The 72,089-nt window shown below is 38.2% G+C and overlaps 2 protein-coding genes and 1 pseudogene across 4 annotated transcripts; 2 read left to right on the top strand and 1 right to left on the bottom strand.

Annotated features, from left to right (window-relative positions):
• The first annotated feature begins 46,437 nt into the window (after positions 1-46,437).
• Positions 46,438-48,816, top strand: LOC145063232 (Excinuclease ABC, C subunit, N-terminal). Its single transcript, XM_079010820.1, has 3 exons — positions 46,438-46,740; positions 47,554-47,660; positions 48,411-48,816. The coding sequence occupies exons 1-3, from the start codon at positions 46,520-46,522 to the stop codon at positions 48,584-48,586; spliced, it is 504 nt and encodes a 167-aa protein (XP_078866946.1). The 5' UTR covers positions 46,438-46,519; the 3' UTR covers positions 48,587-48,816.
• A 3,088-nt stretch (positions 48,817-51,904) lies between these two features.
• On the bottom strand, positions 51,905-52,946 carry LOC145063955 (uncharacterized; annotated as a pseudogene).
• An 801-nt stretch (positions 52,947-53,747) lies between these two features.
• Positions 53,748-59,680, top strand: SS4 (starch synthase 4). 3 transcript variants are annotated; one of them, XM_079009004.1, is made up of 17 exons: positions 53,748-54,055; positions 54,677-54,857; positions 55,098-55,179; positions 55,277-55,779; positions 55,852-56,393; positions 56,479-56,530; positions 56,787-56,909; positions 57,014-57,089; positions 57,385-57,569; positions 57,660-57,854; positions 57,933-58,004; positions 58,106-58,315; positions 58,404-58,529; positions 58,615-58,764; positions 58,862-58,923; positions 59,023-59,098; positions 59,187-59,680. In XM_079009004.1, the coding sequence occupies exons 1-17, from the start codon at positions 53,907-53,909 to the stop codon at positions 59,370-59,372; spliced, it is 2,970 nt and encodes a 989-aa protein (XP_078865130.1). In that variant the 5' UTR covers positions 53,748-53,906; the 3' UTR covers positions 59,373-59,680. The 3 variants fall into 3 exon arrangements, with proteins under 3 accessions (XP_078865130.1, XP_078865129.1, XP_078865131.1); XM_079009003.1 differs by having other exon boundaries at positions 53,765-54,055; positions 54,665-54,857; XM_079009005.1 differs by lacking the exon at positions 53,748-54,055 and having other exon boundaries at positions 54,759-54,898.
• Positions 59,681-72,089: the final 12,409 nt, after the last annotated feature.

Here is a 72,089-nt window from a genome sequence, read left to right as displayed (position 1 = left end):
TTGTCACGTATCAAGATTTTTTGGCGCTACATGTCACAACCTCATTGTGCCACGTCACCATGTATCGGAAGAAAGGGGCTGCCCCGAAAATTCCACGTGGCGCTCTGTCATGGTGCGACGTCATCCTGCACGCCATGCACTTTACGCGTGTGTTTTTCCAGATTTTCAAAATGGCAGAACTGCTTCATACAAGCTTTGCTTTCAACGTTGTTTATATTGTCAGAAAGCACTCGACGAGATCTAAAACTTTCCTTTATGTCCCAATAACTAATGCTCAATCTATCAATAGTTTATATTTTTGATAGGCTTAGAGTGTTTAGAGATCGTTGCAGAAACCATAACTCCTACATACAGACTCTGTTCTCGATGCTCTTTATATCGATGAATTCCTATTAACGAGATGTTCAACTCTCGTATAGATTATTCCAAATAATATATCATTCTAAAATTCAATTTCTGTGTCACGCATTGTTATACCCGGTTGCACAAAAACTTCAAAAAATCATATCTATTCCATACGAAGTGGGATTTGGGCATTCTATATATCTACGCAAATCGTTTTGATGTTTCCTATGTGTATATGTCAATCATTTTGGCTCAAGGTTAATATATTTTTATTTCGTATTTTATAATAATACAACCTACAACTTTGGTAACAATGAGGTGATACAATCTTGCTTCGCATAAACAAGTGTCAGAAGAATGAGAATGATGATAGAGCAGAGATTCTTAAAATCATCTTATGGTACATGGAGATAAGGAAATTTTTGTTGAAGATTCTTTATTGATCACAAAGGAGGAGAATGTGGAGTCTATATTTGTTGTGAAATGTCGAACCTTAGTTAGCGTCTTAATTGGGAATCATCTGTAAATAGCAAAGTTCTTCCTGACTTCATTATCTAATGTATTTACTAGGCACTAAAGTGGTTCGTACTTTGATATCGATTCCCAGTATCTTTTGGTTTTGTGAGTACCTTATAAATAGGGCAGGTACTTGGGAAAGCAAAGATCTGCACGGACAAGGTTTGAGAATTCAAACCTTGACTTAACTTAATATCAATGGCTACTTGTTATAGAGAACCAATCAATTCTGGTAAACCAGTCTTGTCTCCGAATTTAAAGTAAACAACAAAGTGCTCAAATTATGAATAATTAACAAGTACGAACAATGCCAAGTAACTTAAGAGCAAAAAGAATGTTTGACCGAATAATTCATGATTATATCAAAGGTGCATGTCCTACTTGATACAAAGTTGACTATTCCTTAAATTGCTAAGGAGTAACTAATAGACAAACCGAAAAAGTAGGTGTGGACTTTCAGACATCTGAAGATCAACAGACTGACACATCTGCTGCTATTGTTCTTGTCTCATGTACAATACTATCAAACAATGGGAATACAACAAAATAGTACTTGGAAGAATAAATGCACGTTACAGACTTAGAAACGTTCTATCACTACGATGCATCTTAGACTGGTCTTCTTCTTCGAATAAGTCTGCATTTCGGAATTCATCATCTCGGACTTTCTTTACATCGGATTGCATAAGGATCACTTTTTGTTGGAATAGTGTCTAAGGCTGCAACTATATTAGACAAGTATTTGACCCGATTGTGCATGGTCCTTTTGGGTTGCCTTCACCATAGCAACTTGATAGGATGATTTATTATGAGAGAATAAATATTATTTATATATTATGAGAATAATATAAGGAATAATAATATTGTTATTTGATTAATATAAGTCATAAATTAATTAGTATTAATTTGGTGACTTAAAGAGATTAATTAAATAAGAGGGTATAAACTGTCAATTGTTTGATAGTTACACTTTGGGCTGTAAATCCTTCTTGGATAGAGGATGGACGAATTCTAGGGCTTGGGATAGCCTCAAATTCGTCCAAGGCTTATCTTAGGTAAGGATTTGGATTGCTTTAAGGAAAGATTATCCAACTAGGGTTTAAGGGTGAAACCCTAAGAGCCTACAAGTATAAATAGACCCCTAGATCAAGGGGATTCGGCATCTCTTCTAAAGAAAAGAAACCCTGGCCGAATCTTCCCTCTCCTCTCTCTCTCAAATCATCCTCTTTGCTAGTTGGTGTTTGTAAGCCATTAGAGGAGTGATAATTGTGACTCTAGAGCTCCAAGACAACAAGATCAAAACAAGAGATTCAAAGGTAAACTTCTAGATCTGATTTTGTATTGTTCTTATACCTAATTAGTCATTAGAAGTCTTGGATTCAAAGCATGTTTAATTAGAGAAACCTAGATCCAAGCATTAGGGTTTTGCATGCGCACATAGGAAAGTTCTTATGGCTAAAACCCATCAGTGGTATCAGAGCCTAGATTGGTTTCTATTAAATTGTTGCTTGTTTGTTTGAATCTTATTTGCAAAATTCGATTTTTTATGTTTCTGAGTCATGGACTCGGCGAGTCCCATTGTGGACTCGGCGAGTCCCTTGGTGCACTCGGCGAGTCCAAGCGTCAGGAAGGGCCAGATTTGGGATTTTTTGACGATTATCTTATGGAAACTTGCCTTAATCATATTAGATCAACCCTAATCCGATTTTTTGATATATATGACTATAATCTTGATCTAATTAAAGATGTTTATCAATTAATAAAATATTTAATTTCCTTATGTGATAATTAATTGATTATTTTGATTAAACTGGTAATTATCTTGCAAGAAATATTAAATAAATCAAATATGGATAATTATGGAATTAATTGTTTATTAAGATTATTTGTTATTTGATCCTCCATGTTTTAAATGTTTAAAACTTGTCCTCAAGTTTTGAAATTTATGTTTTGTGATTAAAAGTTTTAATTTAGAAAATTTAAATTTCAAACCCTAGAATTTTACAAGTTTAAAATACAACCCTATACTAATATAATATTACAAGATTAATATATATATATATATATATATATATATATATATATATATATATATGTATAACTAAAATGCTAGTCTTACCGTTAGTTGGCCTCATTCATGAAGCCGATCTATAAGGTGGGTATAAGGTTGCGACCTATAAAATGGCGCTTAATGGGTGTACACTCACACCCACCGCTTGCTTGATCAGTGGAGGGTCGTTAGCCGAACGGGTAGGATAGGGCAACCTCATCCTCTCATTAAAAGTATAATATGAAATACAAAGTAACTACATGTTTTTTAAAATTTCCCAATCTTAGTTACTTTAGGAAAAGTGAATTGATGCAATCCCATGAAATTACACTTTGCACCCTTGCTAAGAAGTTAGTGGAGCGTGTGTGGTTTACCGGCACACTAATTGGTTCTAAGAAAAGGTGGCAAAGGGTGATTCATTGTTTATCATAGTTCGATGGAGCGTGTGTGGTTTACCGGCACATCGAATAGGTGATCGTTACAATGAAGGCACCATGTGAATTTGCATGGTAATTCACACCCGCTTTGTGATCCTCGGTATCCCAGTCACAAACAAGAGGGGAATAACGAGATTTAAACATGCCATTGAAATGTTTCAATGAATCTCATCTAAACCTAGGAATTCTCAAATTCATTTAGAACTTAAAGTTAGGTTTTCATGGTGGAGAAGTAGTGAATCGTCATACACTTACCTTCAATTTGTTTGCATGTTAGATTACGGCATCCCTTTTCTAATATGTAAATATTGTTGTTGGATCCTAGCCCTAATTTTTCTTATTGGGTGATAATTAGGGATTCATATTCTAATCTATCTTTGTCCTTTCTATTTGTAGATGTCGAACACAAACAACGTTGCTGCTAGTTCTTTCACATTGATGAGCCTTTGTCAAAAGGTCACTTTCGATGGGACGAACTTTAGCGATTGGATAAGATACATTCGCACCATTGCTCGCTATGAGGATAAGGAGTATGTCCTCGATGAGAAGCTCGAGAAAATCAACCCTGAAATTGCTACTCCGGCTGAAATGACCGCTTTTGAAACTCACGAGCGAGATGCAACGAAGGTACATTGCATCATGATAGCCACTATGAACTCCGAATTCCAAAGTCCTATGAGGACATGTACCCGTACGAGATGCATCAAGACTTATTGGAGAGATACCACCAAAACGCGAGACAAGAGCGTTATGAGATTTTCACTAACATGATTTCCGCTAAGATGGGTCATGGAGAGTCTCTTTCCGTGCACCTGCAAAGGATGCAAAGGTATGTCGACCGTCTTCGCAAGTTGAATGTTGACTTTGGGGAAGACTTGGCGATCGACATGGTGCTTCACTCTTTGCCTCCAAGCTACAATCAATTTAGGATGACCTACCACATGAACAAAGAGGAGGTCACCCTAAGCAAACTCCAAGGTCTCTTGAGGGTCGCTGAGAGCAACTTCAAGGACAAGTCTGTTGCACCAACTCCCAATCCACCCGCTGCTCCTGTCTTGGCTATTGGACAAGGAAAGGGAAAGAAGAGGAAGGCTTCATCTAAGAACTATCGCAAGGTTAAAGCCCGAGATGGTGCCTCTTCTAGTGGGACCAAAGTTGATCCTGCTAAGCCCTGCCCTAACCCAAAGGAGGCAGAGTGCCACCACTGCCACAAGATAGGACATTGGAAGAGAAGCTGCCCAGAGTACCTGCAAGCCATCAAGGAAGGAAAGATCAAGCCGTCTTTCGCAAGTATATACACAATTAAATCTAACGATTCATCTCATGCTATTTCTTGGGTTCTTGATACCGGTTGTGGTTACCACATTTGTTCTAATGTGCAGGGACTAAGAAGAAATAGGGATGTGGAGGCTAGAAAAATAAATCTAATCATGGGGAACAGAAGATCGTCGCCTGTGACCAAGATTGGAGTGTATTCTTTAGTGCTTAGGAATGGTTTAAGTTTAGATTTGAAAAATTGTTTCTATTCACCAGAAATGGCTAGAAACATCATTTCATTTCATGGTTTGTTTAGAGAAGGTTTTATATTTTCTTTTAATAATGAGAATGGTTCTATTTTGGCTTATCTAAATGGTGTCTTTTATTTTGAAGCTATACCATGTAATGGAATTTATGAAACTGTTATGATTGTTGATAACTTAGGAAATGATGTTTTGAACATAGATTCTTTCAATAGTATGGATAAAGCATCCTTGTGGCATTGTCGTCTTGGACACGTCCACAAGAAACGCATAGCCCAACTCCAAAAGGATGGAGTGTTGGAGTCATTCGACCTTAGGGAAGATGACACATGCGAGTCTTGTTTGCTTGGAAAGATGACTAAGTCACCCTTCGCTGGTTCTTGCGAAAGGGGTGAGGGTCTATTGGACCTAATACATACCGATGTATGTGGACCGTTTAGATCAACCACGAAGGATGGGAACCGCTTCTATGTGACTTTTACCGATGACTATAGTAGATATGGGTATATCTATTTAATCAAGCAAAATTCAGAAACTTTTGAAAAGTTCAAAGAGTTCAAGAATGAACTGGAGAATCAATTGGGCAGGAAAATCAAGATGCTTCGATCCGATCGAGGAGGAGAGTACCTAAGTCTTGAATTCCACGATTATCTCAAGGAGTGTGGAATAGTTTCACAATTGACGCCACCTAGGACACCACAATTGAATGGTGTGGCAGAAAGGCGTAATCGAACCTTATTGGATATGGTTCGCACTATGATGAGTCGTTCTTCACTACCTATCTCTTTTTGGGGGTATGCCTTAGAGACTGCCGCCCATATCCTTAACCGAGTCCCTACTAAGAAGGTTGCCAAAACACCTCACGAGATGTGGCCAGGGAAAGCTCCCTCGTTAGCACATATCAAGGTTTGGGGTTGCGAGGCTTTCGTAAGATGAGATACTCACGACAAGATCGAACCTCGTAGTGAGCGATGTATTTTCATCGGCTACCCGCAGAAATCCATTGGATATCTCTTCTATAGACCGAAGGACAATGTTGTCTTTGTTGCGAGGAGAGGAGTTTTCCGAGAGCGAGAACTCATAGGCCAAGGAGACAGTGGGAGGCAAATCGATCTTGAAGAGATTCAAGAGTCGATAGATGAAGGAACCTCTACCGCTGGCACTCAACCCGAGGAGGAAACTTCGGTTGAACCGATTGACGAGTCCTTACGTCTTAGACGTTCCGAAAGAGTTAGAGTTCAACCCCAGTTTTATGGATTTCATATTACTACCGAAGGGGACACGTATATTAGTGATGGTACACTAATAAACCTTGATTAACCTAATAGCTATAGGGAAGCCATGGCAGGCCCGGAGTCTGCGAAATGGAAAGAGGCAATGGATAGCGAGATCCAATCCATGTATGATAACCAAGTTTGGAATTTGGTTGATAATATTCCCGGACGTAAGACCGTTGGGTGCAAATGGATCTTCAAGAAGAAGACCGACGTGGATGGAAACGTACACACATATAAAGCGCGATTGGTTGCGAAGGGCTTCACTCAAACTCCCGGAGTTGACTATGACGAGACCTTCTCACCAGTTGCGAAGATAAAATCTATTAGAGTGATGCTAGCGATTGCCGCAGTTCATGATTATGAGATTTGCCAAATGGATGTCAAGACCCGTTTCCTTAACGGAAAATTGGCTGAGGATGTTTTCATGGCTCAGCCAGAGGGGTTTGTGGATGCGAAGCATCCGAATAGAGTGTGTAAGCTTGAGAAGTCCATTTATGGACTTAAGCAAGCGTCTCGTAGATGGAATCTTTGCTTCGATGAGAAAGTCAAAGAGTTTGGATTTGTACGAAGCAAAGATGAATCGTGTGTATATTTCAAAGCCAATGGGAGTATAGTTAGCTTTCTCGTTTTATATGTCGATGACATATTACTCATAGGAAACGACATCCCGACTCAGCCGGAGGTTAAGTCCTGGCTCGGGAAGTGCTTCGCTATGAAGGACCTCGGAGAGGCTTCTTACATTTTGGGAATAAGGATAGTAAGAGAAAGAAGTAAGAGACTAATAGGACTTAGTCAGAACACTTACTTAGAGAAAGTACTAAAACGTTTTAGTATGGAAAACTCAAAGAAGGGAGAATTACCGATACAAAGTAATGCCAAGTTGAGTAAGACTCAAAGTCCGAGTACCGAAGCTGAAATAGCAGAAATGAGCCGAGTGCCATACGCTTCCGCAGTTGGCTCAATCATGTATGCTATGACTTGTACTCGCCCTGATGTAGCCTTTGCTTTGAGCGTGGTTAGCAGATATCAAGGGAACCCTAGCAGAGCCCATTGGATTGCGGTGAAGAATATCCTTAAGTACCTTCGGAGAACGAAGGAATGGTTCTTAGTCCTCGGAGGGAGTGATGACTTGAAGGTGCGAGGGTATAGTGACGCCAGCCTTCAGACCGATAGGGACAACTACCGTTCGCAGTTGGGATGGGTCTTTACCCTGAACGGAGGAGCGGTGACTTGGAAAAGTTCCAAGCAGGAAACCGTAGCTGATTCAACGTACGAATCAGAGTACCCGCCATAAAGGAGCCCATGGAGATTTTCTGTGATAATGAAGGAGCGGTTGCCTTGACCAAGGAACCGAGGGATCATGGTAGATCTAGACATATCGACAGAAAATATCACTTTATTAGACATCGTGTAGAAGAAGGACAACTCGTAGTGAAGAGGATATCATCAGAAGATAACCCAGCAGATCCGCTTACGAAGGGACTGAGTAGGGTTAAGCACTTGCAACATGCTAGGAGTATTGGGCTGAAGGATGATATTAGCATAGATTAGATAGTATTAGAAACGTGTAATAGATAAATGTAATTAACATTTGATGATTAAATAAAGGAGTTTTATTTATTAGTAATGTTACTGTCTTATGTTAATTGTTTAACTATTGTTTCTCTTTGCATGTTTTGACTTCTAGAATAATTGAGTTTATTAAGAATAATCGAATTATTCAAATTGTCCACAATCGTTCATATGTTGGAAGTAGATATGAATGAAGATTGTCGTGAATTGGTGCGTAGATTGTCTAAATGGTATTAGACATAGCAAAAGATTGTTGTGACGTTCATGAGTGCTTATGAACTGGTTTTGAGCATTGGAACAAACCCGCGCTTGCTGGAATCACCTTATGGAATATGATATAAAAGGGTGATCGCAAGACGATAATATCATATAGTCTTAAAACCTAGATATATGGTTTGTTATTTGTTAATTGATTGTACATTGATAATGCGAAAACACATTGGTAACTCGATGTTATAAAACGCATTGTTGTGTATAGTTGATTAATGAATAAGTAAATGCATATAAGTCAAAGTTTATCTGTAACTTTTATTCCAAGAGGATAAAATCGATATCTCGGCCGCTCGATGATTTGATTTAACTTATGTGCCGGGCTCGGTCAGAACTGAATTGATGTGTTCGATTAAGTTCTATGTCGAATAAATTAGAGATCGAGAAACCTAAATGCTTGACTAATCATTCCATTGAATTGTCAGCATGATATCTAACAGAGGATTGTATGATCCCTTATCTAAAGGACAAGATTGATTAGATCAGAGTTTGACAGCGTCTTTGAGAGCTACGATTGCAGATCGAATTGTACTTGTGCATATATTTACTAGACTTATCCAATTGGGAGACTGTTGGAATAGTGTCTAAGGCTGCAACTATATTAGGCAAGTATTTGACCCGATTGTGCATGGTCCTTTTGGGTTGCCTTCACCATAGCAACTTGATAGGATGATTTATTATGAGAGAATAAATATTATTTATATATTATGAGAATAATATAAGGAATAATAATATTGTTATTTGATTAATATAAGTCATTAATTAATTATTATTAATTTGGTGATTTAAAGAGATTAATTAAATAAGAGGGTATAAACTGTCAATTGTTTGATAGTTACACTTTGGGCTGTAAATCCTTCTTGGATAGAGGATGGACGAACTCTAGGGCCTGAGATAGCCTCAAATTCGTCCAAGGCTTATCTTAGGTAAGGATTTGGATTGCTTTAAGGAAAGATTATCCAACTAGGGTTTAAGGGTGAAACCCTAGGAGCCTACAAGTATAAATAGACCCCTAGAGCAAGGGGATTCGGCATCTCTTCTAAAGAAAAGAAACCCTGGCCGAATCTTCCCTCTCCTCTCTCTCTCAAATCATCCTCTTTGCTAGTTGGTGTTTGTAAGCCATTAGAGGAATGACAATTGTGACTCTAGAGCTCCAAGACAACAAGATCAAAACAAGAGATTCAAAGGTAAACTTCTAGATCTGATTTTGTATTGTTCTTATACCTAATTAGTCATTAGAAGTCTTGGATTCAAAGCATGTTTAATTAGAGAAACCTAGATCCAAGCATTAGGGTTTTGCATGTACACATAGGAAAGTTCTTATGGCTAAAACCCACCACTTTTCACGTTCTATCAATCTCCCCCTAAGTGACCTTAGCAATCACCCAACTCATCACTTAGCTTCAGCAAACACAAACAAGTAAGCACTCTGGAGACAACTTCATACTTCGATATACCATTTGAGATGCTCAATAAATTTCTTCTTGATGTGCTTAGAGAAATCACTCTTGGAAGCATTTGAAATGAACTTTTGAAGAATCTTGGTAGGAACGAGGTGTTTATCCATAGCTTTGAAAAATTCTTTTTGATTCGAATTCTTCTTGAGATAAACATATCCAAGTTCAGGTTCTTCGATTAGACCTTCAACTAAGATATGGGCTTCAGGAAGCTCAGTAGTGATCTTGTCCAGGTGATTCTCTATTCCAAAGAGATGAGCAAACTCCACATCAAATCTACAAAATTCAACACTATAGTCCTTGAGCAAGCTGATGGCGGAGTTGTAAGCTCATATGCTTGATTCATTCGTTTGGCGATTTCGGAGACGAGTAGCTATGACAAGAAAGTCATTTAGGTTCATTGAGGGAAATTCAGCATCAGTGAAAATGATGGTGGATTCCTTCTTTCGAGATATATAGTATATTTACATAATGCAGTCAAGATCAAACTTGCTTTGGACCTTTCTACCATGACCAACAATCTTGGTAATTTTCTTTCGAGGCCACACTTCCTTTTGGGGTCGTGAGTTGATAGAATAGAAGGTACTCAATCTCTCTTGCACAGTTCGGATAATGATTTACGGGTCATTAGAAGGATTCAAAGGAGTGAACTTGATGTAGTAACGTCCATGAAGAGAGAACGGCAAGTCAAGTTGACCTGTATCGTGTGTTGGAAGATCAAAGTATATAAAGGACACAAAATGTATGTTATGAAGAACCCCTTCACAGAAGAGAGGAGAAATTGGTGGATTAGGTGTCTAAGCCCATAACTATAATTGGTATAAACTTGAATTGATAGTAACACAGTCCTTTTGGGTTGCCTTCAAACCTGGCAATTGAATATGATAATTGTTAGAGAGAGAAAAATGATTTATTAATTTATTACTTGGTTAATAAATTAGTTATAAATAAAAATAAATGATTTATTAATGTATTATGAAAATAATATATTAATTATAAATCATATTGTTTAACTAATATTTAATCAGAAATTAATTTTGAGTTAATTTTGGGATTAAAGGAATTAATTAAAACTGTAGGGACTAAAGGTGACAATGTTCAATAGTTGAACATTGGGCAATTCTATAACCTACCTATAGTAGGGGGAACGAATTCTAGATGCTCCTAGGGTTTCCTTAGGCTCTAAGGGTTCCTTGGATGCCTTAGGGAGGAAGTTAAGGGATTAGGGTTATCTTGGATATACATGCCTTATCCAATACCTTCCTAGTACCTATATAAACCCTCCTTAGGTTTAAATTCCGGCCTAACACTTCATTCTAAGTGACTTGGCCGAAATTTTGATCTACTCCTTTCTCTCGTTATAGTATTCCTTGGTTGCTTGAGTTTGTTTGTGAGCCATCAGAAGCACGACACTTGTGGCGCTTGCTACGAAAGGTCTTTCAAGCAAGGATTCAAGATTGTTTACAATAACAATCTTAAAGGTATATATTATAACCCTATTATTTGATTATTATCCATAGATCTAGGGTTTATACTTTGTTGTTCATTATTGTATGTTCAATTAGAGAAAACGTAGATCTTCAATTAGGGTTGCATGCACACATAAGATTGTATGTTATGCTCAAAACCCATCAAAAATTCCTAGCATTGGATTTGGATTGTCTTTGAGAGCTTGAATCCAAATGTTTTCTTCTAGTTCTTGTTGTAATTGTTCCTTAGACTAGCCCTCATACTTTTTTGACGACTTCACAGGGCTGTCAGAACCAGTTGCAATTTGCCTTTGTCAGTTGATAGATAAACTTGAGATGAGATAGAGGAGATGATTTATTATCCAGATTCAGTAAGGAGCAGCTCGGATGGAGGAGGAAGCAATGACTCTTCAGGAATCTCATCCGGTTTTTTTATTGGATAACCAACATCAATTTAGACAATCTTCAAAGCAGGAGTCGGAGGAGGCATTGATTAAATGGCTGGGAATTCATCGATTGTTAGCTTGGTCTTGACTTTAGCCATGTCTGGGATCCTTTGAATACTTTGGATAAGGTTGATGACCTGGAAATTGTGGACCATTTCAAACTCTCTACTTTGGAAAGAATTTTGACAGGTGGTTCCTTGATAGCTTGAAGACCAAGAATCACAGCTTTCACAACCCATGTTCATCATCTTCGGCTTAAAAGCATCTAGTTCCACTATCTCTTTATAAAAATCTTCATCTCGGAGAGACTAATCTGAGATAGGCCTCCATTGAACATATTTTTGTTGTTGATTTACCTGAAGTTCTCCCCTCTTGCATGGGATGGCTCTACCTCTGATACAAGAAATTGATCAGACTTGAGCTTGGATAAGCGCTCAAATACACGCTTAAAACACAGGTTTATTTTCCTGGAAAGTGAATCATAGGCTTCTACAGTTGGAGCCTGAGCTTTAAGGTGATTAATGGTTTCGTCGAGAATAAGGAGCATTTCATCAAACCTGTAGTTCAGAATGTCCAGATGATGTTGAGTTGCATGGATGACCTTGATGAGTACTTCTTTCATAATCAAGTTCATGGCGTGTTTATGACGAATCTCTTTCTCCACCTATAAATCTGCTTTTCATGTCGAATGTGAGTTTGTTTGATCATAGTGTTTGTTGTAGAAAGCAGGCCACCGTGAACTTTGAGCATAGTGCTAACTGTGGAGATGTGATAATCCATGTTTTCCTTACATCATGCTTCGTCATATTCAAGAGTGCGACTTAGGTGAAGCAAGATAAGCTGATCCAATTGATTTGCACGATCAAGTTCGGATGGAGCGTTGGCATTAATCTCGGAAAGTGATTTAAGCACCAGATCTATTTTGGACTCAAGTAGGCCTGAAAATTGCTAAGTGACCTTATCGGCCTTGGAGTTTTCGGTAGCAACATTATCTCAGAGTTCCAACAATGCAAATGGATTTGCAATGTTTTCATCGGAGGAACTAGTATCTGAGGTGGAACTTTCGATCTTATGATCAAATTCTTTGCTCTTGTCATCATCGTGTGGAGTTTCTTGAGTAGGAGAAGCTTATGATCTTCTCGTGTGGTTTTTGGAGGAGGAATAACGTCATAATGCTTAGGTTTAACATTTTCATCGGAAGCTTATGAGGACGAAGTGAGTCCAAAATGGAAATGACCTTTGGAGGAGGAAGGCTTCTAAAAAATGTTGAGTGAGGTGCAAACAGGAAGAACACCAACAGTTGTACAGTCATCTTCAAAAAGAATTTCTTTCGAGACTTTATCATCTTTATCTGGAGTATAAACGTTTACAACACTCAAGACCTTTGGAGGAGGATCATACGAGACATTGGTTGGCTCGGGAATATCTCCTATAACATCATCCTTGGCTTCTGGAAATTTAATCTCAGAAACGTCAGGAACACGAACTTCAGAACTATGTATCGCCTTGACTATATCAATGGAAGGTTGAGGCTCTTGATGGATTTCTTCATTTGATGGATATATGAAGGGGATGTGACTGCTGATTACTCTTTGGTGCATCGAAATGAGTGTGTATTCCACTTGTTCTTTTGATTGCTTCGGGTGCTGTGTATGAGCCCTATCAACAAAATCGGACCAATCCTAGTTAAAAATAGTCGATCGTCCTTTACTTGAACCATGTATCAGACCAGTTGCGGATTTCGAAATAGGAGGGACTACTCTTGTTTTAGAAAGCTTGGAACCAGTGACAGGGGCAACTGATTATGCATGTGTAGAAGGAGGAAAGTTCAAGTTGACACGTGAGTGTGTCCCAGGGGCTCCAAGGGATTTTGTTTAATACCGACACCACCTTGTTGGGAAGTAGGGGGTAGATTATGTGCATACTCCTTGTGAGTGTGTGCTTATGATTTTGAAGCTTTGAAGGGTACTTCAAAAGATTGGCTGGGAGGGGTTGGCTGAGATCCGAGGTCAGGTCGAATGCTGATTTGTGAATCCTTTTGAGAGGCATCACCATATTTGGTTCTCTTTCTGGCTCTAGTTTTAGAAGGGGGTGCATTCCGTTTGGCAATTTGTTTCACTCTACCTTCTAAGGAGGTCGATCTGATTCTCTTCCGAGTCTATTTCATCCAAGACCGGGGCAGGTTGTGTTGGGTTGAACACAACCAAGGTCTTAATATGGTGTTTGAGATGTAGTGAGTTGGAAGGAATAGTATATAACATGTGCTTAGTTAAACGTCTTATAGGTCCGAAGGAAGTTTGACTTGGAAACCTATAAGTTTTGATAGTATTGAAATAGCAATATACCTCACGGATGTTTGAATTGAGTGTTGTAGATTCATGTCACTCATACATTTGTTGTAGAATTAGAGCCCAAAATCCAGGAATGACTGATTTTTTGAACTCCTTAGCCTTAAACTCTCCATTGTAGATGATTTGATTTAGAAAAGAAGGAAACTTTTTAGATGATGGTTCCTGAACTTTGAAAACTTTGGGGTTTTTGGCGATCCCGATGGCTCAAGGAAAGGTTGCCTTGTGAATAGGTACGATTCTGTTGTCGGTGATCTTCACTTCGAGAACATCATCTTTAATCTTCACCCTTTTGAAAGCTTTGTGAAGAAGTGTGAGAGGGAAATTAAGGTTATGAATTTTGGTGCGAGGAACAGTGATGGGGTGTTGGGATATGAACTCGATCATGACTCTCACAGATTTGTCATAATCCATTGGGTCAAGCGAAAATAGTTTAGTAGTTTCCCTGAGAATGGGTTCAGTTAAGGAAGACGAAGCAGACCCTTTGGATGACTTCTTCTTAGTTGTAGGTTTTGATGATCTGGTACCCATTGAAGATGATTTGGAAACCATTATAAAGAGTAAGGAAGATTTGAAGAACAAAGTACAAAGAAGAAAGCTCTAAGGAAGACGATAGACAAAGTGAAAAGTGGGAACAATTAGGATTTAAAATCGTTATATATGTTGGAAGTTTCAGGTCAGGCCAATGAGTTAAATGATGACACCCAAAAATAGAAACGGGTTGCATTTAATGCACATCCCAAAAGGGCATCCTATGTGACAGTTATTTTCTAAAGGATTAGATGTTTGTTTGTTCAATTTTAGAAAACTGTCAATTCAATTCATAATTCATATTACTTTATTGGAGCGTATGCCAAAGTCGTGTTTATTGCGAATTAAGAGGATAATCATAAAAGAAATTACCGTTAAGATAATCATGAGAAAATGTTTCGGAAGCAAAACTTAAATGGAAACCTTAAAATTCATTTATTGCTGAGAATCTTGGAACAATCAGATTCCGAGATGGAATGTCATAAGATGCTTCGAAAAGAAATGAAATACTTCATTGGTACATGATATAGATTTAGGAATAGCACAATTCCTAAATGAATATTAGATGTAGCATTACTTGAAGATCTTAGCAGATTTTTTTTGAATGAGATTTAAATTTATGAGAATTGAAGGAACAGATCTCGAAGAAAGATAAGTGATGAAATCACATTACTATGTCGGATTTGAATTCTGAGGTGTACTTCATAAAAAAACATTTTGAGGCAAAACTTTCAAAGTATCTGATGTTACTATATCGGACAAAACTTCAAGTATGGCAGTATTCTAAAAATCTTAAGACTAGAAGAAAAGTTTGACAAGAAGACAAATAATGATCCTTTATTTTCCGAGAAGAAACAATTCTAAGGAAGAAAAGTTTTAATTTGGAATTATTTGACTTTCTAATGTTTCCATTATAGAGTACAAACTTCTTGGAATAACTGAGGATCAGGCATCGTCATTCCCATTTTGTTCAGAAACCCATTGAATTTTGTTTCGTCTAATGCCTTAGTAAAGGCAACAACAATTTCATCGTCAGAATGGAACAAAAATGAGCTCAATGTTACCTTTTATAACATCATCTTTAATAAAATGGTATCGAATATTCATGTGCTTAGTCATGGAGTGCTGAATTGGATTGCGAGAGATCGCAATTTCACTTTGAGAATCACAATAGGAATTTGTTGAAATCGATAACCATAGTCTAAAAGCTAAGATTTCATCCATAGAACTTGCGAGGTGCAGATTGCGGCAACAATGTATTGCACTTCGGCTATCAAAAGAGAAATGCAATTTTGTTTCTTGGATGACCAGCTAACGAATCTTCCACCCAAAAATCGAAAACCACCCGATGTACTTTTTCTATCACTTTGAGGTCCTCCATAGGTTGAGTCGGAATAGGATTGAAGATGGAAGCTTTCATTTGTAGGATACCAAATTTTGAGGTTCTTTGTTCCTTTGAGATATCGGAAGATTTGCTTAACAACCAAAAGATGACACATCTTCGGATTGACATGGAATCTAGCACACAGACATGTTGACAATATAATGTCCGCACAACTTGCAGTGAGGTAGAGTAGCAATCCAATCATTCCCTTATACTTCTTCTGATCAATTGAGACATCTGATGGGTTTGAAAATATCTTACGTCTGAAACCCATAGGAACATTTGTAGAGGTACAAGTGTCCATAGAATATTTCTTTAGAATTTCGAAAATGTATTTCACTTGATGAATGAAGAATCCTCCATTATTTTGTTTGACTTGCAGTCCGAGGAAGAAGCTTAATTCACGATTCATACTTATTTGGAATTAACTAACCGTCAGTTTGGCAAAATCAACAACCATCATTGGATCGTTTGATCCAAAAATAATGTCGTTGACATATATTTGAACTAACATGAGATGACTTCCATTCGATCTTCGGAATAAGGTGGGATCAAGAATTCCTCTTTGAAAACCAGAACGCTTTAGGAAATTAGTGAGAGTCTTATACCATGTGCGTGGAGCTTGCTTGATGCCATAAACAACTTTTTGGGGTTTGTAGCAGTAGTTCAAATATGAAAGATTCACAAACCTAGGAGGTTGTTAAAGATACACTTCACTATCAAGTTCACCATTGAAAAAAGCACTTTTGAGGTCCATTTGGTAAATATTAAAGCCTTTGTGAGCAACATAAGCGAGAAAGATTTAGATAACTTCAAGATGGGCAACAATATCAAAGGTCTAGTCATAGTCAAGTCCTTCGATCTGAGTAAATCCTTTATCTACAAATCTCGCTTTGTTTTTGATAATCACTTTGGTGTCATCGAGTTTGTTTCAGAAGAACCATCTAGTACCAACAATAGGGTGATCCTGAAGAGGAGGGACAAGAGTCCACACTTGATTTTTGTCAAATTCAGCTAGCTCTTCTTGCATGGTTGTAATCTAGTTAGCATGTTCTAAGGCTTCTTTAATGGTTTTAGGTTCAACCATTGAAATGAATGTCGACAAATGACACTCATTTTGAGTGTTAGTAGCAGAGCGAGTTTGAACACCAACGTTGAGATTTCCAATTACTTGACTCGGAGGATGATCCTTTGTCCAGATATGCAATCTTGGAAGTTATTGAGTAGCAAATGATCTGATATCAACAATGGGGTTATGTTGCTCCCCCTAAACTCCTGAACTGGATACGTCGACATCGTCAGAGTTCAGAAAGTCGAAGAAGCTGACATAATCTTCTTTGTTGTTCGAAATTGGGTCATTTCAATGAATTCATCTAATGCATCTTGAAATCCATCAACATTTGATTCGAGGGTTGGATTACTATTCTCCCCTCAACTTGAGAAGGTTGAAATGAATTCGAATCAAATGGATGAAAGGTTAGGATTGAACTGGAAACATTTTGAGAAACCGGAGTGGCATATGAGGATGGTATTGACTGTGATTCTGAATCAAGAGCGGTTTCTTTTGGTCCGAACAAGCTTTCAAAATCAATTTCATAGAAAATTTGAGGATTCGGAGACCCATGCGGTGGATCATCGGACTCCATTATATGTGTTGTAACATGATTCGGCATTGAGTTTCGAACGAAATTATCATCAAAAGTGATATCGAAGCTTTCTTCAATTACACGAGTTCTACGATTCAAAACTCTATAAGCTTTAGATTTGGCTGAGTATCCCAAAAATATAGCTTCATCATATTTTGGTTGAAACTTGGTGAGTTGATCACGGTTGTTTTTGATAAAGCATCTACATCCAAATATGTGTAATAACGAGATACTCGACTTTCGACTATTCATTGCTTCATATGGTTTCATGTTGAGACGATTGTTGATGATGCTTTAATTTTGAGTGAAGTAGGCTGTGGAAACAATCGACCCAAAGATAAAGATGAAGGTTTGCAAAGTTTAGCATCAACTGAGCGACTTCAACTACACTTCGATTTCTTCTTTCAAAAATATCATTTTAATGAGGAGTGTAGGGAGCAGAAAAGTTGTGTTTGATGCCTTTGTCAGTAAGAAACTTTTCAATTGTGGCATTTATGAACTCGGAACCATTGTCACTTTGAATTCTTCAGACAAGAATTTTAATCAAGAATTCAATGCCTTTGATGAAATTTATGAGCTCTGAAGCGGTTTCTGACTTTACTCTTAAAAAGAATATTGATATGTGTATTTTTATATATATTTATGCATTATATCTTAATATTTTGGCCTTTATTATTCTCTTTTAGAACTAAAAAGTACTTATAATGCTTTAAATTATGTTTTGCAGCTATTTGTTGACGATAAAGCACAAAAGAAAAGACTGAAGCGGAAATCGGGCTTAGAGGCTAAAAGAAAGGAAAAATGTTGGAGGAGCCATTTACGCCCCGCGTAATGAACGTGTACGCTAAGCGTAATGGCTAAATTAGAGTTACACCCAACGTAATATATGATTACGCCCCGCGTAATGGTTGGCATCAGATAACTCCAATCGCGTAATAATCTTCACTACGCCCAGCGTAATCTGACTTACGCCCAACGTACGTAAGTCGGTTACAAGGGTTATAAAAGGCGATTATCAGCTAACCAGAAGGGGGGATTCGACTTCCAACTTAATTTAGTCGATATTAAACTTCTGTTAAGCCGTTTTGAGGGTCTAGAAGGCGGTCGGAAGGCCGTTAAGCTAACGGGAGCGGAGATCGGAAGGATTGGAGAGCGGATATATGTCGGTAATCATATGGGTTGTTAACGTGACCATGTTTAGCATTCCATTGTGTTACTATTATGGGTTTAGTTTCTGATTTAGGTGTAAAAACCTTTTACTTTGCATTTATGATTGAATGAAACTTTGATTAGTAGACTAATTGCAATATTGAATTGTTTATTTAAGTTTAATTTATCTTGCCAAGCTTGTTAAAAGATCCTTACGTGTTAATGATAATTATTTGCTGTTAATTATTAAGTAAATTGAGTTGTATGAACATCTGCTTGATTGCTTGTCTCTTATGATCTTGATGACCATCAAGATTATATGTCTAGGAATAACGAATGTGAAACTAGGATTAACTTGGGAATAAGTAAGTTAATGTGTAAGCCTTGTCTGATGACCATCAACAAGAGGTTAATTGAACGACCAATTTGATTAACTATATTTACAAGTCTTGCTTGATACGAGCTGAACACTAGGAAGCATGTTAGTTTAATCAACTGATCACTGTTTGAATTGACTTGTTTGCTAAAGGATTAGTTATAGTGAACGCGAATCTAATCATTTTAGGAATCGGTGAACATGAATAAATGAATTTGTGTATGCAATTGTCTATGTTTTTAAGGTGTAATTTATCTAAACCAAAGTACCTGAAGATATTTGCTTTCCTGTTAGTTTATCGAGAGTTGTTAATTGATTGTTCGTTTGAGATTTGTTAAACTACTTCTTTATTCTTTTCGTGTGACCTGTAACCTATAATCAAATATTTTAAATTAATTCATCACCATTCCCTGTGATCGACACCCGACTTACCTAAACTATACTGTAATCTGACTAGGTACACTGCCTATAAGTGCATAGTTAGTCTAAGTTTGTTAGGTTATAAATATTAAAATTAGTGGGTACTTTTGTGCACATCAAATACCTATGTGAACCTTGTGTAGTCATCAACAATCACATGAATGTATTTTTTGGGATGTAAACTTTCTAAGACAGATGGTCCACAAAGAGCAATATGAAGAAGTCCAAGTGGTTCCGAAATGGATTTATCAATCAAAATAGGATGTCCTTTCTTTGATTGCTTCCCACATTCACACGCAGCGCAGAGATGATAATTTTCAAATTTGAGGAGAGGCGGACCTCAGACCATTTCATCATAAACTAGATCATTCATGTATCGAAAGTTGAGATGAACAAACCTCCAATGCCATAAACAACTTACCTCAAGAATGGATTTTAACAGGAGACAAATTTGAGGCTTTTCCACGATCATGTTGATATCCAAAGGATACATATTCTTGATGCAAACTGATTTGATGAGACATTCTTTTCGGTCTTCTGTCATGATGTAGCTATGCTTCTTGCATAATTCAACTCTCTAATTTGCATCAGTAAGTTGATCCACACTATTAGATTATGCTTGAGATCGGACACATAAGTCACATTAGAGATAGAGAAATTGCCATTGGCCAGGATGCCATAATCCTAAATTTGAGAGTTTGAAATGTTGCCAGAATTGACATAACCAACATTTGGATTAAGCTTCAGATCAGGCAAAAAAATCTTTCTGCCCGGTCATGTGGATGGAACAAGCACTATTAATATACCATATTGTATCTTGTTCTAAAGCACAAAAAGCCTGCAAAATCAGTGAGTTCTGGAGTTTGTAGGCTCCGGGTTAGATTTAGGGACTTTAGCATGGGCTTTGGACTTGGTTTATGATTTCTGAACAACTGGTGTTTCAGAATGCTTTTTCCGAGACTCTTTTGGAAAGATGCTGAAAGTTAAGAGTCTTTTAATTTATCCAAAAATCATATTCAACCATTGGTTGTTTGGGCATTACTTTCTTTGGAAGAACATTTTTCCGAGATGTTGATGGAACAACTGTGTGATGTTTTGATTGAGTTTTCATATTTTTTAACCTTCCATTCAAAATTTTGTTTTGAACCTATAGAAGGTTTCTGAAAATCAATATTTCGAACATCTTTTTCTTTATTAATTGAATTCGTAGGCACATTTGATTTTGGCAAATGTTTTGGTTTAAAAATCGTGCCATCCGACGTAGCAAAAAAAACAGAAGAAGATGCTTTCCGAGGAGAGTTAATTTTCTTAGTTAACGCCTCAACAGTAGCATTCTTCACACCATTGACACATGTATTACAAATGTTCGAGCAAACAACAATGGGTGGCCTCTTAATAATCTTAACAGGCATGAAAGTATTGTGAGTCCTAGTAGCTGGACTGACTGTTTGAGGTACTTTCTTGTCAGATTTATGAAGAAACCTATAGCATTGCCTACACCTGTTTTCAATTTCAAGAGCTTTCCTAGCTTCAAATTTCGGATGAACAATGTCTTTTTTTGTTCAAACAGGGTTTCTTTCGAGAGTCAAATGATGACTTGGAATTTTTTCCAGCTGATGGATTGTTAAAACAAGGCTTAATTAGCACTAGATTCAATTTTGAAACCACATTTAAGTTGGAAATAGAGGAATTGGATGAAGTGTTGTCGTCACTCTTATGTTCTAAATCACTATTGAGAGACGCCCAAAAGGAGTTCGACTGTTCAAAGTCATGTCCATTTGTCTCAAGAATGATTTCTTCAATAACACAATTGTTCGGAGGACCAGAGTTCGGAGTGAAAACTCTAGTACTACCTGTGCTAAGTGTAGAACAGATTCAAGTCGAGGGATATCAGAGGTGGAAAGTTGCGTGGAATCAAGTAATGTAACGGTGATCGGTTTGAACTCGGGAATAAACGATTGATATTTGTCTGAGGTATCATGAAGGGATGACAACGACGAGATAGGGGTATTCGAATAAGTGTGGTTCGGAATGTCTCTCATAAATGTCAAGTTTTGAAGTTCCTTCAAGAGACGAGCAATAGGTTTTTGAAATTTGCTTCCGAGACCAGATGCTTTGGACCAGGCATGACAACAATTGTGTGTCATTCTTTCATTAGCTTCAAAAATATCAATCGAATTATGCAAAGCATCAATTTTGGCATTCAGAGGTTTATTATCAGTAACCAAGATATTCCTTTCACTAATTGATATTTAACATTTATCATTCAAGATAATACATTCATTCTTAGCCATTACAATTTCCCTTTCTAATGATTCAATCTTAAGCTTGCGGCCTTCAAAACGTAATCTAAGGTGTCGTTTGTTTTTTCGAAGCGAAAATGCCTGAAGTCTGGGGACCACATTTGCAACCCTCTATAGAAGAAGAGGGGGACCAAACGGATGCAACATGTAATAAAAAGTTTGTTTTTTTAAACCTCTACAAACTGTTGCTATAAGTTAAAGTAAGGTGTGAAGAAGTTTGAAGCAGAGGGTCAAGCGTTGTGCCACACATCACACACACATCAATTTTTAAGTTAGAAGTCTTCTGAAAAACAAACAGTTGCGAAGGGCCAAGTGTTGCGCGTGTTCTACGTGGCGTAGCAATAAGTGGTCCGAAGTGGTTTTTTAGAAAAACAAACAACACCTAAGTCTAATCAACTCACTATCCGACTTCTCACTAACTTTTATCGCAGACTCATAGGCTTTATGGATAATTGTCATATATGATTAAATTCTAGTTAGATAAGGTTCATGAGTAGATAAATCAAAATTATTATCATTAATCATAGATTTTACCTGCTGGATGATGCTCATGCTAGCTGGATCATTTGTTGCCATGTAGCAATAGTTCGACTCAGTATCGTCATCATCAACTTGTTAACTAGATGACCAATAACCCTCATCACATATAATTGATTGTCTAGCCATAAGAAACAAGTTCCCTGCAAAATTTCCTTCACCCTCATCACCTGATGACCAATATCCGTTAACATTTCTTGAAATCGTAGTGCCAAACGCCTTTTCACTTTCAGCATACTCTTGTGCTCGACGAGCATAGTAGGCGGAGTCTTTCACTTTTGGTTTTTGAGTAACTTCATCCAAACAGGCCTTTACAAAGTGGTTTCCGAGACCGTATTTGTGCCATATAACCTTAGGTTTGACTGAGTTCAGTACTTCCTGAGGTTTCGAAGAGCGATTCAGAATGTTAGGTCTATACGCAAGTGGATTTTTAGTGGATTTAGGGTAGGGTTCAGGATTCTTTCGGCGAGGAGCTTGAAATATGTTTTGGGAAGGCTTTTGATTAGGATTCCAAGGGTGTCGGTACTTCATAGACAAAAGTGCAAACTCATGTTGGAAACAAAGTTCGGAATCAACAACAAATGGATCAAGGTTTTCTTCAAACGGATAGTTCGGAACTAGAGAAGCAAGTGCGGTAGGTGGAGTGGGTTGAGCAGATGAAACATGTGGGATGGATCCAAAAGGATCTAAAATAGATGGGTTTAGAGTTATTGGATTGACTGAACTGACTAAAGCAAGAGGACCCCCTGATAATTCTCTCAACGTTTGAGCAATGTTGGATTCATGACCTTGCAGTTCGTCAAATATCTGAAAGAGCTTCACTTTCTTCAGAGATCCATTACTTTGAAGACATGATTTAACATTTACCCATCCTTTTCCAATGTTGTTGATGAACTTGTGGTTGTATTTGAGTGGATTTCTAATAACTCCATGTGTCGTCATGCTGTTCACCACAATCCTATACTGATTTGATGTAGAGGCTACAGATTCACCATGAGTTGTACTGAAGGTGTCGAAGTCATTTATGTTGGGTTTTTTACACATAAAATACACTCTAAGCTAAGTAGCAAAAAAATCAAAACTACGATATACCTAAGTGTACATGCAACCTATGGATCTATGATTTCATGGTAATTACATCAACCTTAGAAAACATAAAACATAAAGAAGAAAAACATACCTATTATGTAGCCATTGATCTCCATGCTTGAGATCTTGATCCTATTTGAAGTTGCTTGGATGAGAGGACCCAAACCAAAATCCCTCTAATGATATCACACTTAATGACACCAAAGAGTGAAATAAAAATAACTAGGAGAAGGGACAATTTCATAAACCCTAAGAGGGTTAGAAATCGTCCCTAAGAGGGGGAGGAAGAAGGGTTGGCGAAACTTCAAGCCAAGGTGCATGGAAAAATAAAATCCCTAAGGCCCTATTTATAGCTTTGGATCCCTTCCAATGTTTTGTAATGCTTCCCATGTGGAATAGGAGGCCAGCAACGAAACTCACTCCTTTTCGCATGTGGTATGGAGTGATTTTCATCCAACCCTGATTCCATAAGGGTTTTGGAACATTCCTGATTAACCAACTACCGATTAATGAATATTCAACCCTTTAATCAATTAAACTATTAATTAATTCCCAAAATATATTTCCAATTAGTTTCTAAATAATTATTAACCATAATAATTAATAAACCAATTTCTCCTGTATTTATTCTACTCAATTTGGGTCTTGAGGGCAACCCAAAAGGACCTTGATATTATCAGAAATATCACAAATAGTTAATGACCTTGGACACACTGTCCAACAGTCTCCCACTCAGACAAGTCATCAACCATGCGTGGAGCAATATTTCTCCAATAATCAACAAAGAGTTAGCCATCCAATGCAACTATCGAACTCTTGATCTAATCAAGATTCACCCCTTAGATAAGTGATAAACTATCCCTTTTTTCTATGAAATCTTTATGAATTTGAGACATGGATAATGGTCAATCTCAAAATTTGAGATTATGTTTCCCGATATAGATTTGTGACGATTCCATCTGACTACTAAATTGAACACGTCAATTTCAGTCATGGCACGGCCAAACACTTTAGATGTCAGCACCAAATCATCGAGGGGCCCATAGATATCATTTCTACTATTAAGGCAGAAGGAACAAATAAACTTTGACTATATTGTTTTTGTCTATTCATCATGTCACTCATGGACAAACCCTTTATAACTACCAGTTACGGATAGCATTGGAGTATACCAATGTATAACAGAATCATAGAGCAAAACCCCACATGTATCTAGGTTTGAATAATAGAAGATATTATCGTCTTAGAATTACTCGTGACAGGATCCATGAAGTAATCTTTAAGAGTGGGTTGGTCCAATACTTAAATCTCTATTAAGTACCCCCGAGTGTTAGCGCAATCTCTATGCTATGTCCAATCACTATGGACAATCCACTAATACTCATGCCATTCTTAAATCACTACTTACTTCCAAGAGTATGACCTACTTTGGACGTTTAAGCAAATTAATACCCTAGAAGTGGGTTCTAAACATGCAAAAGGAGAACATAGTAATAAGCTAATTGAAATGACCGAACTCCATCATATATTAAGATCTCCACTTAATAATCGCCAAATCGAATTAACACTTATACTTCTTTAAGTTCTCAAGTTTAAAACAAACTAAACTAAAATTGTTTAATCCAATTCATTTTCAAATCTAATGCCTCTTGACTTTGTCTGACTGTCAGACTTGGTCAGTGATAGTGGCTTGTGGAATGGATCGACAAGATTATCTTTTGATATGACTTATTGACTATGATGTCTTTATATTTGACTCACTATCAAATGTGTTGGTATTTACTAAGTATGTGTCTTGTGAGCTTGTGTGACTTGGGATCCATACTCGAGGTAAGTTCACCCTTATAGTCACAAGAAACTTCAAAATGACAATCAATGATTGAATTTCAACAAGGATGTCACTAATGAATCTTTTTTATTCACATTGTTTTCTTTGCAATTTAACCAACTGCAGTATACTCTAAGTTTGTTAAATCCTCTATGCTGTATTACTTGGTACTCTTCCGAGATAATACATCACCATTCAATAAAATCATGAATTCCGACTGTGAACGAAATCGTCTTTATCAGTGTGGAACTTAGAATCAATGTAATATTCTATAATGACCTCTTCCATACTGTCAAGATCATTCCCTATGTCCTCATAGGACACTTAAGAATGTTCTTGATATTGATTCCTTGATTCTTTCCAAATTGATCTAATCCAACTTGTCATGCTCAAGGCATACGAGTCATCAGATCTGGTACATGTCATGGCATATATGATCGATCCCATAAAAAAAGCATGTGGGACATGACTCATAACCTCTAGTTCAGTAGTAAAACTAGGATATTAGCATCACTCAATGTCATGCCATATTTATTAAGCATAAACCTTTCCAAGTTCTACATGTCATGTTTCCTCAACATTCCATGTACTTTGCTTAATCAAACGAATCACTTTGATCTACCTCTATAGATCCTTATTATGTACGTGTCCTGTATCTCCCATGTATATCATAGCGAAACAATTCTCATACCAAGCCAAGTTTTTACACTTGCTAAGTTAGAGTATAGTTTTGTATGAATCGTACATTATCTATGTACAGTATAAGGGTGACTACAATGCTCATAGTAGCATTAACATCTATACAACTTATCTATGTTTCTCGAAATTCAAACTCCTTGAACTTTCTCATTGAATCAAAGATTCCAATTACTCTCACTAGCTTTGACATAACCACACATGTGCGCGCACACACACACACACACACACACACACATATATATATATATATATATATATATATATATATATATAATTATATGGCTCAATCTTTATTTATGAAAATTCAAACTCCTTGAACTTTTCTCATTAAAACAAAGATTCCAATTGTGAGATGCTTGTTTCGGTCTATAAGGAACTTCTCAAGCTTACATATCCTTCACAACCTATCTTGGTTTGATTATGTGTTTGTTCCTATCCATGTTTGTCTCTTCTTACGGCCAATTGCTTGATCTACCAAGTTTTCACATACATGGACTAAACCTCGCTCTCCATGTCCTCCTTCCATGTTGTAGCCTTTAGGGCCTACCATAGCTTCTGATAGCCGGTACACTATAATTGCTCAATAACAGTTACTCATTCACCTCAGTAATATAAACTCTTATATAACTAGGCGTATGACGTCCTCTATCATATCTATAAGGAAGAGGTGGAGGTATGTTAGTTTCCTCAAAACTCTTTCAAATTCGAATTCAATGCTAGGTCCAACTTTAGGCTCTTCGTTGGTTGACTCTCAAATCTTATCAAGATCAATATGGCTCCCACTAGCCCTTTTGGAAATTAGCCCCCTCTCTTGGGAGACCGCCTTTCGAGCGACATACACTTTGTTCTAAAAATATTGTTAAACAACTATCCAAAAAGCTTGATGGGTTCTCCAACGAGATAACACATCTCTATTCTAAGTTCTAAATTGTCGAGCGCTTCACGACGAGCGTAAGCCTCATAATCGTAGACTTCCATATGTGCTAGTAAGGATTGAATCCAACTTCACATATTGTAACATCCCAAAAATACGAGCCAAAAATTTCATTTTTAAAACATATTCTTAGCGAACCTTAAAAATAAAATGTTCACTGATCATATCATTTCATAAAATTTATCGCATGTCTTGAAAAACATTTCATAAAAACATAATAAAGTCAGAGTACAAATTCCCAGGAGGGTCTCATAGTGCGGAATACAAGGCGTGTATGTGTGATGGGCCGCTACCACGCCAGCTCCTTCCCCTTCGAAGAAGAGGTACCTGAAATCAAAACTAAAAACTGTAAGCACGAAGCTTAGTGACTTCCCCCAACATACCACATACCATACAATCACATAACATACAAATATTGTCAGGCATATCTGGGTGCCCGACCTACCCCTTTGGTCCTCTCGACCGGATACTGACCAGTATATCTGGGAGCTTGCCTCCCCTGCGGTCCTCTCGACCGGACACTGACTAGCATATCTGGGTGCTAGTCTCCCCTTTGGTCCTCTCGACCAGACACTGACCAGTATATCTGGGAACTTGCCTCCCCTTCGGTCCTCTCGACCGGATACTGGGGACTATTTCACCCCCTACCACTACCACATAACACATATATCTCAAACTATCTAGCATGACTGGGCATAACTGCCCCTTCGGCCCTATCGACCGGTGTTCTGGGGGACTATCTCCCCCCTACTGTCACTAGCACATAGCATCATATCATACTAGCACAATAACATATCACAGGTAGTAGCAACCTAGATGAATATCACAGAGACAAACATCTAACATACAATCCTACTGGTGGGCCGACATTGTGGCCGTAGACCTACCGCTACTGGAAGGTAACTCACCTCAAAGTAGTTGTTGATCTGCATGGGAACTGACTGTCTCCTGCTGTTGCTGCCCTGGAAATCCTCCGGCTATGATCTACTCTCCTTCCCTCTCCAAATCTTCAAGAAAACACACCAAAATGCTTCAATCTCACAAGGAACAAGGCTTGAACGAAGTAGAGAGCTCTGAGGGTGAAGGGGGCGACCTTGGGGGCGGATAAGAGGGTTTAAATAGGGTGAAAACCCTTGGAATTTAGGGTTTCATCAGACAGATGGGACTCGCCGAGTCCAGAATGTGGACTCGCCGAGTCGCCAACTTAAACGTGTTCCCAAACCCGTCTCCACTCGGCGTGTCGGGCCTACAACTCGCTGACTCCAAGGCTAAAAATGTAAAATACTTAGACAAATTTTACGTACCAGGAACCAGGTGCTACAAATCTCCCCCACTTATTTTAGACTTCGTCCTCGAAGTCTGATGCTCAATCCTGAAACAGCTCGGATTAATGCTCCATCATTTCCTCCACCGGCTCCCAAGTCCATTCCGAACCCTTTCGGTGCTGCCATTGCACCTTTACTAATTCCACCCTCTTGTTCCTCAGATCCTTCGACTTCTGGTCGAGGATTGCGACTGGGCGCTCAAATGTAATTCAGGCTGTCATCAACCTGTATATCCTCTAGCGGCACCACCACCGAATCATCCACTAGGCACTTCCGCAGATGGGAGACATGGAAGGTGTTGTGGATTTGACTGAGCTTGGCTGGCTGATCCAACCTATATGCCACCTTGCCCACCCGGGCTACAACCCTGAACGGACCAATGAATCTTGGGCCCAACTTGCCTCGCTTCCTGAATCGAATGACGCCTTTCCAAGGCAACACTTTCAGGAGGACCATATCCCCGACCTGGAACTCCAAGTCTGATCGACGCTTGTCGGCGTAACTCTTTTTCTGACTCTGCGCAGTCTGAAGCCTGCTTCGAACCTGCTGGATTTTCTCGGTCGTCTTGAGCACCACCTCGGTGCTCCCCATGATCCTCAGGCCAACTTCACCCCATCATATCGGGGTCCTACACCTCTGTCTGTACAACATCTCGAATGGGGGACGGTGAATACCCGCGTGGTAGCTGTTGTTGTACGAGAACTCAGTCAAGGGAAGATAGGTATCCCAGCTACCACCGAAATCTAGCATGCATTCCCGCAACATATCCTCCAAAGTCTGGATGGTCCGCTCGATCTGACCATCCGTCTGTGGGTGAAAGGCGGTGCTAAAATGCAGACAAGTGCCCAACTCATCATGAAACTTCTTCCAAAACCTAGAAGTGAACCGCACATCTCGGTCTGATATTACTGACACGGGCACCCCGTGCCACGCCACTACCTCCCTGATATAGACATCGGCCAACTTTTCAGTCAAGATACTCTCCTGGATTGGAATGAAATGGGCGCTCTTGGTCAATCGATCCACGATGACCCAAATCGAATCTACCCCTCGCGCAGTCCTGGGAAGCTTTGTGATAAAATCCATTGTAATATCTTCCCATTTCCACAACGGGATGTCCAACGGCTGCATCTTGCCGTGCGGTCTCTGATGCTCGGCCTTGACCTTCCTGCAGGTCAAACACCGCTCGACGTACCATGCCACATCCCGCTTCATGCAGGGCCACCAATAGTCTAGTCGAAGATCCCTATACATCTTCGTCGCCCCTGGATGAATAGAGAATCGGGATTTGTGCACCTCTTCCATCAAGATCTGGCGCACGCCTCCAAGATACGGCACCCACACCCTACGGTGTAGTGTCAATAATCCTCGGCTATCATAATCAAAGGAGGTGACTTGACCCACTATTCGCTCGCTCTTCTGATGTTCCTCCTTCATAGCCTCCTACTGAGCTTCTCGAATCTGCTCTAACAGTGGAGTCACCACCGTCATCCTCATACACACATCCCTGATCGGTGCCGCCTTACGGCTAAGCACATCGGCCACCATGTTGACCTTCCCCGGGTGGTAAAGGATCTCGCAATCATAATCCTTCACCACTTCCATGTTGGATAAGGTGTCTAAGTCCATAACTATTTATGGTAAATACTTGACCCGAACCGGCGTGGTCCATTTGGGTTGCATGGCAACATGCAATTGGATAAACTAAATGAGAGAAATAACACATATGGTTTATTAATATATTATAAGTTCTAATATATTAATAATATTATTTAATTAGTTTTGATCAATAATTAATTTAGAATTAATTAAGTGATCAAAAGAATAACTAATTAAATATATGGGTAGATTATGTAAATCTTCCATATCTTATATAGTGGGCTAAAAGGCTCCATGGATTATCAAGTTGGGTTCCACCCATAGGATGCTCCATGGAGTTAACCCATGGATTGAGAAATGAAGAGTCATGTTACATTAGGGTTTTACCTAATGCAACACACTATATAAGGACCATGTCTCTCCCCAAAATCGGCTACACTAGAGTTACACTAGAGAAACAAGAGGGCTTGGCCGACTTTGAGTGTGTTAGAGTATTCTCTCAAGTTTATACTTTGCATTTGGTGTTGTGTGAAGCATTTGAGGCATCACACTTGAGGTGCTAGGCTCACAAGGTTTCAAGGAACACTTACAACAACAAGGTATGTAGTTCTATCTATTATTCAAGTTAAAATTGTTCCCCATGTATGCTAGATAAGATCATAACCTTGGAAATCAACTTTGCATGATAATTAGACAAACATAGATCCAAGGTTATTAGGGTTGCATGTACATTTAGGAAGTGTTAGAATGCTCAAATCCCAACAGTGGTATCAGAGCCTAGGCTTGTTTGTTTGTTATTTGTGCTAAATAGTTGAAAAGGTCGATATTTTTGCAATCTGACAGATGAAATCGCCGAGTCCATGGGGGGACTCACCGAGTTCATGTCAATCTTCAACCTACTCGTCGAGTAGGTTCATGCACTCGGCGAGTAGGAGCCCCAAAATGCAGATTTTCGACTTTAGTTGCTGGAAATGAACTAGAAACATTACCCTAAACTATTTTGGTACTTGAAAACCTGTTTTAGATGGTGTAATGTCTTTGCTAATCCATTTACAACAAGTTATCAAAATTACAAAGTTTTAAATGTAATTTTTGATTCATGAAAGTGTTCACATTCATGTTCTTGATCTTATGATGTTTAGATGATCATAGGAATTATTTGTAACCTATGTGGTAGATTAATTCATGATCATTATGTGTTTTAATGGAGTCCATAACTTGTCCTCAAGTTATGGAAAACCAAAAGTCACTTTGTTTAAAAGCCATTAAAAGAACACTTGGATTATAAAATGAAGAGTCTTCATTTTTAATACCCTAATAAACTCATAAGTTACAAGAAATGAAAAGTTTTGAAAGTTTACAAAACTTGCCCTCAAGTTTTGGAACAAGTAAAGTCTTGATTAAAACTTTAGTTCCAACCCTTTGAATTTTAAAAGTTAAAATTCAACCCTTATACTTATAATATTATAAGTTATAATATATATATATATATATATATATATATATATATATATATATATATATATATATATATATATATATATATATATATATATATATATATATATATATATAAGATTAAAGTCGTCTTACCGCTAGTACGCCTCATTCACGAAGCCGGTCTATAAGGTGGGTATAAGGTTGTTGCCTATAAAATGGCAACTTAATGGATGTCCACTCTCACCCACCTCTTGCTTGACTGGTGGAGGGTCGTTAGCCGAACGGGTAAGACAAGGACTTATAAATTCTCATTAAAAGTATGATGAATATTATAAAGTAACTAAATGTTTTATTAAATTCCCAATCTTAGTTACTTTAGGAAAAATGTGAATAAGGTGCTAATCCATGAAATTACACTCTACACTTTGTCTAAGTCGTTAGTGGAGCGTGTGTGGTTAACCGGCACACTAACTTGGACTTAACAAGGTAGGTAAAGGGTGACTTAATATTTATCATAGTATCGATGGAGCGTGTGTGGTTAACCGACACATCGATTGAGGGGTAATTTATTAAGGGTACCAAGTAATTTGCATGGTTACTTCACACCTCGTTTTGTGATCCTCGGCATCCCAGTCACAAAACTTGGAGGGCACACTCGAGACTGAAACATGCCTTTGAAAAGTTCATTGAATCTCAAAAGAATCTAGGAGTTTCTAAGAACCAAATTAAATATTTTAATATTTCGACTTTGGTGGAAATTGGTGAATCGTCATTCACTTACCTTTCAAATATGTTATTACTTAGATTACGACATACCTCTTCTAAGTATAATATATTGTGATTGGGTCCTAGCCTTAATACTACATTTGGGTGTTTTATTAAGGACTATCTCTATTTCTAAACTAAAATTTTCTTCTTTTCAGATGTCTGCAAACACTGCTGCTTTTGGCTCTAATCCTAATGGCTCCTTTTCTGTTATGAACTTGTGTGGGAAAGTCACTTTTGATGGATCCAACTTTAATGAATGGATCAGAAACATCCGAATGATTACCCGCTACGAGGACAAAGAATATGTCCTCGATAAGGAGCTTAAGGAGATTGATGAGACAGTTGCTACTCCTCAAGAGATCGCTGACTTTAGGGCACATGAAAGGGATGCCACCAAGGTGGCATGCATCATGATGGCCACTATAACAGCCGATCTCCAAAAGAACTACGAGGACTGCTACCCTTTTGAAATGCACCAAGATTTGATGGAAATATACCATCAAAGTGCACGACAAGAGAGGTATGAAATCATCTCCTCCATGATAACAACCCGAATGAAGGATGGAGAACCCATCACGGGCCACATGCAGAAAATGCAAAGATTTGTGGACCGCTTGCTGATGCTTAATGTGAACTTCCCCGAGGAGCTAGCAATAGATATTATTTTGCACTCCTTACCTTCATGTTATGATCAATTCCGCATGACATACCACATGAACAAGGAAGATGTCACTCTCATCAAACTTCAAGGACTCTTAAAGACCACGGAAAGTGGTCTTAAGGGTAAGGCAGTTGTTACTACTCCTACTCCTACCAACTCCGCCCCTGTCTTGGCAATCGGGAAAGGACGAAGGAAGAAGAGAAAGCGTTCTTCGAAGGGTACCAAGGTTAGGATCCTCGATGGCTCATCTTGAAGTGGAACCAAGAAAGTTTTCATCACTCCTTCTTCTGACCCAAAAGAGGTTGAATGCTTCTATTGCCATGAAAAGGCACATTGGAAGCGGAACTGCCCAAAGTACCAGCAAGATGTGAAGGATGGGAAAGTTAAACCCAACCATGCAGGTATTTACACTATCTTATCTAATAACTCACCCCATTCTAACTCATGGGTCCTTGATACCGGTTGTGGTATTCATATCTTTTCTGATTTGCAGGGACTAAGAAGAAGTGAGAATGTGGAGCAAGGAAGGATAAACTTGATCATGGGAAACAGGAAAGCTTCACCTGTCACCAAGATTGGAGTTTATACTTTATCGCTAAGTAGTGGATTTAGTTTAGATTTGAATAAATGTTGTTATTCGCCAGAAATGGCAAGAAATATTATTTCCTTTCATGCATTATATAAACAAGGTTTCACCTTTTCATTTGATAATGAAGTTGGTTCGATTAATGATTTCTTTAATAATGTTCTTTATTTTAAAGCATTACCTTGTGATGGTGTGTATGAAACTGTATCTGTGGTTGATAACTTAGGAAATAATGTATTGTGTGTTGATTCTGTTAATAATAATAACTTGGATAAAGCATCATTATGGCATTGTCGTCTAGGACATATAAGCAAGAAACGCATAGGCCAACTCCAAAAGGATGGATTCTTGGAGTCATTTGACCTAAAGTCTGATGATAGTTGCGAATCATGCTTACTTGGAAAAATGACAAAGTCACCCTTCACAGGTTCTTGTGAGAGGGATGAAGGTTTGTTGGATCTTGTGCACACGGATGTGTGTGGACCATTCAAACATGCCACAAGGGATGCTAATCGTTATTATTGACTTTTACTGATGATTATAGTAGATATGGATATGTCAACTTAATCAAGCATAAGTCAGAGACTTTCGAAAGGTTTAAGGAATTTAAACAGGAAGTCGAGAATCAATTGGGTAGGAACATTAAGATGCTTCGATCCGATCGAGGTGGTGAGTATCTTAGTTCAGAGTTCCTTGACTATCTTAGGGAATGTGGGATTGTCTCACAATTGACACCTCCCAGGACACCGCAGTTGAATGGTGTGGCTAAGAGGCGTAATCGAACCTTGTTGGATATGGTTCGTTCCATGATAAGTCGAGCTTCGCTACCAATTTCATTATGGGGGTATGCCTTAGAGACTGCGGCCCATATTCTTAATCTAGTCCCTACAAAGAAAGTTGCCAAAACTCCTCATGAGATGTGGACTGGTAAAGTACCTAAACTAGACCACATCAAGATTTGGGGTTGCGAGGCTTTTGTGAGGCGCGAGTCTCATGATAAGCTAGAACCCCGAAGCGAGAGGTGTATTTTCATCGGCTACCCACAAAGATCCTTTGGTTACATCTTCTACAGACAGTAGTGATAATGTGGTCTTTGTAGCAAGAAGAGGAGTCTTTCGAGAGAGAGAGAATTTATAAGCCAAGGAGACAGTGGGAGGCAAATTGACCTTGAAGAACTTCAAGAGTCAAGTGGTGAAGGAACTTCAAACCCTAGTCCTCAACTTGAGGAGGAAACTCCTGTTGAGCCAATTGACGAATCTGTACCTCTGAGGCGTTCCACGAGAGTTAGGAATGCACCTGAGCATTACTATGGTTTCCATATTACTGCGGAAGGTGAGACACTTATTAGTGATGAGACACTAGTAGGTCTGGATGAACCTAACAGCTATACGGAAGCCATGACAGGCCCTGAGTCTGCTAAATGGAAAGAGGCTAGGGATAGCGAGATACAATCCATGTATGACAATCAAGTTTGGAACTTGGTTGAGAATGTACCAGATCGTAAGACTGTAGGGTGAAAATGGATCTTCAAGAAGAAGGCCGACATGGATGGTAATGTACACACTTATAAGGCTCGACTGGTTGCAAAGGGCTTCTCACAAATTCCAGGAGTGGATTATGATGAGACTTTTTCTCCAGTAGCCAAGATTAAGTATATTAGGGTTATGTTAGCCATAGCTGCATTTCATGACTATGAAATTTGGCAAATGGATGTCAAAACCGCTTTCCTTAATGGAAAGTTGACTGAAGATGTTTACATGAGTCAGCCAGAAGGTTTTGTTAGCAACGAGTACCCTAATAGAGTGTGTAAGCTTGAGATATCCATTTATGGATTAAAGCAAGCACCTCGCAGATGGAATCTTTGCTTTGATGAAAAGGTCAAGGAATTTGGCTTTTCTAGGAGTGAAGATGAATCTTGTGTTTATGTCAAGGCAAATGGGAGTATAGTTAGCTTTTTGGTATTGTATGTGGATGACATACTACTCATAGGAAATGACATCCCAAACCTGCAGGAAGTTAAGTCCTGGCTTGGGAAGTGCTTCTCTAGAAAGACCTAGGAGAAGCTGCCTATATTCTAGGGATAAGGATTTTGAGAAACTGGAGTAAAAGACTAATTAGACTTAGTCAAAGTACATACTTGGACAAGGTGTTGAAGAGATTCAGCATGCAAAACTCCAAGAAAGGAGAGTTACCCATCCAGAGTAATGCCAGATTGAGTAAGACACAAAGCCCAAGTACCGAGGCTGAGATAGCAGAAATGAGTCAAGTACCTTATGCTTCAACAGTAGGCTCGATCATGTATGTTATGATGTGTACTCGACCTGATGTAGCCTTTGCCTTGAGCATGGTTAGCAGGTATCAGGGGAATCCTGGCAAAGCACACTGGACTGCGGTAAAGAATATCCTCAAGTACCTGCGGAGGACTCAGGACTGGGTCTTTACCCTCGGCGGGAGTGATGACTTAAGAGTTGTAGGGTATTGTGACGCTGGTTTCCAGACTGATAGGGATAATTTCCGCTCTCGGTCGGGTTGGGTCTTTACCTTAAATGGAGGAGTAATCACTTGGAAGAGTTCCAAGCAGGAAATAGTGGCTGATTCCACTTGTGAATCAGAGTATATAGCAGCGAGCGAGGCAGCAAAGGAGGCAATATGGCTAAAGAACTTCATTGGAGACCTTGGAGTTGTACCAGCTATAAAGGAGCCCATGGAAATTTTTTGTGATAGTGAAAGTGTTGTTTCCTTAGCCAAGGAACCAAGGGATCACAGGAGATCCAGACACATCGACATAAAATATCATTTTATCAGACATCGCATAGAAGAAGGAATCCTCGTGGCAAAGAGGGTATCATCGAATGAGAACCCAGCAGATCCCCTCACGAAGGGACTGAGTAGGGTTAAGCATCTCCAGCATGCTCGGAGCATAGGGCTGGAGGATGATATAAGTTTTAGTAGTTAGATAAATTATGAAATTTGTAAAGTGTAATTGACATTTGATGATGAATAAAAGTTGTGTTTATTTATGAGTAAAGTGTTACTATCTTTTGTCAATCGTTTACTATAATTTATTTTGCATGTTTTGACTTCCAGAATAGTATGTTGAGGTTTCACATATTATTCAAACTTTCCACAGTCAATCATATGTTGGAAGTAGATATGAAGTAAGACTCTCATGAAGTTGGTTGTAGGTGTCAGGATATAAGACAACACTTCATGAGTGCTCATAAGTTCTGAGTATTGGAATCAACCCACGCTCACTGCAATCACTTCATGGAATTTTATCTCGAGTGATCGTGAGACGGTAATATCATATAAGTCTTCAAACCTAGAGATATGATTTGTTACTTATGAGTTGGTTATGTATTGATTGTACGAAAACACATTGGTAACTCGATGTTATAAAACGTGCTTTTGTGTGTAATTCAATGAGTGGTAGAACAAACATATGAGTCGAAGTTTATTTGTTCCTTCTTGGATTAGAAGCTGATATCTGGGCCCCTCGATGATTTTGTTTTGACCTATGTACCGGGCCCGGTCAGAACTAAGTTGATGTGTTCAATTAAGTTCTTTGTCAAACAAATCAGAAATCGGGAAACAAACTGCTAGACAATAAGTAAGACATTGTTCCATGTAATTGTCCGGCTGATATCTAGAACAGAGGATTATATGATCACTTATCTTAAATGGTGTATCAACATCTTCTCAGTTCTGAGAGACCTTGAAAGAGCTACGATTACCAATCGGTTCCTGAAGTATTGCAGTTATAGTTATTAGACTTATCCAAGTGGGAGACTGTTGGATAAGGTGTCTCAGTCCATAACTATTTCTGGTAAATACTTGACCCGACCCGGCATGGTCCATTTGGGTTGCATGGCAACATGCAATTGGATAAACTAAATGAGAGAAATAACACATATGGTTTATTAATATATTATAAGTTCTAATATATTAATAATATTATTTAATTAGTTTTGATCAATAATTAATTTAGAATTAATTAAGTGATCAAAAGAATAACTAATTAAATATATGGGTAGATTATGTAAATCTTCCATATCTTATATAGTGGGCTAAAAGGCTCCATGGATTATCAAGTTGGGTTCCACCCATAGGATGCTCCATGGAGTTAACCCATGGATTGAGAAATGAAGAGTCATGTTACATTAGGGTTTTACCTAATGCAACACACTATATAAGGACCATGTCTCTCCCCAAAATCGGCTACACTAGAGTTACACTAGAGAAACAAGAGGGCTTGGCCGACTTTGAGTGTGTTAGAGTATTCTCTCAAGTTTATACTTTGCATTTGGTGTTGTGTGAAGCATTTGAGGCATCACACTTGAGGTGCTAGGCTCACAAGGTTTCAAGGAACACTTACAACAACAAGGTATGTAGTTCTATCTATTATTCAAGTTAAAATTGTTCCCCATGTATGCTAGATAAGATCATAACCTTGGAAATCAACTTTGCATGATCATTAGACAAACATAGATCCAAGGTTATTAGGGTTGCATGTACACTTAGTACGGGCCTTCCTTGATTCGAGTACGGATCCTCTGCTTTCAGTAGTACGGGCCCATACTACCTTCCACATCTATCTGTACTTTCCTCAAGAACTGCCTTGACTCCACCCAGTCACTTCTACTACTACTGATCTCTGCTACTCTCATCCTAGGCTTGCCCTAGGGAAATCTCTGACTCCACTCAAACCAGTCCTCAGCTGTTGAAGGCCTCTTTGTAATGCTAATTAGCCACCACCTGAATACCATCACATTCAATGAGGCTCGGATAATCCTTCGAGTAAAAGACTCGTCCCTACAACGGTTGGACTCAGACAAGAGCTGCGCAATAGGGCCAAATCCAGCACTCTAAGATTATTCAACCCTGCTCACATGTGATGTGACGTATTCACCTAATGGCTAACTCCCACCACTCAGAGTCCCATAAAGCACAAAGCAAGCAACATTCGGATAAAGGAAACATACTCAGGCAAAACTATAACAAGAAACGGTACTAGCATACAATGCTAAGCTCGCGCTACCAGGCATAACCTAAACAGGCTATCCTACTGTTGTCTACTCAATACTAGCATGCAATTCTCATAAAACTATAACACATATAGCATGCACATAAGGCATCCTCCTAGATCCTTAGTCCTATACTAGCATGCCGTTCTACTGAAACTGGAACAATTAATCATAATAATAAAACTTGTATTGGTAATTTGGGAGTACTTACTTGAGTTCGGTTGATCGCATGCACCACACCCTTATCTTGTTTGAAAATTCTTTTCTTTCTAAGTGCTTTTCAAAATTTCATTTGAAAACATTTTTCTTTTTGAAAATCTTTTTACCTTTCCCTTAGTTTGAGTTCAGATGCACCCAGAGGTGTATCCGAATCCCTCAAACCAAGGCTCTGATACCAACTTGAAACAACCCAAAAATACCACCCAAAAATTTCGATTTTTATTATAACAAAACCCACGAAACTGAGTATCACATAATAAAACCATATGCTGCGTGTCTCAAAAACTATAACAAAATACTGTGAGAAAAACTGTGTCACAACTGTCTCCAAACATATCAAGAAAACTAAATCAACTCCCAGGACAAAACTGAAGCTGTGGTGTGTGCGATGCTATCATCCCGAGCTCTTCCCTTTGCTTGCGGAAGTACCTGAAACCAAAACTGAAACTGTAAGCACGAAGCTTAGTGAGCTCCCCCAAACTACCACATACCATATAATACATATAAAGCACATACTGAGCCTTGCCCACTGCATCAGACCGAAGTCTGGAACTAGCTGCATCGGACCGAAGTCCGGAACTGACTGGGACCTTGTCCCCTGCATCGGACCAGAGTCCGGAACTAACTGCATCGGACCGAAGTCCGGAACTGACTGCATCAGACCGAAGTCCGGAACTAGCTGCATCGGACCAAAGTTCGGAACTGACTGGGACCTTGTCCCCTGCATCGGACCGAAGTCCGGAACTGGCTGATCATGGCATAGCATAACACATATCAACTAATATAAACACATATACTGCATACTGCATCGGAACAGAGTCCGGAACACATAACACAAACATGCTTGAATCACAAAGACATCAAGCACTCTAACTACTGCATCGGACTAAAGTCCGGGACTACTGCTAACTAAACAGGCCGGCATTGTGGCCGTAGACCCGTTCCTACTGCAAGGAAACTCACCTCGTGAACTGGCTGTTGTGTGAATGGCTCTGGAAGCTAACTGCTGCTGCTCCGGTATCTCCCCGGCTACAAGTCCATAAACACACTCAATCAAATGCTAAACACTGCACTGGGGTAAAATGACTCTTTTATCCTTGGTCAAAGTCAACTCTCTCGGTCAAAGTCAACCCACAGTTGACCTGACTCGCCGACTTGGGCCGCCAACTCGCCGGGTCTCTAGTCTCACTTCTCCACCCTACTCATGGCTACTCGCCGAGTATGGCACCGACTCGACGAGTACCCTCTCGATCCAAGAACTCAGACAATCTTCATCCGACTCGCCGAGTCATATGAACAACTTGACGAGTTGTTCTTGAGCTAAGAAGATTGCCTTGGACTCGCCGAGTTGTATGAACAACTCGTCGAGTCCCTCCATTACTGAGTCTGCCCTCCAACTCACTGAGTCCACTCTACTACTCACAGGCTTCCACTCGACATCACTCAGAAAGGGGAAAAACGGGACTCGCGACTTGACTCGCCGAGTCGTTCTTCCGACTCGCCAAGTCACATCCATGCAGCTACTCTAAACTCGATTCTGCTTGAATCCAGCGTCTAAAACTTGTAGATCTGGGCTTCCTTAGCTCGATTAGCATGTAAAGATTCTATCTTTATGTGCCCATAAACGACCAAGAAGATAATAAGGCTCAAAAAGCATAATAAAGGCTAGATCTAGGGTTCTTATGCAAAGCATCTTCAAAAAGGCAATAGATCCGGGCTCTACAACTCCTAAATGAACAGATCTAGGGATATCTCGACCTATTAAGGCATCCATACAACTATAAGGCTTGGAAAATGCATCAAACTAGCCCTAGAAGAGTTCTAATGGAGGTCTAAAGCATAAAACAGAAGGAATCTAAGAAATACCTCAATGAACTCTGATTTTGCGCTTGGATCTTTGCTCTACACCTCTTCTCTTTGCTCCTTTCTTCTTCTTCTTCTTCAAGCCTTCAAAATCCACACACAAAAACACTTAAAACAATAAGGGATGGATTAGGGTTTTCTCACAGCTCTCTGAGGGTGAAGGAGGCGAGTTTGGGGCACATAGCATTGCTTAAATAGTGAGCAACCCGGGGATTTAGGGTTTCTTCCAGGCAGGCAGACTCGTCGAGTCCCGAATATGGAATCGCCGAGTCGCCGACTAACACGTGCATGAAAACTCGACCCTACTCGACGATTCAGGCCATAGACTCGCCGAGTCCCTCAATAAAACTTTTAAATAAATGCCATAGGAACAACATACCAGAGATGGGGCGTTACACCTTAACCGGCGTTGATGCTGTCAACTGGGGGCAATTGGCCTTCTTGTGGCCCCTCTGGTTGCAGTGGAAACACAGCAACTCCGATGTCTGAATCACAGGTGCAGGGGCGGTACAATCCCTGCTGAAGTGCCCTAACTTGCCGCACTTGTAGCAGCCTGACGATCCCAACTTGCACGCTCCCTCGTACATCTTGCCGCATTTCCTGCAGCGACCCCGCCCCTGTTGGCCTTTTGGCCCCACATCTGATCCCTTGGGCTTCTTCCCCGAAGCCCCCATAACATGCCCTTCCTCCCCCTTCCTCTTCCGAATGTGCTCCAGATCTATCTCCCTCTCCCTTGTCCTGGCAATCATAGAGTCCAGGGTAGGGCAAGCTGAAAAATTGACATGCTCCCGAATATCAGCTTGTAACATGTCATGATAGCGGGTCCTCCTCATATCCTCGTCACCCGCGTACTGGGGCACCAACAACGCCCTCTCTCGGAACTTGGCGGTGATCTCTGCCACAGTCTCCGTCGTCTGTCTCATATCTAGAAACTCCCTGGCCAGCTGCTGAAGCTCGACAGCCGGCGCAAACTCTGCCCTGAACCTGGTCACGAAGTCCGACGAAGTCCGACCAGGTCATAGCCTCGATAGCCGAGGCTCCCAACGAGTCACCAACGGACTCCCACCAATCCCTAGCTCGATCTCTCAAACATCCTACTGCATATCTCACCTTTGACCCCTCAGGGCAGAAGCTAGTCAACTGTGCAGACTCAATGTCTGCAATCCATCGTCTGGCAGCTATGGGGTCCTTCGCCCCGTGAAAATCTGGCGCACCACTGCCCCGGAAGTCCTTGAAGTACAATGTGTGAGATCCCGACTGGCCAGATGCCATGTTGCTCCTGAATGCCCGGAGGCGATCCTCCATCATCTCCAATATCCCTTCCTTGATCGACCCGAAGATAATGGGGGTCGACTCAAGGATGCCTCTGGTGATCTATGATGCGATGAACTTGCGCAACCCCTCATCTACTGGCTCGGAACCTGATCGCGAACCCGATCCCTCTCCTGCACTGCCAACTGCTGGCCTCGAGCGTAGCACCACCATTTTGAAATACACAAATAATAACTGTTAGCGATACTGATACCTCTGGAGGGATCACACCTACTACAAGTTCCCTGGTCTTATCTTGGCCTTCCTCGGTTCGGGTACGGATCCTCTGCTTTCAGTAGTACGGGCCCATACTACCTTCCACATCTATCCGTACCTTCTCCAAGGACTGCCTTGACTCCACCAGGTCCCTTTCACTACTGCTGATCACTGCTATACTCATCCTAGGCTTGCCCCAGGAAAATCTCTAACTCCACCCTACCCAGTCTTCAACTGCTGAGGGTCTCCTTGTAATGCCAATTAGTCATTACCTGAATACCATCACATGTGGTGAGGCTCAGATAATCCTTCGAGTAACAGACTCGGCTCTACAACGGTTAGACTCAGACAAGAGCTGCGCGATAAGGCCAAATCCAACACTCTAAGATTATTCAACCCTGATCACATGTGACGTGACGTATTCACCTTATGTCTAACTCCCATCACTCAGAGCCCCACGAAGCACAAAGCAAGCAGCATTCAGACAACAGGGAACAATCTCAAGCAAATCCATCCTCATAGAGAAAAGCTGAGCTAGCATACAATGCTAAACTCATACTATCAGGCATAACCTAAACAGACTATCCTACTGTTGTCTACTCAATTCTAGCATGCAGTTTTTCATACACTGAAGCACATAAAGCAGGCACATAAGACATCACTCCTAGATCCTTAGTCCTATTCTAGCATGTTGTTCTACTGAAACTGATAAACATAACATAAGCTTGTATAGGTACTTTGGGGAATACTTACTTGAGCTTGGCCGGTCGCGCACATCACACTTTGTCCTTTCTTAAAACCCTTTTCTTATCCTTTTGGAAAACATTTTCTTTTTCAAAAATCTTTTAATCCATCGATTTGAGTTCAAACACCCCCGAAGGTGTGTCTGAATCCCTCAAATCAGGGCTCTGATACCAACTTGTAACATCCCAAAAATACGAGCCAAAAATTTCATTTTTAAAACATATTCTTAGCGAACCTTAAAAATAAAATGTTCACTGATCATATCATTTCATAAAAGTTATCGCATGTCTTGAAAAACATTTCATAAAAACATAATAAAGTCAGAGTACAAATTCCCAGGATGGTCTCATAGTGCGGAATATAAGACGTGTGTGTGTGATGGGCCGCTACCACGCCAGCTCCTTCCCCTTCAAAGAAGAGGTACCTAAAATCAAAACTAAAAACTGTAAGCACGAAGCTTAGTGACTTCCCCCAACATACCACATACCATACAATCACATAACATACAAATATTGTCAGGCATATCTGGGTGCCCGACCTACCCCTTCGGTCCTCTCGACCTGGATACTGACCAGTATATCTGGGAGCTTGCCTCCCCTTCGGTCCTCTTGACCGGACACTGACTAGCATATCTGGGTGCTAGTCTCCCTTTCGGTCCTCTCGACCGGACACTGACCAGTATATCTGGGAGCTTGCCTCCCCTTCGGTCCTCTCGATCGGCTACTGGGGACTATTTCACCCCCACCACTACCACATAACACCTATATCTCAAACTATCTAGCATGACTGGGCATAACTGCCCCTTCGGCCCTATCGACCAGTGTTCTGGGGGACTATCTCCACCCTACTGTCACTAGTACATAACATCATATCATACTAGCACAATAACATATCACAGGTAGTAGCAACCTAGATGAATATCACAGAGACAAACATCTAACATACAATCCTACTGGTGGGCCGACATTGTAGCCGTAGACCTACCACTACTGGAAGGTAACTCACCTCAAAGTAGCTGCTGATCTGCGTGGGAACTGACTGTCTCCTGCTACTGCTGCCCTGGAAATTCTCCGACTATAATCCCCACAAAACACTCAGTCAAATGTTGCTAATCGACCTCAGGGTAAAATGACCATTTACCCTTAACTAAGCCAAGAGTCAAAGTCAAAGTCAACTTCCAGTTGACCCGACTCGCCGAGTTGGCCTACCAACTCGCCGAGTCCCTATCTATTTGCCGGACCATTGTCCTGTCTCTACTCGTCGAGTTTGGCATCGACTCGATGAGTTGTCCTTCTAAACTGGTGCCCAAACATCCTTCATCCTACTCGCCGAGTTGTATGAACAACTCGTCGAGTTCGTCTTCATCCGAAGAACACTCTATGCTGAGACTCGCCGAGTTGTATGAACAACTCGCCGAGTCTGATCTTGAGGCAAGAAGATTGCCTTGGACTCGCTGATTCAGGGCATTGACTCGCCGAGTTTCTTCATGGGTGAGTCTGGCTTCCGACTCACTGAGTCACACCCCATGACTCACTACTCCATTCCGCAAACACGAAAAGGGGAAAACTCGGGGACTCGCGACTCGACTCGCCGAGTCAGATGAACGACTCGCCGAGTCTGCTACATGCAAATACTATACACGCGATTCTGCTTGAATCCAGCTCATACCATACATAGATCTAGGTTTCTAGGGCCTGGTTAACACGTAAAGTTTCCAACTTTACGTGTAAATAAACACCAATGAAGGTTTTAGGGCTCAAAATGCACTAAAAGAGTAGATCAAGGGCTTTCATGCAATATGGCTCCATAAACGCAGTAGATCCAAGCTCCTAGAGCTCAATCATGCCTAGATCTAGAGGCTAAACAACTTATTACAAACCCTAATACATCAACAAGCTTGGGGAAAGGCTCAAGAAGGACTTTCATGGAACTACAAGGGACAATAAGCATGAAAACAGAGGGAAACTGAGTTATACCTCAAGGAAATCACTGGGATAACACAAAGATGCCTGGCCTCCTTCTTCTCTTCTTGATCTACTCTCCTTCCCTCTCCAAATCTTCAAGAAAACACACCAAAATGCTTCAATCTCACAAGAAACAAGGTTTGAACGAAGGAGATAGCTCTGAGGGCGAAGGGGCGAGCTTGGGGGCGGATAAGAGGGTTTAAATAGGGTGCAAACCCTTGGAATTTAGGGTTTCATCAGACAGTTGGGACTCGCCGAGTCGCCAACTTAAACGTGCTCCCAAACCCCTCTCCACTCGGCGAGTCGGGCCTACAACTCGCCGAGTCCAAGGCTAAAAATGTAAAATACTTAGATAAATTTTACGTACCAGGAACTAGGTGCTACACATATCATAGTGTTTCTTGAACCTACTTAGTTGGTACAAGACCAAAGGACTTCTCGTAACACTATTCATGGTACAATCCATAAATTGTTGGTATGCATAGTGCGACTCATCTAGTACACAATCAATGAATGATTTGTGTCTTTATCCAACTAACACTCCCTAGTGTTAGTGTTGTGGGTGGAGATAGCTTATGAGACTCTTTCACAATTTCTTAGATGATTGATAAAGTTTGGACAGAGATTCTCACTACGAATGTCTCATCCTATTGCCCAACTGATTCTCAACTTCACTTTATAAGAGTTTTGAACATCAAGGTTCCAGACCCATGTTCATACGAAGTTGGTCTCATCATGTATCGTGGTTAATCTGAACGGTCCATTAGTGCAAACTACTTCCAACAAATATTCTTATCACCTAGTGATGTATTCATCATCTATCTTGATAAACAATACTTGCATTTATCATGAGACTCGATGTCAAATGATATCCAAAATCCAATCCAACTGGATACTTGGTAATGCATTTCTCATTCATGTATCCAAGACTATGATTCCACAAATACAGTTCACCCAAACCTTTGGATGTATCTGAATAAGAACTTAAAAACAAAGAAACGACATTAAATGGTGGTGACAATGGGAAGCAACGACATGCATATAACACCCAAAAACGGTGAAGGGGAGCGGTGTTTGTGCGTTATAACGCCCAAAAACGCCTATAGGGCGTTGCCCATACCCAACACCCTTAAGGACCAACATGCAACAACCCAAACCATAAAGACTATTTCAATAACTTACCCTAATAATAATGTAGATAGAGCTGAAAATGGAGCGGGTTTGAAGCGGATCGACCTTGATCCAAATCCATTAAGAAATTTTCAAACGATGATCCAAACCCGACCCGTAAGCGGCAAGGTTTTAAATGATTAAACCCATACCCCTACCCACAAGATCAACAGATTTCAACCCGACCCATTTTCGATATTAAGTTTATGCTATAATTATGCATTAAAACACATATAACATGATCACTAAAACCAAACAACATTCATTCCAAAATCAAATTCAATTATAACTATAGTCTATTGGAGTCGATTTCAATAGATAACACACAATTGGAGTTAATTTCAAATATTCTAGAGTTGATTATATTAGAATGTTAGAAAACAAACTTAATTGTGGATTGTGGAATTAATGTTGATCACGATTGCAACCTTTTCTTCTTGTTCTTGAATCTTGATTGAAGCCTTTTTTCTTGTTTCTCTTTAGTCTTAATTGTGGAATATTGATTTCATAGCTGATTTCAAAGATTATAGAGTTGATTATATTCGGAGTCGACTACAATCGACCGTTTTTATTAGGAACCGAACTGGGAAGTTGAGACGGAACGTCTAACAGTCTAACTCCTTGACTCTTATATGTGAATATTGATAAATGTATTTTAGCTTATAAATAATACCTTTATATTTCAAAATTTTAGATGAGACGGATAGTAAACGGAGCGGATCGAATGAATAGTAAAATGTGATCTACAACCATTAATTTTTCATCGACTAAAAAAACCCGCTCCAGGTCTAAATTTAAGTCCTTTTTAGAAAAGTTACAAAAAGTCAGGATTTCCTGACTTTTCCAAAAAGTTCATTTTCATTGTGTAAAAAACTTCAAAAATGACTTTTAAAACTAGTTTGCCAAATATCTTTTGCTTTTATCTTTTCTAAAAAAAGGCTTTTGGCTTGCTAACCCAAACACCCCTTAGACTGCAACTATCTGTTCATTGAGATGGTATGAAAGCAGCAGTTCCAATTTGTATGAATGACGAGGTTACTGTCCACAACCTTCCGATCCATCAAACCACATTCTCAGCTTCCAAAATCACCTTCAATCAGACTTCCATCTTCATCACCATCATCATCAAACTCCAATCCCTCGCCGTCGGTGGTCTCAAAGCAACCTAATTGGTCGGTGTATCTAATCTTATCGACTAATCCACCGATCAAAACTTACGTTGGCGTCACCACCAATTTTTCTCGCCGGTAAACCCCCGTTCTATCTGTCTTTATGCTCTGTGGTTTGCTTATATCTGAAAATCTGTAAAATTGAAGAAATTCCATAGATTTCCACCCTTTCTTCATTTCTGGTAAAAAAAGGTCCGAGTTCAATCAATGGGGTTACCAATATGCTTTGGAAATGCAGGAATAACTTGGAAACGACTGGAATTATAAAAACAGGGATCTTGATTTATTTATTTATTTAAGTTTCAGTAGGGATTAAAGGTTCAGGGAGAAGGAGGAATCATATTACCCTTTGATTACACTTGAAGGGAAATCCATGTATATGTATAACTTGCAGTGTTTTATTTCTTTTCACAGCAACCCAACCAATTATGACCTAAATCAGGACAATTGTTCTTCTTTATATGTTCGGTTTTTTTTTTTTTTTTTTTTTTTTTTTTTTTTACTTAATGCATATGCGAATTAATGAGACAAGATTATAACTTTATTGCTCAGGATTCCCTAAACTTCAACTTGCTATCTTGCACACATATTTAACTATGTAATCATCTTTAGCTTCAACTAGTGATTTCGTTACATAATCTATTTGAGATGCGTTAAGAACATTTGAATCCCTAATGGTTAAACTTCTGTTTTGTGAGGAAACAGAAGTTTGTATGATTATAGTTTCTCTTTCTTTCATACAGGTACTCATTCTCAATCTTTCGTTTGTGCAAAAAGAATGAAATATTATTGCATAAATAAGCATTTAAACTGTTTACAATGCGTATTTTGGGCATACAATTCAATCATCTTGTTTAGTAAAATTTTGCTTATTTGACCTCCTTTTTGCAGCTTGAAACAACATAATGGTGAATTAAAAGGTGGTGCAAAAGCATCACAAGCTGGAAGACCTTGGATTTGTGCATGCCTTATTCGAGGTTTTGAGAGTAAAAGTGAAGGTAAGCTTCTAATCTATTATGATCTTCTTTTATATTATGCATTTGGTCCTTTTGTGTTCTTGAGCATCTTCAATAGGAGTTTGTTACATCATTTTTTTACTATTTCATTTAGTCTTTCAATAGGTTATTACCATTGGAATAATATTTTAATTACTCCCCTAATCATAGTTGTCTTTTGAATATTTATTGTTTCTTGATCTTGACTAACGGATCTATCTTATTAAATATACAAAATAAAAATGAGTATATCTTTGAAGAGGTATATCATTAAAAAGCGTTTGTCAAAACAATAGTGACACCAATAATAGTTGTTATCAATTAATTATTTTGAAGTGTCATATACGTTTTTTGTCATTTAAGTTTTAAAGGTCAAGTTATCTTTCCTTTAAAAAATTGGATGAGTAGCCTTAAAAAATGGTAAACCACATCATCTGATCTTTATAAAACATTTTAGATAGATAAAGATAAATTAGTTAAATTTTAGAAAACAAAAAGCCAGGTTAACCATTTTGGATCCTTTTAGAGAAACAATCTCAAAATAAGATTAATTTGGTTATAATTTATTAATAACCAGTCAAAACTAGTTAAAAAAGTAACATGCCAAACGGTTAAATATTTCTAAAAGTATACTTAAGAAATTGGATCATTATGTTAATAAATCATCTTTATAATCATATTTTATATATTAGTTATTTATAAAATTAAAAAAAAAAAGCATTGGTACTATGCATGCCTTTTGTTGTGTTGTAGCATGCAAGTTTGAGTTTAAATGGAAGAACATATCACGTAAAATGGGGCGTAAAAGGATCTCGAAGGATGAGGGAGGGCTTTATTTGTTGCAACATAGAAATGCAGCACTAGAGAAGGTGAAAGGCTCAACCGATTGCAACCACTTAGAATTTGATTGGAAGCTACAACCCATATAATCTCCCTTTTTTCTTTACCTTATAATTCTTGACTTCCATCATTTAAATTCTTATGTGTTGTAATATATGTAAATGTTTAATTTGTTGCATTCATTGTCTTGAAACTAGAAAGGGTCTGTGGCATAGCGGTATAAGGAGTGTTTGTAAGGTACTCTTCTGCCAATTGGTTGAGGGTGTAGAATGTATATTATGAATAGATTTAAAGAAGAGGGGGTGTAAGTTTGAAACAACTTATTGTTTTCATATTCCATTACTAATTTAAGGTTGTTAGTATCCTGTTATACTAGATACCAACAAAATTATCATTTCTTACTCTTACCATTTAGGCATTGTACTTTTAATTTGGATATCTTACTTTTAGTTGGGGCATTATACTTCTAATTCTAGCGATTACACTTTCATTCTAGATATCATATATCAAGATTTATCACTTGGCATCTTTTAAATACTAAATGAAAGTACTAGTTTTTTAATCAAAATAAAAACATTAAGTAAATAAAATAAAAACAAACATAGAAAATAAATATTAAACAGTCAAATAATTTTAAAATACATTCTACCTCTAACATCTAAACGTTGTTGGAAAAACTCATAATGCAACTCTAAAACATTACTAATACTTAATATACTTCCCACATAATATGATAAAGACGACTGAATGTTGCATCATCATAAAGACAATCATTAACAAAAAAAAACCATGTATTAAAAGTTTATGTGCAGCTTGCCGATCTTGATTGACAATCGTTTTGTATTACTAACACCTATGTGCTCTTGATTGACAATGTTTTGAGCAACATTAAAGAACGTTGCAATAAAATCCAATCATCCGGATCATAGTTTGTAAAAAAATTCCATCTTTGTGGTGTTAAAAAGTATAAAAAGAGAATGAAGTTATGTGTGAAAGTGGGGTAAAATGTAGTGTTGTATTTTAGGGGTAAAATGTGTTTAAATTTTGAAAAAAAAACACATGTTAAAATTAACGGTCAGTCACAGGAAAAAATCATCATTCTTCTCTCATTGGACGCTCTTAATTGTGGTGATGATCACATTCCACAATGCCACAACCATCACGACACACACAGTGTGCACGATCGTGGTTGGTTGCCACCGTGGCCACAATGCTCTTTGTAAAATGCATACCGTTTAGCCTTAGGACTAAAAATATGAATTTAGACAAATTACAAAATGTGTAACTTTCTTTTAAATATACATAAAATTTCTTTGTTGGTCATGTGGTTTGCAAAAATTGGCATGATTAGGATATTTATGAAAGGTGTTATGTATTTGGTCCTTATAGTTTTAATTTTTGCATGATTGGTCCTTATGTTTCCATTTTATTTCATAACTAATCTAAATTACTATTATACCATTACTTTGTTCTTTTTATTAATTTTAGTTTTCTTTCTTAATTTAAATTAATATTTAAAGCTAAACTACCCTAACCTTAACACCCCGCTCCCGAGTTGAACTTAAGGAGAGAAAAGAAAGGAAATGGGAGGAAATGAGAGGAAAACAAGAGAGAATGGTGCTCCCGAGTTTCATTAAAGGAAGGAAGTGGAAGGATCATTTTCCCTCCTAACTTTCCTTCCGATTTGGGAGGATTCGGAAAGAAAGAACAAAATGTTTAATTTTCCTTTCATTTCTCTCCAAATCGGGAGCACAAAAGAGAAATCCCTTTTCCTTTCGTTTCTCTTCTTTTCTCTCCTTATTTCTTTTCTCTTCTCTTTCTTTTCTTTGCTACAACTCGGGAGCGGGGTGTAAAGAGCCCACGACTTCCTCTCCTCGCATCATCCCTGGAAAATGGTAGATACTTCTTTTCTATGCCATTCCCCCACCCATCTCTCCCCCTTTCTCTTTCTCTCTCTCTCTCTCTCTCTCACACATACACACACATACATACAAATATTCCAGATGAGACACCACCCTCTCCGACAAGAAGCACCCCTCTTCATCAAACCTCCACCGCCCCCACCATCCTTTTTTTAGATCTGGTGGTGTTGTATAGTTTTTCGATCTGAATCAAGGAATAACACTAGAGACTTCACCCTTCATCTAACAGAGTTTGTTCATGCTGGAGTTAAAAGGTTACATTGGTCGGTGGCCGGTCCTCACGAACAAAGAACGCATCCACCAAACCACCACTGGCCGGTGGTCGGTCCTCATGCCCTTACACCTTCACTCGCTCATCGACGATTCGCCGATCGCCTACTATCCCACCTATCGTCGGCTATTTAGCTCTCATACAACCAACTGACGGGAGAAAAGTCGGAAAACACAAAAATCGATCACTCTCACTCTTGTGCTACGCTCTGACCCTAAATTGACCCACCTCCGTCCACAGGTAAGTAACAATGCATCGACTACCATATACCCACTATGAAATTTCTTTCTAAATCGGTAAATCCCCATGTGAATCTGTCATTTGGTGAGTTCTTTTTAGTACAAATAATAGAAGACATAAAATTATTTATGTAGCTTTCAAAAGATCATAAATTTAAATTTGCATAAAAAAGTCAGTGTTGAGGAAGAAATGAGAATTCTAGCATGAATGAATTATCTAATTGGTTTTCAAATATTTTTGAATAATGGGTAAATGTCACTGTAACCCAGCGAACTTTCAGGTTTTGGTTTAAATGGTCCCTTGTGATATTTTTTTGCATTATAAGGGAACAAATTCAACTCTTACCGGCTAATTTAGCCAAGTTACTTGTAATAATAGGTTACTGATGTCAAAAAGAGTGCCACATAGAAAATAATATGTTGATTTGTAATTATATACCTCTATATTGGTCCTAGTCAACAAATATTGGTCCCCACCACCTTTTTCCCTTATTTCCTTCTTCAGATCATCTCATTCCCTCCTTCCACCCTGGTTTTCTTTCTAAGATAAATGAAAGCCTTTTTTTAAATCTTGGGTATGAAAATGAAGATGAACGTATCCCCGCCAAAATTAAACCCAAATCAAACCTCACCATTACTTCAGAAAAAAACATCACAGGTTTGAAACCTATGACCGCCCTGTTTACTGAACCCTATATATCGTTGCTTTGGTTACCATCAACGATGATGCATCCTTTTGTCGTTGCTCTGCTTCATCTCTACTTCAGCCACCAGCCGGTAAAAGCCCTCCCCTCCCCTCCACTCACTAGTTGACCCTTCCCCACCGCCCAAATCAGATCAAGATTGGGAGAGATCAGGGGATGAAGATCATGTGTTTATGTCTGGAAGATGAAATTAAGCCTAAATCAAACCCCCACCACTAAAAACTAAACCCAGATGAAATTAAGCCTAAATCAAACCCAACGTCCTGAATGTTTAAGAAAGAAGCAGTAGAGCTTTACGAGCATATGATGGATAGTCCTTACAAGCAGTTTTTTGATCAGCCTTAGGAGCTTCAAGGCCTCCTCAAATTTCCTCTCTAACAACAGTTTTTTGATCAAATTCTTATAGGTCGCCTGTCATGGTTTCACCCCACCTGTCTTGTCTCGGTCATTTCAACAAGCACCTGGTGTGCTTCAATGGCGTTGTTTTGACTCAAGAACCCATTTACCAAAACGTTCAAAAGGTTCGCATCAGCCTCACAACCTTTCTCAATCATGTTAGCCAAAATGATCAGAGCTTTGTCAACTTCATTGGTTGAACAATGTCCCTTGATTAGAATCGTCCATGTCTTGATGTCAGGATTGCAACCATTTGCTTGCATTTCATCGAGCACCTTGGCTGCATCTTCTAGTCTTCGGGCTTTACATAGACCAAAGATTAATTGGCTGTAGGTTATGTTATCGGGTTCGTATCCTGCATCTTTCATGGCTGTCATCTTCTTGGCTTCATCAAATTGACCTACACTTGTTAATGATCTATGAATACCATCATAAATGCTTTTTGAAAGAGAGTTTCCTGTGGCTTCAAATTTATTTACTACCTGAAAAACAAGATCCAAATTTGGTGAAATGTTGCCTGCAATGGTTCTTAGAAGAACACTACAATGTTGAATTGAGGGCTTGTAAGGCCTATCCATCATATGCTCGTAAAAAATCTGGTTGAGGACGCTCGATATCACAATCACGGGAGGTTAACGAAACGTTGGAGTCGATTCACGTTTTTGGCAGGGTTTCTTGACCTAGATCTAATTCATAGAGGTTGAAATATAGAGAAATTCATCGATCCCATAGAGGGTCATTGTGGCGTCTCAAATATTTAGACAGGTGGCAAGTGAAGTGACCTACTTGTCTAATGGTACATGATGAAAAGGAAGGGGTTCACCGGGTGACCCCTTCACATTCTTGATAATGGCATTTTAAATCCAGAAAACCTGAATTCGTTCCCTTATAATGCAAAAAATATCACAAGGGACCATTTAAACCAAAATTTGAAAGTTCGTTGGGTTACAGTGACATTTTCCCTTGAATAATTGCACTTTATATGAATGTTTTATTTTTCAATTTTATTTGGATGTTAATGACTTTATTACTTGAAAACCTTTATTTGATTATTTATTTATTTTGATGTAAATAACTTTATGTTGAAAAACATTATTTTTTGAAAATGTGTTTCTTATTTATTAAATCGGTTATGCAGGTTGGGTTTGATACACTAACGCATATACTTAAACGTGTTATATGAGTTGGGTTGGGTTGAGGTTTCCAACCTGTGAACCCGTGATCACGTAAACAAGTTAGAAACTATAAGTACTGATCACGTAGATGTATTTATAGTTATCCTAAACATGCCATTTTTTAAAAACTAAAAGGACCAAACTTAAAATGCTGTGTTAAATATATCATCTTTCTTTTCACTTTGGATCTGCTTGTGTGGAAAGAGCCCCGTTCGTATATTCTTGAGATTAGAAACACATAATTCATAAAAATCCAATTTTGTAATATACTCCCAACCCTTAAATCTTCGTTTCCCCACCGTCCGATCAAGTCTATTTTTTCTATCATCACCTCAGATCCCGCCACACGTATCTCCTACCTACGCAACCCCGCACTGAATCACTGCTTCATAACCGCAGAAAAGCACGTTCTATTCTATGTTTCGAAAGCAATCCAGAAAAAATCTAAACTACACCACCTCGATGTCCAAATCTTCAAGTTATTCGCTTCATTACCGTTGGATGAACCCCCCAACCCTACAACACAATCGCATACGTACACGTGTCAGTACAGCCTACACACTCACGCACATGAATATTACTTTCTGAGATTTATTTAAAACCACCTGAAAATGAAATAGATAAAATCACCCTTTTCCGTTCGTCTTCCCCTAATAACACATAAATTCACACAGTGGAGAACTTTTTCTTCTTTTTCCGTCCATGGCGGGGAAGCTATCGACGTGTTTTTTGAGCCATCAATGGAGCTGTTGTACGGTGCTTGACTGTAAGCATTTGAATGTGCGGTTTTACTCTTTGCCTTCTCCTCGGTTTGCTACAGTTTCCTGCAAGATACGTCAACGTAACTCCAGGTATTATTCACTGCTTCGTTTTTGCGTTGTCGAAGAAAACACTGTTTCTTATGTAATTTCTTTCGATTTCGAGATAAATTTCTGATTTTGGACTATGAATTACTATTTCCCTTGTTTCGAGAAAGGTGATAAATTTGGGAATATTAAATGGACAGCAAGCGTATTGTATCTAGTTCTATGTTATATTATAATTGAACATGATTGTTTTAACTTCACGTTGATCAATGACTTTGGTGTTTAGACCTTGCATTGTTCTTTGATCCGTTTATGTGTATTGTGTGAATTTGTTGGTAATCGAATTAGGGATCACACTTTGTTTAAGAAATTGAAATCTAACCAAATTAACAGATAATTATTACTTTATAGAAAGTTGTTAAAATCTTGTTGCCTCTAGAATTTTTCATTGACATGTTGAGTTTAGGTAAACTGAACCACAGTTGCTAAAATAATCTGGAACAACACTTTTATTAACTGTTATGATAGAGGAAAATGTTTACAATACATTACCTCAGTAAAAAAGAATAGTACTTGGTATGCATTGTTGTATCTTAACTTTTTGTTACTTTGTAACGACTTTTAATTTTGTGCAATATGTTCCAACTGACACAGCTTACCACCTAGGAGACCACAAGCAAAGAAAATCATCCCTGCACAGATTCCCCAAAATGATAATCTCATGACACCTGGCAATGAAAATAGTGATTCAGAAAATGAAGATGACTTTTCTCATCAATCTACCTCTGATGAGGTTGTAGCAATTCAGCGTTTTGATGATAAGAATTCAAGCAGCAAACTGATCCCGGTATGCCTCAAGAATATTCATATATGATGGTTTTATCCTAGGTATTGCTGTTACATCTGTTTCCAGCTATTTTGAGCTTTTCTAAGTTGAATGATGTAGTTTTGGTGAAGCTGTATTGATCTGAACAAAAGGCTTTAAACAGAGTATATAGGATTAGGAAAGAAACCTGAAGTGATAAAGAACTAGAAACTAACTTACATCTGTTTCTATTATTAATAATCTGATTTTTCGTCTTAACAGTCTATTGGTGCAGATAAAGTGGGCGAGGTTACAACTGTAAATCTTCAGGATGTAATAGGAATGATACGTAATGCAGAGAAAAGTACAATCTTTTTCCTCTTGAGTATAAATTCTATTTAGTATTATTAAAAAACATGGTATTTTCCTGTAATTCTTTTTTCTGTCTAATTGTTTTCTAGATATTCATATCCTAAACCAAGCCCGAATCAATGCAATTGAAGATTTGGAAACAATTCTTAGTGAAAAAGAGGTCTTACAAAGAGAAATCAATAATTTGGAAATGAGGTTAGCTGAAACTGATGCCAGAATCAGAGTTGCTGCACAAGATAAGATACATGTTGAGCTTTTACAGGATCATTTAGAGAAACTTCAATCTGAAATGTCTAATAATGGAGCACATGATGCTGTTGTTCTTCGATCTCCTGATCGACAAACCCGTGCTTTAAGTGAGGAGCTGAATTCATTAAGAAATGAAAACATGTCCCTGCAAAATGACCTAAATACCCTTAAAGAGCAACTTAGGGATGTCAAGAGAACAGACGAACGTGTTGAAATGCTTGAAAATGAACGCACTGTTTTGGAATTGTCCATAAAGGAGTTGGAATACAAGCTCACTGTTTCCCAACAAGATGGTGTTCAACTTTCAACTTTAAGATCAGAGTGTGAGACCCTTTGGAATAAGGTAAAACATTTGTAACGTATTTTATAAATTATATAATTTTTTTTATAATATTTTAACAATCTTGTGTTTTAGGTAGAGCATTTGCAAGGATTACTTGACAAGTCAACAAGTCAAGCAGATCAAGCTATCTTAGTACTACAACAAAACCAGGAGCTTCGAAAGAAAGTTGAAAGACTTGAAGAGTCTCTTGAAGATGCCAACATTTACAAATTATCATCAGAAAAGCTACAACAATATAACGATCTAATGCAACAGAAAATAAAACTACTTGATGAACGCCTCGAAAGATCAGATGCAGAAATACATTCTTATGTACAATTATATCAAGATTCAGTGAAGGAGTTTCAAGAAACACTTGACAATTTAAAAGAAGAAAGTAAGAAAAAAGCATCGGGTAAACAAGTGGATATGCCATGGGAATTTTGGAGTCGTTTATTGCTTATGTTTGATGCTTGGTTTCTTGAAAAGAAAATTCATGGAGATGAGGCTAAGTTGTTAAGGGAAATGACATGGAAGAAAGATGGAAGGATTCATGATGTTTATATAGAATGTAAGGAAAAAAATGAGCGTGAAATTATTGCTGCTTTTCGCAGATTAACATCTTCATCATCCGGGTATTTTTATTTATTTATTTATTTAATGACTTAAATTTTCAGCATGTTATTATTAGTATAAATCATTGTTTTCTTTTTATTGTAGTTCAGGATTGCATGTTGTTCATATTGCTGCTGAGATGGCTCCAGTTGCTAAGGTAAAAACTTCTTGTTGGCTGCAACTTTTTTAATAATAATTATAATAATAATTTTAATCTCGTATATTGTAAAAAATTGGGTAGATTTTTCAAAGTACAATATTGTAATAGGAAGAACTGAAACAATCAAAGTACATACATTGTTAGTTCTTGCATATAACTCTTTATTTAACAATGTGCCAAAATAGAAAAAAAAACTATATGCATTTCTGAAATTAACTTACATTTTTGCCTAATTTTTGTTTTTGATTATTAGGTTGGTGGTCTAGGTGATGTGTTGTCTGCTCTTAGTAAAGCATTACAGAAGAAAGGACATCTTGTAGAAATAATTCTCCCTAAATACGATTGCATGCAGTATGAAAGTATCCAAAATTTAAGGGTATGCCTTTTTTTTTTTTTTTTTTTTTTCTTATCATCATGCTTGAAGAATGAAGACTTTTATAGACTACTCACTCATCTATTTGTCTAACTCTTTCTCTACAGGTTTTAGATTTAGCTGTAGAGTCATATTTTGATGGCCATTTGTTCAAAAATAAAATCTGGATTGGTACTGTTGAAGGTCAGAATATTCCCATCTTGCATAATGCATACACATCACATGACATGACATGACACATGACATAACAAGACAACTTTTGTATTCGGACTGATGTCAATGATGTGCTATCTATCTCTTCTATATGCAAAAAGACGTAAATGCCCTTGTCCTCATCCTTATCATCTAAATAAGTCCTAAAAAGCTTGTCTTGTCTCGTGTAACAAACGACAACCATATTACCATAAGCAATTGTATGGCTTATATGATGCAGATTCCAACAGTATTTTTTATTTAATTTTTAATTTTTTAAATTTAGGGCTTCCTGTTTATTTTATCGAGCCTCTTCACCCTGCTAAGTTTTTTTGGAGAGGAAAAACATATGGTGAACCTGATGATCTGAAGCGGTTTTCATTCTTTAGCAGAGCAGCACTTGAGCTGCTACATCAATCTGGAAAAAAACCAGATATTATCCATTGCCATGATTGGCAGACTGCTTTTGTTGTATGATTTTTCTATTTTTTAATTTTTTTTATTATAGTTATATCTATTAAGATTCAAAATGATAGTATTCTTTTCTATATAATTACTCAGGCACCCCTCTACTGGGATCTATATGCACCCAAAGGATTAAATTCAGCTCGAATATGTTTCACATGTCATAACTTTGAGTATCAAGGAACTGCATCTGCTTCAGAGATAGCATCTTGTGGTCTTGACATTCATCACCTTAATAGACCAGACAGAATGCAGGACAACTCATCACACGACAGACTCAATCCTGTTAAGGTAAATTTACTTTAATGCCCTCTTTCTTTTTATACTTCCCAATGCTTAAAAAATATTTAAGAAATTCATACTTTGTAGGGTGCAATTGTGTTCTCTAACATTGTAACAACAGTGTCCCCAACTTATGCACAAGAAGTGCGAACTTCACAGGTATGGATAATAATATTTAATTAAAAATCACTCAATTTTCTTTCAGATTAGTAATTTGAAAGGGTTGAAGGATTTAAGGAAATTGTTTTTGTTAAATCCAGGGAGGACAAGGGCTTCATGCAACACTTAATGCTCATTCTCAAAAGTTTGTAGGGATTCTGAATGGAATCGATACTGATTCATGGAATCCTGCTACTGACACCTATCTCAGTTTCCAATACAATTCCAGTGATCTTGAGGGGAAATCTGAGAATAAAAATGCCTTAAGAAGACACCTTGGACTCTCTTTATCTGATAGTAGGAGGCCATTGGTAACTTTCTTTTCTCCTTCAACACCTTTTTAAAACTATATTTAATTTAAATCAATTTCTTCTTAATACAAATATGCATATCATTCAGGTTGGATGTATAACAAGATTGGTCCCACAGAAAGGTGTGCATCTCATCAGGCATGCAATATACAGAGCATTGGAATTGGGAGGACAATTTGTATTGCTTGGTTCTAGCCCTGTGCCAAATATCCATGTAAGATAGTTTCAAAAGAGAAAATTATAGGAAAAATATTTGTCTGTTTTTTCAGAGAGATAATTAAAAGTGATTTGTTTTGTAGAGGGAATTCGAGGAAATTGCAAAGAAATTTCAAACCCATGAACATATTCGACTGATTCTCAAGTATGATGAGGCTCTTTCCCATTCTATATATGCAGCATCAGACATGTTCATCATCCCATCAATATTTGAGCCATGTGGCTTGACACAGGTCCATTTTTCTTCAACAATACAATATAATATTAATTATTAAATATATACCTTATTAATATATATAAACAAACAAAACAATTCATTGTTGTTTTCAGATGATAGCCATGAGATATGGTGCAATCCCCGTTGCTAGAAAGACAGGTGGTCTAAATGACAGGTCTCTGTTTTTCCTCATATAGAAAACCAAGATTAAATATAATTATATTGGGATTTTAAAATTTTGAATTTTTAACCTTGAAATCTTTTTTCTTTTTAGTGTTTTTGATGTTGATGATGATACGATTCCAATACAACTCAGAAATGGATTCACATTCGTAACACCCGATGAACATGTAAATAGCAATATCCTTATATTACTTATCCAAAATGATTTTGGTACCAATTTATCTATGATAAGTTAAATGTAATAAAAACATGCAGGCGTTCAATGGTGCATTTGACAGAGCGTTCAAATACTACAAAAATGATAGTGAAGGTTGGGAAGAGTTGATGAAAAAAGTGATGAACATAGACTTCAGTTGGGACACATCAGCATCACAATATGAAGAACTTTACCTTCAATCTGTATCCAAAGCAAAAGCAGCTCGGCGTGCAGCTGCTGGCTAATAGTAACGCTTTTCTCCCCAAATATATATTCCAAGACCACAAACAAATGGTCAATACACACCCATAGAGAAAACTGACTACATTTAGTGTCCCTTTTGTTCATATTATATATCTTTCGAGATTTAATCCCGATGTAAATCATGTCCATATGTGGTTGTTGGAGAAATTGTACATTGAGGTTGTCATTCGTATACATGTACTGATGTAAGAGTAAGATATTTTTTTTTTCTATAGATGTAGGATTTGTAACGCACGTAAAATGTGAAGACTTTTGCTACGACAAACATATCCTCTGTTTTTGTTCAAAACCTCCGAAAATTGCGTCCTAGATGCCGTTTAGTTGGAACTATCAAGACCTATAAATTTAATTTACTACGAATCAATCAGTGCAACAAATAAGTCTCATGGACTAAAGGTGTTATAACTAGCAAACCTCAATTATTTAATTTACTTGTTATGATAATTACTACAAATTTACAATGCAATCTGTTTTTAGAGCCCAATTTTCGGTTAATGGGATTGCTCCATTGGTCCATTGTCCATAAAAGCCTAGAAAACCCAGTCTATTGGTACCCCTCTTCCTAGAGGTGCTTAAACCTCGGGCCTATGCATGCCTTTAACCTGTCCCAAGTTGCGGGCTTTTTTGTGCCTGGTCTTGGTAACTCATCATAGGGACCGAGCCCTTTTAACCGATTTCTTAAATTTTTTATTCAATAATTGGGCATTTCTAACTGTGTACACATAAATGGTGCGTATACCATTAAATCACTTTATCTATTTTCCTTAATAACATTTTACTTACAACTTTATACCCATAACATAAACTTACTTATCTTTTGTTATCCATGATAACAACCTAGTTACATGTCTTTTCTACTAATAGCAACGTAATATATATATATATATATATATATATATATATATATATATATATATATATATATATATATATATATATATATATCTTAAAAAGCATTTACTAGATTTTGCTGAATTTTAAAAGGTACAAGCTTTTAAGCATCATATACAATAATTATATGCATTGGAGAATAATAAATCTTATCCGGTCAAAGATAGATTTTGAATAGGTCTTCTAAGCTTATCTTCAAATTGAATGGGTTATATATGAAAAAGTCAAATAAGATGATGATGATAAGATTTTGAACGAGTCAAAGTTTGACCAAGTGTTCATCATATCCAATTGAATCGGTAAATACTAAATCTTATTTGGTCAACATTTATGAAAAAATCAAATAAGATGATGATGATAAGATTTTGAATGGGTTAAAGTTTGACCAAGTGTTCATCATATCCAATTGAATCGGTAAATACTAAATCTTAGCCGGTCAACATTTATGAAAAAGTCAAATAAGATGAGGATGATAAAATTTTGAATGGGTCAAAGTTTGACCAAGTGTTCCTCATATCCAATTGAATCGGTAAATACTAAATCTTATCCGGTCAACATTTATGAAAAAGTCAAATAAGATGATGATGATAAGATTTTGAATGGGTCAAACTTTGACCAAGTGTTCCTCATATCCAATTGAATCGCTAAATACTGAATCTGTCAATAATAATGAAAAAGTCAAATAAGATGATGATAATATTTTGAATGGGTCAAAGTTTGACCAAGTGTTCTTCATATCCATTTGAATCGGTCTAACACGATGTACACGTTATAAAGCATTTCATATAAACTGGAAGAGGCACATTGATCTAGCATTCGTCTATCATGAATGCCTTGCCATTGACCGCAAAACCTTGGTTCTCTCTCATGCTCGCTACCTCCTCCTTTGTTTTTCTTTCTATTAAAATCGAATAAACCCAAAAATGTCTTACGTTTAATCATAGCCCAGGTATAAGAAATCTCTATCTGTTCATCATTTTGTTTAACAAGTTTTTTATGTCATTTTGTTGATCCGCACCCGTCGCTTTGCGCGGGTAAACGGCTAGTATATATATATATATATATATATATATATATATATATATATATATATATATATATATATATATATATTCCATTAGGGGTGAGAATTATTTGGTCCGGAACCAAAAAACCTAAAAACCAAATCGAATCAAAATCGATTTCAAACCAAACTATATTCAAATTCGGTTTTGGTTTGGTTCGAGACCAAACCGAATTGTAAATTTGGTTTTTGGTTCGAGTTTTGGTCTCATGAAGTTTAAACCAAACAGAACTGAAATACCGAATTTCATAAGTCAATTAATTAAAAAAATATTTTATATTTTATATTAAATAAAAAGTATTAATTATAAAGTAAAAATCATTTTAACCCATTTACTCTTTGTATATTTTGTATGAACTTTAGATTTTTCTGTTTGCAACTTTAGTTTTCTATGTTAAAAACATTTTAATTTATGTTTGAATATTTTTAAGTTAATATTTGGTTTCCTCGGTTTTCAAACCGAACCAAACTGAACTAGAATTTGGAATTCGGTTTGGACTAGAGAATTTGAATTCCATTTGGTTCGGTTTTCGAATTGGACTAAAAAAAATTTCAAATCGAGGAAACCAAAAAACCGAACCGATTCTCACTCCTATATTCCATAATAACAATTTATTTATATTTGTTATCCATAATAACAACATATTTATATTTCACTACGAATATGGAAATGTACTTTATTTGTTATATATCGTAATTATCCATAAAAAGTTGAAGTATGTTGTTATTACGGGTAAGGAATAGTATCATGATATTATTTTTAAAAGAAATGTAAGTACGTTGCTATTATAAGTTTTATATTGCCATGATATCACTAAAATATGCATTTTGATAAAAGAATGGCTTTTGAACGGAAACATTAAGGTATTCAATGGTGCATTTGATTGCGCCTTCAATTAATACCATAAATGGTGAACGTTGATTTTAGTTAGGACATGTCAACACCACAATACAATGGACTTTACCTTCAATCTATAGCCAAAGCTAAGGTAGCTCATCATAAAATTGGCCAATTATCCCACCAATTTCTCTCAATATATACACCTTTATATGTTAACTCAACAACAACATCAACAAAGCCTAAGATCCCATTAAGATGGAGTAGGAGGGAGACAGATGTTGACACTCATGCCTCCTCAGGTGTATAGTGAATGCTTCAAGTAAATGACCACCTACATTTTTATAAATGAACCTAAACATGTGAAACACGAGTAAAAGTAAGTCGATGTCATCAGTCATACCTTATACGCTTACGTGTATGTGCAACACATAAAGGGGATTAAGTCAATGTCAAAACTAATACCTTTATAGGTTAAATATTTCATCATAATCAATCCACAACATGAAACCACAACTAAATGATCAATACCCCATACATAAATTTTAAAGGGGCCCACCATTCTAAAATAAACCAATATAAGTTTACGACTGCCTTGTTGTTAGATTTGTTGATTAGATACATTGTATTTTATCGATTTTTGTTATAATTATAAGAATTTTTTGGATTACTTGTTGTCAAATGTATCCTTATTGATGTATGTGTCCCTATGATTTTTAGTGAAAGCCTAGGTAGCGGTCTAATTAATTCAAGAGGGAAATAAATGTCTCCAAAACATATTAAATAATGATCAAGATTAAGGTAGATATATATATGCAAACCTAAAATTATTGCTTGTAAACATCATTACATAAAGAGATGGTCCGATATAGAATGTTTGATTAAGAGTTCAAAAGTTGGATCAATGGTCTATAGGATTTATTCGTTCATGACATCTTCTAATCAAATTTATTTTTGAAAATACACGTTGTTGCCTTATAAATTTTATTTGTAAAGTAAAAAACATATATAGATGCAAAAAATATAATTGTTATATGCTGAGATTGGGATGACAATTCTGATGACCAGTGGCTTATTCCAACCACATTGAGGAGGGGGGGGGGGGGTAGTTCCTAGACTGTGATGATTAAGAAGGCCACAAAAGTAGTATGCATTCTCGGTGGAGGGGGATGATGATTTGACACATGCGATGAGAAAAGGAAAGAAGTATGCGAACCATGATATTGATTAGGTAATTTCTGAATCGTAGTCCTTCTATATTACTAGTTTTCCAGATTCACATAATTAAAAAACTTTTGGGGGTGTTTGGAAGGATTTGAAACGTGGTTGGCTTCATTATTTCCAAAAAGATGTCAAAATTGGGAAAACATGTTGGTTTTGTGAAGTTCACTAGGTTTAGGGACGTGCATCATTTACTAAAGAAATTGTGATACTTGGTTTAGATACTATAAGATTTTTACATATACTACTTAGTTTACCCGTAGTGGAAGGGAAGTGAAACAAACATTCACCAATATGGATGGAAAGGGGATGAAGTACACAAAATCTACTCATATGGGGTGTGAGCCGTTGACATGGAATGTCATATGCTAGTGTTGTGAGTGTAGATATAGTAGAGGTGGGGTTGAAGGGTCGGGATGCTAAGGACTCAATTATCGAAATTCAATCAGGTGATTTTGTAGCGAGTGACAAATATGCTAATCTTGCATGCTTCGAAAAAGCTTGAACTTTTTCGACTCTCTCGAACCTCGAAATGCTTTGCATGGATGAGGGGTCCGATAATATTAATCTATGTTATGTCGATGGGTTATAGGTCATTCTTGAATTGAAAATGTCTGAGGCATGAAATAATTTCATCTTGAATGAAACTATAGATCCTTGGTTATTGGAAAAAAGACATTGGAATAGGGATTTTATGATTCCATAAAGATTGGTATGGGTTGATGTGGAGGAGATACCACTCTATGCTTGGAGTAAAGTGGCAATTAAGAAGATTATTGCAAAATGGGGTAATATAGTTCACATGGAAGATGATCTTGGGGAAAATGTTTATATGAACCTCTTATGACATATTAACCTATTATGAGCATTTCAATTTTATGATCTGGGTTGAATCTTTATGTATTTAAAGGATGATTTTGCGGAGTTCTTTCACCAGTTGGATGAATCGTTTACTTGATTGCATGGGCAAAACCAATTTCAATTTTGAGTTGCTCAAAAAAGCTCCCGTGTGTAGTTTCCAATGATTTTTTCTCCATTGAAAGTGCTTTCCTGCATCTAAACACAACAGTTTCATTCTATCCGACCATTTATTTCAATTTAAGGAATTGAGGGCAGATTTTAATTAGTTATGGCTACAACCAACTTCATCAAGTGGAGGTTAGATTAAATGCAATTTATGTGGATTGTTTTCTGGAAATGAAGACCAATTATTCCCAAACAGTTTCAAGTTATTCCCAAACAATTTCAAGTGAAAAACGTTGTGCAGTTTCAATGGAAGAAATGATGCTTCTCAATCTCGATTCTCTATTTTGATTTTTGGATCCTTGTGAGATACTAGATTAGATGGGTGATGTTTCAATGGAAGAAGATGAAATTCCAAGAAGCTATTTTTGTTTCCCACCAAGTGTTTGATAAAATATCCAAACCAGTTTTTCTCTTGTTGCAGCTTTATTGTTCAAGATAATGTAGTTTGCTTAGTTGGATGCTCCTTGTGCACACCAAAAGTGTGTTGGTGTGCCATTTCTTTCCCTTCCTTGTTAAATATTTATTCATAGCTTAAGCTTCATCTTGAGGCTTGTTCTCTTGTATGACTTCTTTTTCTATAAGTTCGAGTGATATTTGTCTGTGCCCGTTCAGAAGCTTCCATTGTTGCACAAACAGTGAAGTGGGAAGTAAAGGGATTGGTATGATTTCACACATCAATAGGCATCATCTACCTACTAAAGATCGTAAATGTGTTTTACGTGAAGCTCTTTCTAGTGATGTTGGTTTATTTCTGGCAGTGGAAGAAAATTTGAAGGATTTTGGTCAATGGATGTGTGGGAAGTGTATAGCTTTGCATGCTGTTAGCCGTTATTGTCATCACCTAGAGGGTCGTGAAAGTTTTGTTACAGGGGATGACAGCTCGAGTCGTTACATTTTGAGTATTTTAAAGCCGTTTATTAAAGATTTTGTGACAAATGTTCTTGGAGGTTTGGTTTTTGATGTTGGGCTCTTTGATCGTGTTTTTAAAGAGCCTATCACTACTGTAAAAAATATCCCCATAGTTTCTGCCTTGTTTTCTCTCAGGCTTTGAAAACTGCTCTTTACAAGGTGATTACCCAACCTAGCTCGGTTGATGCATGGATTTGTTTGTTATTTCTTCCTCGCTACACACTGTAGGTGTTTAGGCCTAAAAATAAACAAGAATGTAGGTATGGGAATAGAAAATCCTTACAACAAAGCTCCATCTTGAAGGCCTTGGATACATGGGGGAAAGAGGATGGTATCAGGAAGTTAGTTTAAAATATGTTAGACAATCCTAAGGTTGGGGCCATGGGACAGGGTGGAGGCATCCTTCAGAATGAGTCTACATTAAGTAACACCAACATCAGGCAGTGCCTCCGTAAGGTTGCATATGGGTATTTTACCGCATCAGTGAAAGTGTTATGCTCATTGGGTGTTGCTCCATACAATGGTGATACTATTAAAGGTGTGGAGGAAAAACACCCTTTCAAGCCACCCCCATCCATGCCAAGCCCCATAACTTCTGAACCTCCCCTTGTAGCAAACTCTGACTATGTATTTGGTTGCATCAAATCTTTCCCTAAAGGAACTTCATGCTGGAGAGATGGCTTGGGGGCTCAAAACTTCCTGGATGCCCTTTATGGAGAAAGGTCTACTATAACCACATATCTCATACATGCTATCACTTTAGTTGTTAGTTTATGGTTAACGGGAAGATTTTCAACCATTTTGGCAGAGTTTGTTGCATCCGCTTCTCTCACGCCTCTGATTAAACCTGACAACGGGATCCGTCCAGTTACAGTAGGCATTATATGTAGACGTCTGGTTTCCAAGGTTGCCATGAAAGACGTGGGTAAAGAAATGGCCAAATACCTTAATGATTTTCAGTTCGGGGTTAGTGTGTCCAAGGGTGCTGAGGCTGTGTTACACAGTGCCAATAGGGTGTTGAGTGAACACCACGCTGATGGGTCTCTTGCAATGCTGACAGTGGATTTCTTGAATGCTTTTAACCTGGTGGATAGATCAACCTTGCTCCACGAGGTTAAAATGATGTGCCCTTCTATTTCTTTGTGGGTGAATTTATTGTACGGGTAAGCAGCGAAACTTTATATTGGAGGCCAACATATATGGTCAGCCATTGGGGTGCAACAAGGCAACCCCTTGGGACCTCTTTTTTTCCCCTCGGTTTGTACCCGCTTGTGCACAAGGTTATAGACAATTGTAAGCTCCTTCTCCATGCTTGGCATCTAGATGATGGGACTGTTATTGGGGATTCAGAGGAGGTGGCTACAGTGTTGAACATTATTTGGGTGAATGGTCCAGGCTTGGGTCTTAAATTGAACATTAAGAAAACAGAGATTTTTTGGCCCTCCTGTGATGGTAGGAACTAGGAATCTTCATGCCGATTTATTCCCAATGGATATAAGGAGACATTCTTTGGGGGTGAAGCTCCTTGGGGGGGGGGGGGGCTGTTAGCAGAGACAACAGGTTTATTAGAAAGATGGCCATGAAGAGAGCGGTCAATGCTGTTGATTTGACGGGTCTTCTTCCACAACTATGTGACCCGCAGAGTGAGCTCCTTTTTCTTCGATCATGTATGGGCATTGCAAAACTTTTCTTTGGTTTAAGGACATGTCAACTGGTGCACATAGAAGAAGAAACTTTGTGTTTTTGACAAAGGATTGCTCAGGTCTATCGAGGATATGGTGGTATGTGGAGGCCCCCTTCTTTGGAGACATTCAGTGACGCCTGACTTCCTTACCTATTCATTTTAGTGGGTTGGGTTTGTACACGACATACGAGGTTTCTTCCTACGCATTTGTAGCCTCGAGGGCCCAATCTTGGGCATTACATGACCACATCTTACGTGATAGTGGAATATGTGGTATGGACTCTGATTACCTTGTGCTATGACTCTTCTTCGCGATATGATTCCAGGATTCGACTGTAGCAGTTTCAGTAATAAGGACACCCCTCCCCCTAAATCCAAAAAAGCATTGGCATGTGCGCTTTTTAGCAAAATTGTCGAAGATATGGAAGTCGACTTCGATATGACTGTTAGACAGAAAGCAGTTTTTGAGTGTCTTCGGGCACCTCATGCACAAGATTTTCTGCTAACAATCCCTATTAATGGCCTCAGACAACATATGTCTCCTGTGGAGTACCGAACCATCCTTCGTTACCGCCTCATGATTCCTCTATTCCTAACTGACGAGATATGCCCAATTTGCCGCAAGGCATGTTTGGACACTTTTGGGGAACATGCAGTTCATTGTAGAGAGCTCCCTGGTTTCAAGTACAGACATGATGTGGTTAGGGATGTTCTCGTTCATGCTTGTCGCCGTGCTGGTATTTCTACGAAGAAAGAAGCGCTAGTGAACTTTTTGACGGACCCACATGAGAGAAGATCCATACTCAGGCCGGCTGACATTTTGGTCTTTGGATGGGTAGGAGGGAAGCACACGTGTGTGGATCTTACTAGGGTCTCTCCTCTTACCGGTTTGAGGAGCGGGGGTTTCATAATAGGTCATGTTGCTTTGAAAGTCGTTGCATGCAAAGTGGCAAAGCACGAGAATGCATGTATAGAAAATCAACATGTGTTTGTACATTTTGCATTTGATACATTTGGTTTTATCGCACCAGAGGCGGTGGAGCTCCTCAACAGAGTCTAACGGATCATGCATTCTAGGGACATATCTCCTAGATCCACAAATGTTGTTTTCAAAACAATTAGTTTTTCCATCCAGAAAGAGCTAGCGGCGCAGCTTGTTGCCCGTTTGCCTTCCATCGATATGTATTGAACTATATTATTATTTGAAATTAATGCATTCTCAACTTATTATATTTGAAGTTGTAAAAGTGAGGGTAAATGGGATTTTTTAGGTTCATGTGAAAGAATCCATGGGGTGGACTCTTACTTTTTCTTTACCCAACAATGTTCCAAATGATACGAAAGTTGATATAGAGAAGCATGGGTCTATTCATAAAGAGGAAGGACATAATTTTCACTCCTTTAGCGAGAATGAAGATGAAATGGAGAATCTAGATTTTTTATGAAAGTCATAACGAGGACACCAATAAGAAGAATAATTATTCAGATCCTTTTGCTATTTATGATATCATGGTGAAGACGGAGGCAACTGTAGATTTGAACCAAACCAATGGGAAGTTAGGTGATGACTTTGTGTTAAATATGACTCGAGCATCTGGAGCATTTAGAGTACTTAGATCTCAATGGAGAACTTGAGGTTCATGGAGCAAGTGACAAAGGAACGAATCATATGAGATGGCTTTGGATCATCAGACAAAGCAACAGATCAAGTGACAAAGGAAAGAATTTTCCAAAAGGAGATTTGGTGTAACTTGGAGTGGTTTGGAGCAACTTAGAGTAGCTTGGAGCAACTTGGAGCACTTGGAGCAACATGGAGCAACATGGAGCTCTTGGAGCACTTGGAGCAACATGGGGAACTTGGAGCACTTGGAGAAACATGGAGCAACTTGGAGCACTTGGAGTACTTGGAGCAACAAAGAACATCATGTTGAACCATGTAGAAAGAAGTTGCGCCATCCTTGGGGATGTTGTGCTAAGTGATAGCATGATGCGCCATCATGTTTGAAGTTGCACCAAGTTGATATTGAGCCAAGGAGATGTTGATCCATGAAGATGATGTTGCTCCATCAAGAAGGGAAGTTGCGCCATCATGGACCATCTTGGTATATGATGTGCCATCTTGATTCCTTTGTTGTGCCATGTTGATCCACGTATTCTTAGATGATGATCATGCTCAAGAAATACACCATGATGAATGTTGGACCATTAGTGTTCATGATGCACCACCTGTACATTATGTTGCTTCACTATGGTTAAGGTGGTTCATCATGTGTGTTGCTAATGCTCATGGGTTGTATGACACGAAAGAATGCTCTAGAAGATGTTGCATGGTGGTATATGATTGGTTGTCACCATTTATGGGCCTATGGGCTTGGCCCATTAGGATTGTAGGTTTGATCCCTCAAGTATAAATAGGGATGCATGCTAGGTCATTTTATATCTTGAATTCTAGAGTGTTAGGAGAATATCTATGAAAAATGTACTTGTAACCTCTTTTTGAGAGATCTGAAATAAAGAATACTCCCCTCCTGCCCGTGGACATATGTCACCTTTACCGAACCACGTAAATACTATGTCTTGTATGCTTTTGGTTTTGTTAGTTATCCGCTTTACTTCCTAACAAGTGGTATCAAAGTTGCGATTTGTATTCCTATGATTGAAGATGTCTTTGATTTGTAGAATTTCAATGGTTCAAATGACTTCACTTTGTGGAAGGTGAAGATGAAGGCTATTCTGGTTCAACAAGGATGTGCAACGACACTGGAAGGAGAGGCAAAATTGTCGAATGACATGGCGGCTGAAAAGAAGGTGGGCATTCTGAAAAGGCACATAGTGCTATTATTTTGAGCTTAACAGATGAAGTACTGAGGGAGGTCGTGGATCAAAAAATTGCTTCTAGGCTCTAGGATAAACTTTATGACAAGTACCAGAACAACTCACTGACGAACAGGTTGCATCAGAAGCAAAGGTTGTACACTCTCAGAATGTCTGAAAGTACCCAAGTGAAAGATAATTTGGATAACTTCAATTGCATTATTTTGGATCTACAAGGGGTTGATGTGAAGATTGAAGATGAAGATCAAATGCTCATTCTCTTATGTTCTCTTCCGAACTCATATGAGAATTTTGTTGATACCATACTCTATGGTAGGACAAAGATCACTGTGAATGATGTGAAGGAATCTCTGATGTCCAAGGAACTGAAAAGAAAAGTTTCAGTTGAAGAGGAGGTGTCCAGTTCCGGGTTGTTTGTAGGGAGAGGAAGGACAAAAGAGAGGAAATGTGGAAACAAAGGGAGATCACGTTCTAAATCAAAGTCTAAAGGTTCATCGAATACGAAATGTTATAACTGCAAAGAGAAGGGGCACTTCAAGATAAATTGTCCACAACTAAAGAATAAGTTCAAGAGTGAATCAAGAAGCAATAAAACTAAATTTGTGGTTTAGGAAAGTTCCAATGAAGGGGACGATGGTGATGTACTGACAATTAGTACATCTACTTCTGTAGATGCTTGGGTCTTGGATTCTAGAGCATCCTATCACATGACGTATAATCATGACTAGTTCGACTCCTTCAAATAGTGGGATGGCACAGTCAAGATGGATGATGATTGGGTGAGTAATATCAAGCATAATGGCACAGTGCATATCAATATGCACGACGACATTACAGAAGTTAGATTGCTGGTACGTTCTGGAACTTTGGAAGAATTTAATCTCTCTTGGTACATTGGATAAGAATGGGATGAGGTACGTTAGTGAAGGTGAATGAGTCAAAGTGACCAAAGGTTCTCTAGTAATAATGAAAGGGAAGATGAATCGTTGAGGGATTTATATCCTAGAAGGTAGTACGGTTATGGGAATGGTGGCCATCTCTCAATCCTTGAATGAAGGATATGACAAGACAAAGTTGTGGCATCGTAGGTTGGCGTACATGAGTGAGAAGGGCATGTCATTTCTGAGTAAACAAGGACTGATTGGTGGAGAGGCTACTGGAAAGATAAAATTTTGTGAAGCTTGTGTCAACGGAAACCATCACAAAGTGAAGTTCGGTACTGATCAACACACAAGCAAGGAAATCTTGGAATATGTTCACTTAGATTTGTGGGGTCCTAAACTAGTGAAGTTCAAGGAGTGGAAGATCATGGTTAAGAAAAGGACTAGAAGATAGGTCAAGACTCGTAGGACTGACAATGGGTTAGAGTTTTGCAATTCTCCATTTGATAACTTCTGCAAGGAAAAAGGTATAGTAAGACACCACACTATACAACACACACCACATAAAAATGGAGTGGCAGAAAGGATGAACCAAACACTCATGAAATGTGCAAGATGCATGCATATATTTGCTAACTTATCTAAGCAATTCTCAGCAGAAATAGTGAGCACTGCTTGCTATTTGGTGAACAGATCGCCATCAACTGCTATTGAATTAAAGACTCCTCAAGAGTTATAGGATGGGAAACCCTCTGACTATTACCACTGCCCGAGCTCTAATTCTTCATGTCTCGAAATCTCAAATCTGTTTAAAATTTTCCTCTAAGATCTTCATGCATTTTACCTCTGATATTCAGTCTGAGATTGTGTCATCTTGAACTCTATGTCATGTCCAAGTGTTGTGTTTATTTTCTCCTTGAAGTATTTTATGACATTCGATCTCGGAATTTCCTTATTCCGAGGTCCCCTATTTCAAATTGAAGTTCAAAGGTTTTTCGTTAAAGTTTTTTTTTTCGAAACTTAAAAAAATAAAATAACGGTTATTTTTTTTAAAGATTATCCTTAATTCCTAAATAATCGCACTTTTTGTACACGTCTTGATAAAGTGCACATCAACTCAACTGAAATGAAGGTTTTCTTTTTTGCATGTATGGCCATCGCCTCTTTCGTCCTTGCAGGTTAAACACATGCCGATTTTGGCAACACATTTAATGCGATCCATTTTCCAACCGGGTGTCATCATTACACTTTTTCCTAACCCGACCCAGATATCCAACCTATATAAGTTTTTCAAACCCTAATTGTTCCTTTTTACGCTCTATTCACCCTCTTCTCCTACATTCTCTCTAC

This window comes from Lactuca serriola, chromosome 7 (genome assembly GCF_051521515.1).
Source record: "Lactuca serriola cultivar US96UC23 chromosome 7, Lser_US96UC23_V15, whole genome shotgun sequence".
Taxonomy (NCBI): Eukaryota; Viridiplantae; Streptophyta; class Magnoliopsida; order Asterales; family Asteraceae; genus Lactuca; species Lactuca serriola.
The sequence above is the reverse complement of the archived record's forward strand: the minus strand, read 5'-3'. Positions and strand labels throughout refer to the sequence as shown.

Excerpts from the sequence above, each read along its gene's own strand:
- LOC145063232 (XM_079010820.1), top strand. The coding sequence starts at position 46,520 with ATGACGAGGTTACTGTCCACAACCTTCCGATCCATCAAACCACATTCT. Across the intron at positions 46,741-47,553 it reads ACCACCAATTTTTCTCGCCG|CTTGAAACAACATAATGGTG; the intron begins GTAAACCCCCGT and ends TCCTTTTTGCAG. Across the intron at positions 47,661-48,410 it reads TTTTGAGAGTAAAAGTGAAG|CATGCAAGTTTGAGTTTAAA; the intron begins GTAAGCTTCTAA and ends GTTGTGTTGTAG.
- SS4 (XM_079009003.1), top strand. The coding sequence starts at position 53,907 with ATGGCGGGGAAGCTATCGACGTGTTTTTTGAGCCATCAATGGAGCTGT. Across the intron at positions 55,780-55,851 it reads GTGAGACCCTTTGGAATAAG|GTAGAGCATTTGCAAGGATT; the intron begins GTAAAACATTTG and ends CTTGTGTTTTAG. Across the intron at positions 58,765-58,861 it reads AGCCATGTGGCTTGACACAG|ATGATAGCCATGAGATATGG; the intron begins GTCCATTTTTCT and ends TGTTGTTTTCAG.